The sequence below is a fragment of the Eleutherodactylus coqui genome, chromosome 5 (assembly GCF_035609145.1).
Source record: "Eleutherodactylus coqui strain aEleCoq1 chromosome 5, aEleCoq1.hap1, whole genome shotgun sequence".
NCBI classification, from domain to species: Eukaryota; Metazoa; Chordata; class Amphibia; order Anura; family Eleutherodactylidae; genus Eleutherodactylus; species Eleutherodactylus coqui.
In genome coordinates this window covers 28,261,374-28,333,462 of record NC_089841.1, presented here as the reverse complement: position 1 = coordinate 28,333,462, position 72,089 = coordinate 28,261,374, and the positions used below count along the sequence as shown (strand labels likewise).

The following is a 72,089-nucleotide window of genomic DNA, read 5'->3' as shown; positions in this document are numbered from 1 at the left end:
TTGAGGAGTCACAGGCGACGGTCCTCTCCACGCTAGATGCCCACAGTCAAACGATCAATTCACAAGCCATGCAGATTGCGGACATATTGACACATATAGATGACATAGAAAACCGCCACAGGCGTAATAACCTGCGAATAAGGGAACTATCAGAAGAGATCATGCCGACACAACTAGAGGAATGGGCCCGTAACTTCTTTGGTTTGCTGTTGCATAGAGGATCTGAAAGCCCGGTTGAAATAGACCGAATACACAGAACACTAGGCCCAAAACCAGACAACCCAAATAGACTGAGGGACGTGGTTTGTCGCATACATTATTACAAGGATAAGGAGGCTTTAATGAAAAAAGCTCGTGAAAAGGGAGACACAATAACGTACAACGGAGCTCCCATAGAGGTGTTTCCAGATCTAGCGCGACGCACACTACTACAACTGCGCAGAGCAGTAAGACCGATTTTAAACGAACTAAGAGCAAACAACATCCATTATAGATGGGGGTACCCGTTCCAACTCATTGCTACGAGAAATGGGAAAACAGCTTATTTCAGATCACCAGCTGACCTACCAGGGTTCCTAGGAGCGCTAGAACTGCCATTGGTGGCGATACCTGACTGGCCGTACGTGCCAGTGCTACCGGTGGGAGCACCAAGAGAGCCGTGGCAAGAAGTGAGACCCCATAGGCCAAGAGGGTCGGGGCCCAACTACAGAGCGCAGCGTTGACCATCCACTAGGAACAAAGGCCAAATCTTAACAAAATGTGGGTCTTGAGGTCCGGCAAAAGGAGAAACACTTATCTGACACTCCCCGGTATAGAGGATTAGAAGGGAGAGTGGATAATGCAAGACTATGCACGGGAGGGTGGGGGGTCATCTGGGAATGTGTTATTGTTACATGCTTTACATAGAGGTTGCAAAAGCGTTATAGTTAACATAGTAACATAGTATGTAAGGCCGAATGAAGACATTGTCCATCTAGTCCAGCCTGTCTATCCTACTGTGTTGATCCAGAGGAAGGCAAAAAACCCCAAGGCCAGAAGTCAATTAGCCCTTTTGGGGAAAAAATTCCTTCCCGACTCCCTAATGGCAATCAGACAGTTCCCTGGATCAACCCCTAATAGTTCCTACCTGCCTATATACCAGGATTGACACTTAACCTAAAATTTATATCCTGTAATATCCTTCTCCAGAAAGACATCAAGTCCCCTTTTAAACTCCTCTATGGATTTTGTCATCACCACTTCCTCCGGTAGAGAGTTCCACAGTCTAACTGCTCTTACAGTAAAGAACCCCTTTCTGTGTTGGTGATGAAACCTACTTTCCTCTAATCGTAGCGGATGTCCTCTTGTTACCGTCGTGGTCCTGGGTGTAAACAGATCGCGGGAGAGATCCATGTGTTGTCCCCTCATGTACTTATACATGGTTATTTGGTCGCCTCTTAACCTCCTTTTTTCTAGAGTAAATAGTCCCAATTTGGACAGCCTCTCTGGGTATTCCAGTCCCGTCATTCCATGTATTAGTTTAGTTGCCCTTCTTTGAACCCCTTCAAGCACTGTGACATCTTTCCTGAGCACCGGTGTCCAGAATTGTACACAGTATTCCATGTGAGGCCTGACAAGTGCCTTATATAATGGAAGGATAATGTTCTCGTCCTTCGCCCCTATACCTCTTTTGATGCACCCCAAGACTTTATTTGCCTTTGCAGCGGCTGACTGGCATTGGTTACTCCAGTTTAGTCTATTATCCACTAATACCCTAAGGCAAAGTAGTTTTCTGAAAATTGCCATTTAATCACTTATTGGTTTGTCGGTGGGGGTGGCGGGAGGGGGGGTTCTGTTCAACTGCCTCAATTTCCCTCCCCCACAGGATGGACGATGCGGAAGTATCGTCTGTAACCAACCCAAGGTTGGTTTCCCTCATTTTGAGGTTGGAGACCCTGAGTCCAATCGACAGAATGCTTACCTTCTGTCACCTTTTCCTATTCTTTTCCCCCTTCTATCTCTCTTCTTTTCCTTTCTTGGCCTCTGTCTCACCAACGCTCCAGATGGAGGGCACCCAAGTAGTCCCCTCATCAATCAAAAATAAACCACCATGACAAATCTAACTTTCTGTTCATTTAACGCCAGGGGACTGAACATCCCTGCCAAAAGGGGTCAGATCCTGGCGCATATGCATAAGAAACACGTCATGATAGCTCTCTTCCAGGAGACTCACTACAGAGCCGGACATGTTCAAAAGGGGAGTCCTAGAAACTACCCCAGTTGGTATCATAGTGTGCATCCGGATAAGAGGGCTTGTGGAACATCGATCGCAATACACAAGACCCTCCCGCACAAGGTACTAGACTCTAAGGTAGACAGCGAAGGGAGATTCATTTTCCTAAAGCTTGAAGTTAGAGGGCAAATACTAACTATAGCTAATATGTACTCTCCAAACTCCAAACAGGTCTTGTTTGGCTGCCGGATACTGGAAGATCTGGCGCGGTTCGCTTAGGGTTCAAGGATCGTCCTGGGTGGGGATCTCCATTTCGGCTTGGACCCAGACTTGGACTCGTCCTCGGGTAAGTCTGGACCCTCCCTGACAGCACTGCGTAGATTACGCAGACAACTGGCGGAGCTGAAACTCGTTGACCTCTGGAGAATTCTCCACCCGGGGGTCAAGGATTACAGCCATCATTCAGTGTCCCATAACACTTATGGGAGATTGGATTATATATTCATCTCACATGAGCTTTTGGACCTAGAGCCCAGGTGCTCAATGGGCAACTTTATATGGTCGGATCACGCACCTGTCTATGGGACCCTCTTGGGGCAGGGGAAAAAAGGCGGTTTGAACTCCTGGAGGTTAAACAACAACCTCCTGAGAGACGAGTGTTGCCTACAGGAAGTCAAACACACCATAGAGACATTTACAGACGCACATAGACTAGACACAACAACCCCGACAGTCCAGTGGGAAGCCCTGAAATGTGTCCTAAGGGGGGTTTTTACTTCCCATGGGACTCGTCTTAAAAGGGATAGGACAGGCAAGTTGTCGGATCTGATATCACAGCTAGACAGAGCAGAGAAGGCTAACAAATCGAAACCCACACCAGATCTAAACGTGGAAATCTCAAAATTGCGCCAGCAGGTGCTAGGGATAATGGATGAAAAATATCTTTGCATGCGTGATAGATTTAAAGGAAAATTTTACGAGTACAGAAACAAAAGCGGTTCATGGTTAGCTAGAGCCCTGAATCCCCGGGTCAGTCAGACACATATATTCACGATGAACTCAAAGGAAAAAGGGAAAATACACGCGACTAAAGATATACTGGAATGCTTCCAAAACTATTACAGTGAGCTCTATAATATAGAAAATGCGGTAGACCCGACGGAGATCGGAAAATACTTACAAGCCCATGCCCCGAAAGCTATACCCACGGACAAAGCAAAGGTAAGAGGGGGACTTCACTGCACAGGAGATCACGGGAGAAATCAAAGACCTAAAAATAGGGAAAAGCCCGGGTCCCGACGGGTTTACGCCTAGGTTTTATAAAATCCTGGGAGACCGCCTGGCCCCTATTTTGTGTAAGGCCTTCAATGCAATCTCGGACACGTGCATCTTCCCCCCACAAGCTCTGCAAGCCACCATTACTGTAATCCCAAAACCCGGTAAAGACCCCACGGCATGCGAGAACTACCACCTCATTTCCTTATTAAATATTGATACAAAAATTTTTGCTAAGATCGTGGCTACCCGACTACATCCATTGACTCCGGGGATCATCAATGGAGACCAAGTGGGATTTGTCCCTGGTAGGGAATCCAGGGACAACACCATCAGGTCACTTTTTCTGATTGAGCGGGCAAAGGAGGCAAACTTGCCACTATGCATGCTCTCAGTTGATGCAGAAAAGGCTTTTGATCGAGTCAATTGGACGTTCTTAGAGGCTAAGCTGAGACATATAGGCCTAGGGGACAGGTGCAGAAAATGGATAATGGCCCTATATAACAACCCGACAGCTCAAATACGTGTAAATGGCACGCTCTCCAACCCAGTCAGTATAAGGAATGGAACGCGTCAGGGATGCCCCCTTTCCCCGACATTATATACACTGTTAATGGAATCATTAGCGAATGCCATCAGAGAAAATAAAGAAGTTACGGGATACAGGGTAGCAAGAAGTGAGCATAAGGTTGCCCTATACGCGGACGATTTATTGGTATACATGACAAGCCCTAAAACGGCCCAACCTGCGATCCTAAAGGAATTCGAAAAATATAGCAGGGTCAGTAATTTCAAGATCAATCTGACAAAATCGGAAATACTAAATATTTCACTCTCCACTGAGGAAATTACAAAACTAAAAAACAAGTTCCCTCTGAGATGGCGGGAGGACCACATAAAATATCTAGGGGTGGTCCTTTACCCTGACACGGAGAAACTATACGAATTAAACTTTGAACCCATCCTCACCTCAATACTAAAGGACTTAGATAAATGGCGGCCACTAAATCTCTCCTGGCTCGGCAGAATAAATGCGCTCAAAATGAACACCCTCCCCAAAATCCTCTATCTTTTCCAAACGGTACCCATAAAAATCCCAAGAGATTATTTCAAGAAATTTCAAAAAGCAGCAACCCGCTTCATATGGAAGGAATCAAGGCCACGACTCAGTTACAGACTAATGACGCAAAGAAAGGATAGAGGAGGACTGGGACTCCCGGACCTACGTCTATACTACAGAGCGGCAATCTGCAAAGTGGTGTTAGACCTTGTTCGTAGAGGATCCACGGAACGGTGGGTGGAACTGGAACAGGCAACCACTTCAGTGCGAATCCAAGGATTATTTTGGTTGAAGGGAGGCCTGGGTAGACGGGGCTGTAGGGTCTCGCCCCTGATGAAGTCAGTGTTGGAGATATGGGATGGCTTCGCAGTAAAGAGCGGACTAGTGAGGGTGCCAGGCCCATGGACACCCTTGAAAGGAAACCCAGATTTCCTACAGGGTAACGGGGGATTGCCTCTACTGGAGGGCGTGAACTCACAGCTCCCTAGAGTGCGGGACATTGTAGCCACAGACGGATTGTTAAAACTGAACGAGCCTGCAGGAGAGGGGGGAACCCGGGCAGGTGCGTGGTTCCAATACCAACAGTTGGCTCACTACATAGGAACTCTGGGCCAACACCATTTTAAGTGCTATGTGGCACCCCTGGAAAAAAGAGGGGTGAAATCTCCGCAGTCTATGGGATGCTGGTGGACGGGGAGGGTCGGGACACTGGGGTCGGATACAGAAAGTCCTGGGAGGTGGAGCTGGGGCGAAGCATGCCAGACGAGGATTGGGCAAAGGCCCTAAGCTTGACGCAAAAGATGACGGTATCGGGCAGCCACCAGGAACTGAATTATAAGTTACTCACGCGATGGTACCGAACCCCAGCGCGGCTTGCTAAATTCTATGCAGGGGTTTCAGATCTATGTTGGAGATGCTTGGCGGAGGTGGGGACACTCACACATATCTGGTGGTCCTGTCTACATAATGCTCTGATTGGAGGATCCCTAACTCTCACACCAGAAATAGCCCTGTTGTTGGTTATGCCCAGCCCAATAGGGGTCAACAAAAAAAGAATTCTAAGATTCTTCATCCTAGCAATGAGGGCGGCGATTTCCCGATTGTGGAGATCTCAACAATTTTTACTTCTGAAAAACCCTCATTAGCAAGGCATACCTTAGCTAAGCCCCACACTACCTCCAACAAGGCGCAATCACTGCCTGCATGACACTCCGCTGGTTATATGCTGCCCAACCCCACCCCTCGCACGACCCTGCATCCGCAGCGCACACCAAAGTGTCCCTGCGCAGCCTTCAGCTGCCCTCATGCCACACGCTGGCCTCATAGCCACAGCACCCTCATGTCTATTTATAAGTGCGTCTGCCATGAGGAGGAACTGCAGGCACACACTGCAGAGGGTTGCGCCGGCCAGGCAGCGACCCTCTTCAAAAGGGGCAGGGCAATAGCCCATAATGCTGTACAGAAGCAATGAGAAATCCAATCCTGTGCCACCTCAATCAGGAGCTGCACACGTGGGCATAGCAATGGGAAACCCATGTACCACACACTATTCATTCTGTCAAGGTGTCTGCATGCCCCAGTGAGACCGGGGTTTTTTATAAATAGTCACAGGCAGGTACAACTCCGCAATGGGAATTCCGTGTGCACCCACAGCATGGGTGGCTCCCTGGAACCCACCGGCTGTACATAAATGTATCCCATTGCAGTGCCCTGGACAGCAGAGATAACGTCAGATTAAATGTAGGTGGGCTTCGGCCCACACTGCATGCCCCAGTAACACTGTTTTTTTTTATAAGTAGACACAGGCAGGTACAACTCCCTATTGTGAAGTCCCTGTGGACCCACAGCATAGGTCGCTCCCAGGAACCCACCGGCGATACATAAATAAATCCCATTGCAGTGCCCAGCACAGCTGAGGTAACGTCAGGTTTAATGCAGGTGGGCTTCGGCCCACACTGCATGCCCCAGTCAGACTGGGGTTCTTTAGAAGTGGACACATGCAGTTACAACTCCGTGTGGACCGACAGCATGGGTGGGGCCCAGAAAGCCACCGGCAGTACATAAATATATCCCATTGCAGTGCCCTGGCCAGCAAAGCTAACGTCAGATTACGTGCAGATGGGCTTCAGCCCACACTGCATACCCCAACCTGACCGGGGTTTTTAATTCATAGACACAGGCAGGTACAACTCCCTATTGTGAAGTCCGTGTGGACCAACAGCATGGGTGGGTCCCAGGAAGCCACCGGCGGTACATAAATAAATCCCATTGCAGTGCCCAGCACAGCTGAGGTAACGTCAGGTTTAATGCAGGTGGGCTTCGGCCCACACTGCATGCCCCAGTCAGACTGGGGTTCTTTAGAAGTAGACACATGCAGTTACAACTCCGTGTGGACCGACAGCATAGGTGGGTCCCTGGAAGCCACCGGCGGTACATAACTATATCCCATTGCATTGCTCAGCACAGCTGAGGTAACGTCCGATTAAATGCAGGTGGTCTTCGGCCCACACTGCATGCCCCAGTCTGATCGGTATTTTTAATACATAGACACTGGCAGGTACAAATCCCTAATGTGAAGTCCCTGTGGACCCACAGCATGGGTGGCTCCCTGGAACCCATCGGCGGTACATAAATGTATCCCATTGCAGTGCCCTGCTCAGCAGAGCTAACGTCACATACAATACAGGTGTGCTTCGGCCCACAGTGCATGCCACAGTCAGAGTGGTAATATGAACCTTAACAGTAACCGCGTTGGTGGGAATGTGGTGGCGACTGCGGACCTAGTAGTGCGGTATTATTTAGTTGGTTTTCGGAATGTGGCCAGGATTAAGTGGGCCGTGGGGGGGCTCTCTTGTTGTGTCGGTAAAGGTGAAATTCTTGGACTGCCATCAGACGGACCAATGCAAAGGTATTTGCCAAGAATTTTTTCATTGTTGGAGGAGTTGAAGGATGTTTTTGAGGCACTAGGTGTCCTCTCCACGTGTCCGTGGTTATATGCACCTTAACAGTAACCGCGTTGGTGGGAAATGGCCTCGCCACCATCATGTCTTTGGGAAGCCTCCGTTTCCACACCCCAGTGACATAGCATTAGCAGCGGTATAGGCAGAGCCCAGAATTAGTAACATTTCAGCGGTAGCATTATAGGGGGAGCACAGTATTAGTTCCATTTCAGTAGTAGTAGCAGTCCAGACAGGCCCCAGTAACATATCACTAGCAGCAGTATAGGGGGAGCACAGTCTTAGTTCCATTTCAGTAATAGTAGCAGTCAAGACAGGCCCCAGTAACATGCAAAGGTATCCAAGGAGGCGGCAGCATCAACGGTGTAAAGATAGTAAAAAAGATTTTTCAAGACAGATTAAGTCCAAACGTCGCCATTTTATGGAGCAATAAAACCCTTTTTTTACTATCTTTACACCGTTGATGCTGCCGCCTCCTTAGATACCTTTGCATTTATTTGGGGTTTGGTTCATGACCCCACAGGTGGCTTGGGATATACAGACTGGAACCTCTGCACTGAAGTGCATGTGTTAGGTGTGCTGCGGGATTTTCCTATTTCTACAGGCCCCAGTAACATATCACTAGCAGCAGTATAGGGGGAGCACAGTCTTAGTTCCATTTCAGTAATAGTAGCAGTCAAGACAGGCCCCAGTAACAATTCCGAAGCAGCAGTATAGGGGGAGCACAGTATTAGTTCCATTTCAGTAGTAGTAGCAGTCAAGACAGGCCACAGTAACATTCCCATTGCAGCAGTTTAGGGAGATAACAGTCTCTTGCACATTTCAGTATTTGCAGTATAGACAAGGCCCCAGTTACATTTATGTAGCAAAAGTGTAGGCCAACCCCACACACCTTGCTGTAGCATGAGTGCAGGCGAAGCCCATAAAAATTACTAGGATTACACTGTAGGCGAGGGCCCCCAAAAATTGGTGTACCAACAGTACTAATGTACCTCAGAAAAATTGCCCATGCCCAACCAAGAGGGCAGGTGAAACCCATTAATCGCTTTGGTTAATGTGGCTTAATTTGTAACTAGGCCTGTAGGCAGCCCAGTTAAAATAAAAATTGGTTCAGGTGCAAGTTTCAACGCTTTAATGAGAATTGAAACGTATAAACATTGTTTACAAAAGTAATATGACTGAGCCTTGTGGGCCCAAGAAAAATTGCCCGTTCAGCGTGATTACGTGAGGTTTCAGGAGGAGGAGTAGGAGGAGGAGGATGAATATAATACACAGATTGATGAAGCTAAAAGCTCCCCGTTTTGTATGGTGATAGAGAACGATGCTTCCATCCGAGGGTGCAGCCTACGTATTGTTTAGGTACCGCTGCTGTCCGGTGGTGGAGAAGAGAAGTCTGGGGAAATCCAGGCTTTGTTCATCTTAATGAGTGTAAGCCTGTCGGCACTGTCGGTTGACAGGCGGGTACGCTTATCCGTGATGATTCCCCCAGCTGCACTAAACACCCTCTCTGACAAGACGCTAGCCGCAGGACAAGCAAGCACCTCCAGGGCATACAGCGCGAGTTCAGGCCACGTGTCCAGCTTCGACACCCAGTAGTTGTAGGGGGCAGAGGCGTCACCGAGGACGGTCGTGTGATCGGCTACGTACTCCCTCACCATCCTTTTACAGTGCTCCCGCCGACTCAGCCTTGACTGGGGAGCGGTGACACAGTCTTGCTGGGGAGCCAGAAAGCTGTCAAAAGCCTTGGAGAGTGTTCCCCTGCCTGTGCTGTACATGCTGCCTGATCTCCGCGCCTCCCCTGCTACCTGGCCCTCGGAACTGCGCCTTCTGCCACTAGCGCTGTCGGATGGATGGGAAGTTTACCATCAGTTTGTCCGCCAGGGTCCTGTGGTATAGCATCACTCTCGAACCCCTTTCCTCTTCGGGTATGAGAGTGGAAAGGTTCTCCTTATACCGTGGGTCGAGCAGTGTGTACACCCAGTAATCCGTAGTGGCCAGAATGCATGTAACGCGAGGGTCACGAGAAAGGCATCCTAACATGAAGTCAGCCATGTGTGCCAGGGTACCTGTACGCAACACATGGCTGTCCGCACTAGGAAGATCACTTTCAGGATCCTCCTCCTCCTCCTCCTCCTCAGGCCATACACGCTGAAAGGATGACAGGCAAGCAGCATGGGTACCCTCAGCAGTGGGCCAAGCTGTCTCTTCCCCCTCCTCCTCCTCCTCCTCCTCCTCCTCAACGCGCTGAGATATAGACATGAGGGTGCTCTGACTATCCAGCGACATACTGTCTTACCCCGCCACGTTTCCGAGCGCAATGCGTCTGCCTTTATGCTTTGCAGGGAACTTCTCAAGAGGCATAGCAGAGGAATGGTGACGCTAATGATTGCAGCATCCCCGCTCACCATCTGGGTAGACTCCTCAAAGTTTCCAAGGACCTGGCAGATGTCTGCCAACCAGGCCCACTCTTCTGTAAAGAATTGAGGAGGCTGACTCCCACTACGCCGCCCATGTTGGAGTTGGAATTCCACTATAGCTCTATGCTGCTCATAGAGCCTGGCCAACATGTGGAGCGTAGAGTTCCACTGTGTGGGCACGTCGCACAGCAGTCGGTGCACTGGTAGATTAAACTGATGTTGCAGGGTGCGCAGGGTGGCAGCTTCCGTCTTGGACTTGCGGAAATGTGCGCTGAGCCGGCGCACCTTTCCGAGCAGGTCTGACAAGCGTGGGTAGCTTTTCAGAAAACGCTGAACCACCAAATTAAAGCCGTGGGCCAGGCATGGCACGTGCGTGAGGCTGCCGAGCTGCAGAGCCGCCACCAGGTTACGGCCGTTGTCACACACGACCATGCCCGTTTGGAGGCTCAGCGGCGAAAGCCAGCGGTCGGTCTGCTCTGTCAGACCCTGCAGCAGTTCGTGGGCCGTGTGCCTCTTCTCTCCTAAGCTGAGTAGTTTCAGCACGGCCTGCTGATGCTTGCCCACCGCTGTGCTGCCACGCCGCGTGACACCGACTGCTGGCGACGTGCTGCTGCTGACACATCTTGATTGCGAGACAGAGGTTGCGTAGGAGGAGGAGGGTGTTTTAGTGGAGGAAGCATACACCACCGCAGATACCACTACCGAGCTGGGGCCCGCAATTCTGGGGGTGGGTAGGACGTGAGCGGTCCCAGGCTCTGACTCGGTCCCAGCCTCCACTAAATTCACCCAATGTGCCGTCAGGGAGATATAGTGGCCCTGCCCGCCTGTGCTTGTCCACGTGTTCGTTGTTAAGTGGACCTTGGCAGTAAACCGCGTTGGTGAGGGCGCGTACAATGTTGCGGGAGACGTGGTCGTGCAGGGCTGGGACGGCACATCGGGAAAAGTAGTGGCGACTGGGAACCAAGTGGCGCGGAGCCGCCGCCGCCATCATGTTTTTGAAAGCCTCCGTTTCCACAAGCCTATACGGCAGCATCTCCAGGCTGATCAATTTGGCTATGTGCACGTTTAACGCTTGAGCGTGCGGGTGCATGGCGGCGTACTTCCGCTTGCGCTCAAACAGTTGCGCTAGCGACGGCTGGACGCTGCGCTGAGAGACATTGCTGGATGGGGCCGAGGACAGCGGAGGTGAGGGTGTGGGTGCAGGCCGGGAGACGGTAGTGCCTGTGTCCTGAGAGGGGGGTTGGATCTCAGTGGCAGGTTGGGGCACAGGGGGAGAGGCAGTGGTGCAAACCGGAGGCGCTGAACGGCCTTCCTCCCACCTTGTGGGGTGCTTGGCCATCATATGTCTGCGCATGCTGGTAGTGGGGGCTCCACGGCTGATCTTGGCGCGACAAACCTTGCACACCACAGTTCGTCGGTCATCTGCACTCTCAGTGAAAAACTGCCACACCTTTGAGCACCTCGGCCTCTGCAGGGTGGCATGGTGCGAGGGGGCACTTTGGGAAACAGTTGGTGGATTATTCGGTCTGGCCCTGCCTCTACCCCTGGCCACCGCACTGCCTCTTCCAACCTGTCCTGCTGCTGCACTTGCCTCCCCCTCTGAAGACCTGTCCTCAGTAGGCTTAGCAAACCAGGTGGGGTCAGTCACCTCATCGTCCAGCTGCTCTTCCTCCGAATCCTCTGTGCGCTCCTCCCTCGGACTTACTCCAATTACTACTACCTGAGTGATAGACAACTGTATCTCATCGTCATCGTCCTCCTCACCCACTGAAAGCTCTTAAGACGGTTGCCGAAAGTCCCCAGCCTCATCCCCCGGACCCCGGGAACTTTCCAAAGGTTGGGCATCAGTCACGACAAACTCCTCCGGTGGGAGAGGAACCATTGCTGCCCATTCTGGGCAGGTGCCCGAGAACAGTTCCTGGGAGTCTGCCTGCTCCTCAGAATGTGTCATTTTAATGGAGTGAGGAGGCTGGGAGGAAGGAGGAGCAGCAGCCAGAGGATTCAGAGTTGCAGCAGTGGACGGCGCAGAAGTCTGGGTGGTCGATAGATTGCTGGATGCACTTTCTGCCATCCACGACAGAACCTGTTCACACCGCTTATTTTCTAATAAAGGTCTACCGCGTGGACCCATTAATTGTGAGATGAATGTGGGGACGCCAGAAACATGCCTCTCTCCTAATCCCGTAGCAGTCGTCTGCGATACCCCTGGATCAGGAGCTCGGCCTGTGCCCACACCCTGACTTGGGCCTCCGCGTCCTCGCCCGAGTCCACGTCCTCTAAGCCTACCCCTACCCCTCAGCATGCTGTATTACCAGTAGTGCAGAAACAGAACGCTGTAATTAAATGTGCCGCTTATTGGCCTGTGGTTGGAGGCTGACTTCACTTACGGAACACACAGCAGAGCCAGGAAACAATTTTGCGCACGCCTGTAGTAAGACGTAGGTGCGTATGAATCAGCTACTGGAATTCTCAGCGCAGAAGCAGTCAAGTGGCCAAATGGCAGTGGTAGGCCTTAAGTATTTTGCTTCACTTTTTTAAAATGGTGAGCTGAAACACCAGACAGACCCTGTATGCAGCGTATATTATGTTTACTGTTTCCCTCTGGCGCTATCACGGCGGTGATGTAACGGGCACAGCAGAGCCAGGAAACAATTTTGCGCAAGCCTGCTGTAACGCTTAGCTGCGTATTAATTAGGACTACTACCCCCAGCAGACACGCAGTACACTGAAGACGGTCACAGGCAGCCCAAATATAGTATTTTTCCCCATTTTTTTTTAAAAAGCCCACTGCCTATATAGACAGTATATCTCTTTCACCTTTCCCACTGTCCCTGCCTCAGCAGTACTGCCCCTATACTCTGTACAATGACTGCAGACTGAGGACGCAATGGTCTGCATGCCCGATATACAAAAAAAAAAAAAGTGCAACACTCCTAAAAGCAGCCTCAACAGTACTGCACACGGTCAGATGTGGCCCTAAGAAGGACCGTTGGGGTTCTTGAAGCCTAAAATAACACCTAACGCTCTCCCTATAGCAGCTCCGGCATCAGCAGCACTTTCCCTGATCTATGTCAGAATGCATCTGTGGCGAGCTGCGGGCGGGGCAGATTTTAATACTCGGGTGTCACCTGATCTCCCCAGCCACTCACTGCAGGGGGTGGTATAGGGCTGGAACGTCACAGGAGGAAGTTGTAATGCCTTCCATGTCTTTCTATTGGCCAGAAAAGCGCGCAAATGTCTGAGATGAAAGTGAAAGTAACTCGAACATCGCGTGGTGCTCGTCTCGAGTAACGAGCATCTCGAACACCCTAATACTCGAACGAGCATCAAGCTCGGACAAGTACGCTCGCTCATCTCTAGTCCCAACTCGATTATTCAATTCTAAGCGCAAAATAATTAGCGTCCAAATTTTACGCACGAAATGTAATTTTCTCACTTTCCGGTGTCATAGAAACTTAAAATTTGGCACGAGCATTGATTATGTCATAAATAGGAAAAGCTAATGGGTCCCAACTCGATTATTCAATTCTATGCGCAAAAGAATTAGCGTCTAAATTTTACGTACAGAATGTAATTTTCTCACTTTCCAGTGTCATAGAATCGTGAAATTTGTCACGAGCATTGATTGTCATAAATAGGACACGTTAATAGAGTTAGGTCCCAACTCGATTATTTATTTCTAGCACAAAAGAATTAGCGTCGAAATTTTACGTACATAATCTAAATCTCTCACTTCCCAATGTCATAGAAGTACAGATGAGCGAGTATACTCGGTAAAGGCAAATGCTCGAGCAAGCATTGCCTTTATCGAGTACCTGCCCGTTTGAGATGAAATGTTCGGGTGCGGCGGCGGGCAGGGAGCTGCGGGGGAGAGCGGAGAGGAACAGAGGGGAGATCTCTCCCTCCCTCTCTCCCCCCCCCCCCCCCGCTGACAGCCGCTACTCACCGCTTTCCTGCGCCGACACCCGAACATTTCATCTCGAGCGGGCAGGTACTCGATAAAGGCAATGCTCGCTTGAGCATTTGCCTTTACCGAGTATACTCGCTCATCTCTAGAGATAACCATAACAGTAAATAATTAGTCCAGTAACAAGGAATGTGAATTTCTACTTCAGACCTGCAAACAAGGAAAATTGAACAACATCTCTGCAGTCCCACCTATTGGATGGAAGCATTCCTTTAAATTATGTATGAGGTTTTAAAAAGTCTGTAAAACAATAATTGGGAATAGCAAGCCTTCTGGCTGCTCTCCTTGGGGGAGATACTACATCATCCCCAACCCACTCACCCCCAGGTGTCTCCACTCCCCCCTTCCCGGTGCTCTTAAGGACACCCCTCTTGACCTCCTTGCAAACAATTACATTCAATCAGCGCAGAACTTGAAAATGTAAATCTCAGATCGGGCAGATATTGTCAGTACAAATACATAAGATTATACTTCTTTATACATTATAGCCATTGAAGGGGTTAATCCTCTCTCTCAGGTAGGTGATTGGCGCAGAAAACCTTTCCTACATGAGTCTTACTAGATTACGGAGATGTGTGTCCGGGTTTTGTTAGGCTTGAAGTCTAAGTAAGATCTTATGTATTTCTGTTGGCAGTATCTACCGGATTTGTAAATGTTTGACCCTGATATGGACTATTATGTCGCAGCAGCTTTCCCAAGTTATCAGTTATGTATAAAACTATTGGCCCTCTTGAATTCTGTTAAGAGCTCACCTGAGTGTGAAACGTGTAGGTGGCTTGCTTGCGCCCCAAGTTTTATAGTCCTGTATAAATAAAGTCTGATATGTTACACTGAAGTTGTAGCACCTTTGCCATGTGATCACAGCTGTATATTACTGTGTGCGACTCTTCCTAGCATATGACCCTATAGTGATGAGATGGAGGGGAGACGCCCTTGCTGGGCTCAGCGGTGGAATACGGTTCTTATAGTTATCATCTATGAAAGGGTCATTCTCAAAACCAAAAAATGTCCTAACAAACTCCACAAAGTCCGGGATCGTCAGTGATTCTCCCCTCACTACTTATACACATAATGGGTACCAGCTCTCCCTCATCTCCATCAGTTCATCTAAAGGAAGAAGAAAGACCGGTCCAAACACAAACATGTAAGTTATACAAGTAAACTTTTATCAACAGTTAGAAACCAGTTTAGAGACGCAGTTATATGTATCAGTGTGAAATAGTCTATGTACACGGCTGATATAAAGGTGGGTTATCTGGATGCTATTTGTTTCTGGATAACAGATGTTTATGAGTAATTACATACATTTCTTACTTATCACTTAGTGCCCTAAATTGCTTCTTTTTTCTTGTGTAGGACATGTCAATTTACTTTTTACCTGTGTGAATTTTCTGATGCCGAATTAGCTTTGCTTTCCGTGTAAAACATTTCCCTCAATCTGAACAAGAAAATGGCTTCTCTCCTGTGTGATTTCTCTGATGATCAACCAGAGCTGGTTTCTGTCTAAAACTTTCCCCACATTCTGAACAAGAAAACGGCTTCTCTCCAGTGTGAATTCTCTGATGTGTAAAAAGGTTTGCTTTATGTGCAAAGCATTTTCCACATTCTGAACAAGAAAATGGCTTCTCTCCAGTGTGAATTCTCTGATGTGTAACAAGGTTTGCTTTATGTGCAAAACATTTCCCACATTCTGAACAAGAAAATGGCTTCTCTCCTGTGTGAATTCTCTGATGTGTAACAAGGCTTGATTTCGCTGCAAAACATTTCCCACATTCTGAACAAGAAAATTGCTTCTTTCCTGTGTGAATTCTTTGATGCTGAACTAGCAGTACTTTCTGTGCAAAACATTTCCCACATTCTGAACAAGAACATGGCTTCTCTCCTGTGTGAATTTTTTGATGATCAACAAGGGCTGATTTGAATGCAAAACTTTTCCCACATTCTGAGCAAGAAAATGGCTTCTCTCCTGTGTGAATTCTCTGATGATCAACAAGGGCTGATTTCTGTGTAAAACTTTTCCCACATTCTGAACAAGAAAATGGCTTCTCTCCTGTGTGAATTCTCTGATGTGTAAAAAGGTGTGCTTTCTGTGAAAAACATTTCCCACATTCTGAACAGGAAAAAGGTTTCTCTCCTGTGTGAATTCTCTGATGATCAACAAGGTTTGATTTCACTGCAAAACATTTCCCGCAGTCTGAACAAGAAAATGGCTTCTCTCCTGTGTGAATTCTCTGATGATCAACAAGGACTGATTTGGATGCAAAACATTTCCCACATTCTGAACAAGAAAATGGCTTCTCTCCTGTGTGAATTCTCTGATGATCAACAAGGGCTGATTTCTGTGTAAAACTTTTCCCACATTCTGAACAGGAAAAAGGTTTCTCTCCTGTGTGAATTCTCTGATGATCAACAAGGTTTGATTTCACTGCAAAACATTTCCCACAGTCTGAACAAGAAAATGGCTTCTCTCCAGTGTGGATTCTCTGATGTGTAAAAAGGTTTGCTTTCTTTGTAAAACATTTCCCACAATCTGAACAAGAAAATGGCTTCTCTCCTGTATGGGTTTCTTGATGTTTTCCCCTTCTGTGCCCTTTATCAGTCTGTGATGGATCAGAAGATGGGACCTGTATAAGAGGATCAGATGATGTATTTTGGCTGTGAAGGGCTGAGGGGATATCTGGGATAATGGCAGGTTCTTCATATGTATCTTGTGTGATACCACAATCCTCTACTTTAGTATCTGCAGATATCAGATGTCCCTCTGAGCTCCCGGTACCGTCATCTGCAGAGAGTAAAGCTGATTATTCTTTAATACTACAAACCTTATAAATGATACTGATATTTTATAACATTACTATACAAATAACAAGTCATGCAGCAAAATGTAATCATCATCTAGGGGTGCTTTTACACAGGCTGACAGACGCTAGAGTAATCACTGAAAAGAGCCATTACGGATGACTGTCAGCCCATGTAAACACGGATCCTGACAGAGCGAGTGAGAATCGCTCACTCATCGAAGTTGCTTGGTTTGCAGCTCATTTAAACACTAAGTGATTGTCGGTGCAGAAAACATCACCAGAAACTGCAGATGTGAATCGGGACTTATGGCAAATTCTGGTTTTCATCAATAACATGGGGGTCCCAAGGGGTCTGAAAAAGGGTCATGAAAAGTACTGGACAGCAGAGTCCTGTACAACCTCTGGGTTCCTGCTCCCGGTAGATCTCCGAGCCCAAGCTACAGGAATAGTATATTCCATACAGATGGAGTTCGGCCATTTCTGCACCAAGATCAGTTTTTGTTTTTCCATAAAAAAAACTCGTATAAAATCTCCCATGAAGCCGGATGTCAGGAACACACAGTATACGGCAAACATAGAGCTGCTCATCTATAAGACAGCTTAGTACATACAATAATTCTATATCCTGTCATGTCAGACCAGGACTAGGCCGGGGGCAGGGGGGCAGGTGACAACCAAGCTGGGTTGCCCCACACATGTTTATGGCCACCTAGTTTGCCCCTGCTCTCAAAGCTCCTGCCACTACTAGTTCTGACAGTCTTACTCTTGGTACCGCTGTGTCCCGCTCTCTCTCACAGGCTGAAAGAGTGACCTCCCTCCCGGCTCCAGCGTTCACTGTAGTTGAGTGACCGCGTCGGGGGGAAAGAAGTGAGGTCACATTGTGAGCCGGTGAGAGAGCACACAACACAATTGGGAATGATGGGGAAAAGTGGAGGATAATGGGGTCTGTTCAGGTACATTGATGAGCATGGGGGCTGTTTGGGGTACAGTGGAATATGATGTGAGCATTTTGGAGGATGATAGGGACTGTTTGCAGGACCTTGGAGGATGAGGGAGTAGTTTGGGGGACATCAAAGTATGATGCTGCCACTTGGAGATGGACATGAATTATATGGAATTAAATCTTTTGGTGTTTAAACTTTGCTCTTGGGCCCATAGGACTCTAGCTATACCAATGTTCGGAGTCTCAGAGGAAGTCGCATTACTAACTGAGGCAACAGCAGGGGGCACTATTACATAAAGGGAGATCACAACGGTGGGGGGAGGGGTGGCACTATTACCTAGTGAAACTATAGTGGGCAGCTTGATGGGGAGAGTGCGCTGAAACAAGGTTTGGCCCCATAGATAAGAAAATATAATATTATATTTATCCCAGTGGGGGAGGAGCATTCTTAGTTTTGCTCTAGGTCGCCATGGAATCTACATAACTATCTGCAGCCGGTGACCGAGGAGAATCTGTGACTCTTCTCTGCTGTATTTAGTGGTTACTACTCACCTGGGCGGTTACCTGTAGGAATCCCCTCTTTACACCGCTGATTGCCCCTCACATTTTTCTCTGTAGCATTAATATTGGTTAAATCTTCATCCTGGAACAAAAGCTGTGAGACAAATGTTGTAAGAGTCAGCAGACGGTTGGAGGAGTCATGTGGAAGGTTTTACATGACCAGAAAAGGTCATTAATCATGATGACCAAAAATGACCTGACAGCAGTAGTTATCAGAGTCATGTCAAAGTGGGTGCAGATTTACTTAGATTACAACTGCTCGTTAAAGGGATTCTGTCACCGGGTTCATGACATTTGATTTGAAGCTCATCTAACATAGTAAAATAGTATGCAAGGCTGAAAAAAGACAAGTGCCTATCCAGTTCAGCCCGTTTCTACCCACTCCTGCATGTTGATCCAGAGGAAGGAGGCAAAAAAAAAGAAACCCTAATGGAGGCAGTAGCCAATTTGCTCATTTTTTGGAGGAAAAAATTCCTTCTCAACTCCATTGTGTCAATAAGAACAATCACTGGATCATTATTTGAAAAAGTTCCTACCTGCCTCTAAGACGGATGATTGGAAGATACCCGGATCACAACCCTTCCGGTTATTAAATGTCTATACCCTGTAATATCGTAGCACACTAAAAAGACATCTTTTCCCTCAAACTCCTCGATCGATTTTGTCACTTCCTCAGGCAGAGAGTTCCAGGGTCTCACTGCTCTTACAGTTAAGAACCCCCTTCTGAGTTGGTGATAAAACCTTCTTTCCTTTAGACGTAGAGGATCCCCTCTTGTTACCGTCGCAGTCCTGGTGTCCCTGGTTCCCAATTCTGACATGATTGGGGTCCTTAGGCCAAGTGATAACATTTTTAATTAGATACGGAGGTTATCAATGCGAAGTTGTATGTCCTTATGGAATGAAGTAGGGTTATCACCCTGGGTCATTCAGAGGTCCAAGGGAATTGTCGTATGCTCTCACCCCAGGAAAATGTAGAAGCGACAGTTCTGCCCAATGAGTCTGGTAGGGGATTCCTGCATATAAATAGTGTTCAAATTAAATGGGACACATACACAAGAGCTTGGAGGTATTTAAACCCTTTCCAATCACTGACTCCCCGGGACCAGGGGTAGAAATTATAAGCGGGTCTAGAGGACCATACATTGTGAGCGCAGTTAGACTAAACTATCACTTTGAGGAAGCCTCTAATATCATTGATTGTCATCTGCTCGCCATTCTGGAGCCACGAGCCTTCACCCAGAATTTTTGTTTTGCGTGCATGGTTTAAGTGGTCTGCCCTGAGTATAAAGGCAGGATTGTATGTGCGTGGAGTACCTACAGCTGGCTATAATGCATATGTTGGGTGTTGGCTGTGCTTTTGTGCAGGCTACTAATGTATTTGTATTATATTGGGAATGCATCACACAAGAAGGTAGACCCTCACTCTCACAACAGGCGAGGATCCCAAAATTGGCATTTATGGGCTGTAGAAGAGAGGAGACCACGGCACTCACAAAAACAACCCGCGGGATAAAAGATTTTAGATAGGAAGTCACCAGTATCTTGTACAAAGGAGAGAGCATTGTTGGCAAAAGGACGTAGTATTTTATCAAGGAATATTGCTGCGCTTGTGAAGATAGAACCATATGCTGAGACAATCGGTCTCCAAGGGGGTTCAACAAATCATTATGAATTTTAGGTAGGATGTAGAGGGTTGGAGATTTAGGATGTAGGACCTCAATGAAGCGAAGGAGTTCGGCATCAATGGTGCCGTCCATCATAGCATCATTCAGTAAAATTCTGAATTTGAAGTCGAGCAGTGGGATCAGACTTCAATGCTTCATAGATGTCACCATCGCTTAATTGTGGCATGACCTCATTAAGATATTTAGTAGTGTCCATAACCACGAGCGCCCCGCCCTTATCAGCCCTTATCAAATTCACATTTAATCATGTTTGGTTTCCCAAATTTGGATTTACCATCAAAACACCTTAACTTTGCCACATCTTTTTGGACCAACACAATGTAGGCCTCAGGGCAGGGATTGGAACAAGGAGGTAAATAGTGGCTTTTGTTGCGCAGACCAACACCCACCAGGGAAAAGCCCCCACGGCTTTTTTCTTTGTCTTTTTTTAGGATCTTCATTTGGTCCATGTTCCAGCCCTTTTTTCCCCTGACATCTTTACCACAGTCCATCATGAGCATCACCGTATATTTTTCATGCATGTGTTAATTTCTGTATGGTTTTTCACCTGACACCATTTCTGGTCTATTCCACTTATATATTGCTATATTGCCGGTTTTCATTACATCTATTACTCCTTATTAGTATGTTTTTACTATATACTTCTCTAGATGACGCATAACGTTCACGCATCACTTGTTACTATGCACTCACTGGTACTACATGACGCGTTGACGTCACACGCACGGTCACGTGAACCCCGTCTCTTTCACGTGATCGGACGCTGCCACATGATCACTGCTCATAGCTTCTGCTGTGTATAGCTCTACCATATTGATACACAGTGCCTCTACGTCATGACGCCTGCGCCTTGTTTAGCCCCGATCTTACCGGCAGCTGGTGCTTTTCCTTGTCTGCATCTATTTAACTATACTGTGGTTTATACCCTATTATGCTGCTATATGACTGCTAGGCACACAATTTACATAGGCTACCTACATAATAATAGAAATAAATCTTGGCATTTTTATAGCGCGAGCTTGTTGCGCAGTGCTCTTAGGTAGCTATTGCTTGTTACCCCCCCCCCCCCCTCCACCCCCACCAGGCTGGCTGCTCATTTTGCCGGTCTCGGAGGGATAGGTCGGCCTTGAGCTGGAGTCATGCGGGGATCGTACCTGCAGCCTTTGGGTCGTGGGCACGAGCTTTCACTCTGCACCACACGTCATAGCTGTGGCACACGTGACGCTGACGCTTAAGTCTTGGAAATAATTTTTCCTCCCCCCCGAGTGGATTTTTATCCCGCGGGTTGTTTTTGGGAGTGCCGTGGTCTCCTCTCTTCTACAGCCTATAGTTATTATGGACTTCCAACGTGCACCACGGGGAGCGGACTCTCGCTCTGTTATCCTGGCTAATGATGCACCAAGATTTGCTCCAGGTTTTGTGTCCTACACAGATGATGAAATTGAAAAATTACTGGCTGATACTCCTGACGAGAACTTTGCACTCAATCTTCCTACTTCTGATATGCTGATGAACAAATGGGAACAAGTGAACAAGAAAATAGTTACATCTAATTTACACTGATTACGCTAAAACAATATTATAAAGCAGGACGTATTCCAAGAGGCTTGAGACCTAATACTCAGCCTACTTTATTGAGACATAATACCCAGTTTTGTAAAAAATTTGAAGCTATTGTTATTAGATTCTCATTCGACATCATCCTATTAAATATAGAATTTTTACAACATGAAGTTAAGTCGCTACAAGAAAAAAATTTTTCGATTGAGTCTGAGATCACCAGTAAAGTAACTCAACAAGACTGGGATTCTCGACATATGAAATTTGACTCCTTCTTGAAGGGATTCAAGGAAGATCTGGAGGATCGAAAACGATCCAAATGGTTTCGTGACCAACATGACTATGAAGAGGGTGCTGTCTTTTCTTGGCAGGCATTAAAGACTCACCATAGGCAAGGTCCTCAAAGGAACAGAGCTAGATCTAGAGGAAGAAGAACCGACATCAAGGCCACCACTAGGACGATCGACGTCGAATCTAGTCTAGTGGTGAATATATCTTCCAGACCGTTGCCCGCCACCGAAAGTAAGGTACTCGCTAAGGGTCTATCTTTCTGCCCAAAAACTGGGTATATGGACTGGTTTCAGCTTGACCTTGATTTAAAAAGATTCTTCTGCAATTTGCGGTTGAGAAATACTTTCTCTGATAAATCCAGTGGTGCTGTTGCGCAGACCAACCCCCGTGGGGGCTTTTCCCTGGTGGGTGTGGTCTGCGCAACAAAAGCCACTATTTATCTCCTTGTTCCAATCCCTGCCTTGAGGCCTACGTTGCATTGGTCCAAAAAGATGTGGCAAAGTTAAGGTGTTTTGATGGTAAATCCAAATTTGGGAAACCAAACATGAGTAAATGTGAATTTGATGCTTTAAGATCTTTATTTAATGATACAAATATCACAATAAAAGCAGCTGATAAGCTGATTAGCACTTCCAAAAACTGCACTGCCTTGTCCGCACCTATGAGTCCCATAAACTAAATTTAAGGGCTCATAGGAGCTGAAGCGCTGAATCCAGCGATGCAAGTCCTATACTTATTCTCCTTGGTATTCCCCTGCTGTCCGCAGGTATGCCAAGGAGAGTAAGCATATGCTCACTTTCACACGGTCAAGAAAATCAGGAGACTTGTGCAGTGCGGGAAGAAAAAAAAAAATCACTGCGTGTTCTATCTTTTTGCTTTCCTCAGAGCACATTGCATGTAGTTTTCAATGACACAGGAAACCACATCTCATGGCATGCGATGCAATGCTTTTGTTGTGGAATATAAAGTGTTAAGTTTCAGAATGCAATAAGTGTATGCTTCTTACCTTGTATTGGACTATTGACCCTTAAATAGAAGACTAAAACCTATGCTTTTTTAGTGCCAGGAACTAGAATTTTAAGATAAGAAGTCAATAGACAAATTAAATAAGGCTAAGCTAGGTTAACAGAGAAGACACACAACTAGAGCAGAAATATTGTCTAATGCAACAGCAATATCCTGACTTAGGTAATTTCTATGTCTGAGACGAGCCTTAAGAGCTTTAAGACTATTTGGTAGATGTCAATAAGTCTTATGATCAATAAGTATTTTCACCCTTGTAACAGTAAGCTACGTAACACTAATCTTTGTACCAGGCAACATTTGGATACGCCCTTGTCTTTCTGTATAAGAATTGGTAATTTAGATAATAAAGTAGAATTCATTTGAGAAGTGTCTTGACATAACATGGAGTGATTTCATGCTATTGATAGATAATGCTAGCAAAATCTCCTCATCACGGACTTCCATATCTACCAATTTGGCACCTGGCATCAAGGTCATCAGATCGGGACCGGTGTGGTCTGATAACACTTCCCACTGAAAACAATGGGAAACATTTGCTGATCGCTACTTCCCAGAAGTGATGGGAGGCGTTTTTGCCATGAAAATGCCTTGCATCTGCAGGTAAAACGCATCATCTCTGTATCTTAGATTACTGATGGTTCTTCCATCTATTTTCAACCCAATACCCTGATCATTTATGTCCAGCCACCTCAGGATCACTGCCGCATAGAGACAAGACAGGAAAGACAACAAAGATTTCCTGAACGCCCGATGCAGGAGCCTTGAATTGGCCTTTAAGAAGGGTCAAACAAGGGAATTATTTGCCATTTTGAAAAAGATGAAGAAGCCTTTCTCTGCCTGCCAAGCAGCCATAAAGGACCACGATGGGAATGAAATCCGTGACCAGTAAGACATGAAGAGATGGAAAGAATATACAGAAGGACTATAAGTCAGCGCAACAGTGACCATGCAGAGGAACATGGGAGCCAAGAGGATCTGGAACCAGACCTGTTGGAAAGTGAAGTGGGCGATGAGGCAGCTACCAGACAGCAAAACATCTGGCATCAATAGAATCATTGCAGAGCTGCTCTAACCAGTCCCGTGAGCTGCATTAATAACACTATGGCGGGCAATCTGGAGCACCTGTATATGGCCAAAGGATTGGGAAAGATCAGTTTCATCTCACTGCCTAAGAAGGGTGATGTCAAGGTCTGTAGATACTATAGAACAATCTCTCTGATTCCCCATGCCAGCAAGGTGCTTCACCAAAATCATTTAGGGGCATTTAGACAATATCATTGACCAGTAAATTCTTGATATAAAAGTTGGATTCTGCAAGGGTAGAGGGAGCCGTGACCACATCACAAACCTGAGGTGGATCATGGGAAAGGCAAGAGGCCATCAGAACAAACAGCGGTATCATTCACTAAACTGCACAGCTTTGCCAGTCTGAACAAATGGCCGATTTGTGGTAAACCCATGTCAGAATGGTATTTTGTTCCCCTTGCAGCTACCCTGTGGCTGATACATGTGAGCTCATCCTTCAGAAGGTTCCTTATGGCATTCAGTTTGTGAGAAGAACTATGGAAAACTATAGATCCCAACACCGCCAAATACTGACCCTGTGCAAGACCCTAACCTAAATAGAGACCCAAGCCTAGATCCACCCTAAACACAGATACCAAGTCAGACCCTCTCGTAAAAAAAAAAAGACCCCGGGTCAATGCCTTTTTGAATGAAACCCCCCTTAAATACGGAACCCAGTCCAGATCCCACCTAAATACACAGCAATCTAGACCCTCCTGTTCAAAAGGCAGAATTTGCAATAGAAGTTCCAATAGATGGCCTGCATTATTTTATTCCTTCATTGGCACAGGGAAAATCAGTTGATGTAACATCTACTTTCCAAGAGAAAACAGATGCAAAATAGTAATTGAATAGTTCAGCCTTCTCAACGTCATTTTAAACCAATTCTTTAAACCCCTGACACTTTTACTGAACCCCACCATACTTCTGGGTGACGTTATTTTGGCTGGCTGCCCATAGAAGGTCCAGTAGGAAACCTCTTGTCTGAGTGGGTTATGTTCTAACTACCGCGTTTCCCCGAAAATAAGACACCCCCTGAAAGTAAGACATTTGGAGAAGTCCCAAATATAAGGCCAAAAAGTCAGTTTTACAGTAAGCATAATTCTTGTGTGATGGACCCTACCAGACAAGCTCTTTAGAGGGGGATACAGAGACTCCTATCACAGTTACAGCTGATGATTAGCAGTTCTTGTCAAACATTTATAGTGAAAGAGATGACAGTTCAGCCACCTGACTGTATACTTGTGGTCTATAGCTTATTTAGGTGAATGCAGAAGTTAATAATACCACCTCCCAGCAGGCAGAGATGGTACTAACTAATCATGTAATATTGATGCACCATAGGATTGATTGCTTAGAAGAGTGGAAGACAAAGCAGGGGCAGATCTTAACATCAGAACAGTGCCTGCTAAGTAAACAAAAGACTGCACTCCATGGAAGTAACTGCAATGTGTATAGGAAATATTCAGAGACATTTAGAACACAGCAGAAAAGCAGAGGAGGGGTACAGGGATGGGAAAATGTGTTTTTTTTGCCAGAGTGGTGCTTTAGCCCCATAGTGACGAAGCCTGTTTGCGCCTTAGTAACGGAGGCAAATTTTGGAAATCTGACATCCATCACTTAACATATCATAACTCCGTAAAGGTTTTGCATATCCCAGTGATTCTGATATTGTTTTTCGCCACATATTATACTTTAATTAGGTGGTAAAAATAGACCCACAGAATTTGTCTTTGTTTCACATTTTCAACTGTAATATCTCAAATATGTGCAAACATACTGTACAAATTTTTGCCAAGATATATATTTCCATCTCTTTACTTTATTCTGGACGCACGTTTGAAAAACTGTCATTTTTTTTTAACCATTTAGGAGACGTACAAATTTAACATTAATTATCAACATTTTGAGGAACACTTTATTTTTCGGCACCAAGCCAAGATTGTAAAGGCTCATAGGTGTCAGAATTAGAGATAACCCCACAAGTGACCCCATTTTAAAAATTACATCCCTTAGTGTATTCACTGATGGGGGTCAGGAGTATTTTGACCCCACAGTTTCTGGGAATATTAATGCAATTTAGAGTAGGAAAAATAAAATTTCACATTTTTGCAAATACATAATTTTTAACACAGGATTTTTTTTATAGTGCACATGAAAATAAGGATTTACACCTCAAAATGCATACCCCCGTTTGTCCTGTGTTCAGAAACATACCCATTGTGGCCCTAATCTTCTGTCTGTATGCACAACGGGGCCCTAACCGAAAGCAGCAGTGGGTGGTTTTCAGAACAGACATTTTGGTTGAAGGGGTTTCAGGCCCCATTGCTCACTGGTAGACGCCTTGAGCGGCCGAAACGATAGAGAACCCCCACAAATGACCCCATTTTAAAAACTACACCCCTTAATGCATTCCTCTAGGGGTGTACTGCGTATTTTGACTCCACCGTTTTTAAATGAATCGAAGCAAAGCAGAAGGAAAAAATTGTGATTTTTGTTTTTTTTGGCAATTATGTCATTTTAAAAATAGTTTTTTTTGTACAGCATACATAGGAATTAAGACATTCACCCCAAAATGTATACCCCCATTTGTCCTGTGTTCAGAAACATACCCATTGTGGCTCTAATTTTCTCTCTGGATGCACAACGGAGCCCAAACTGAACGGAGCGTCAAACTTTAACTGTCTTTTAACTTTTACGTGATCGCCATTATCCATTGGATAATAGCCATCACGTGACCGAAGACCGCTCACCACAGCCCCCTGTGACATCTCCATGCTCTTGGCTACCTTTAGTAGCCAGGAGCAAGGAGATTTTAAATTTCCCCTTGCCCTCCCCAGCTTCTGCGCTTGCGTCTGCCATTTTGGCGACGGGCGAATGCCCCAAAACTGGGGAAAGGTCCGCAGATAAGGGTCGCGTCAGGGGACATCGCCGGTGGCGTTATTTAAGTAATTTCACCTCCCCTCACGGATCCGATCCGTGACGGGGGGTGAAAATTGAGGTTTTTTTTCTACTTTTACGCGATCGCCATTATCCATTGGATAACGGTGATCACGTGACTGGGAAAAGCGTACCATGACACCCCATGAAATCTCCAGGCTCATGGCTACATTTAGTAGCCAGGTGCGGGGAGATTTTAACCCCTTCCCGCTCCAAGACGTACCGGTACGTCTTGGGAGCCTGGTACTTCCCGCAACAGGACGTACCGGTACGTCCTGGGGATAGCGCGAGATCACATAAGATCCCGCGCTATCCCGCAGCGGGAGCCAGCTGTCAGTCACAGCCAGCGTCCTGCTGCAACAGCGGGGGGGCATCGGAGATGCGCCCCCCGCTGTTAACCCCTTCCCTGCCGCGATCTAAATAGATCGCGGCAGGGAAAGAGTTCACAGAGGGATCGCGCTCCCTCTGTGTCTCCGGCCGGCTCTCGCGAGAGCCCGGCCTGTCACCATGTCCGGCCTGTCAGACACTGGCGTCCTGTATGGTCTGTGCCTAGGATCGCTGTATAAGCGATAAGGCATGGCAGAGCAGTAGCTCTGCCATGCCTTATGACAGCGATCATAGGCACAGTGCTGCAAGTCCCTCAGAGGGACTCAAATAGTATAAAAAAAAAGAAAGGAAAAGTGTAAAAAAAAGAAAAATGTAAAATAAAAATGTAAAAAAACCCCTTTTTTTATGCTTTTTCTAATATTAGCATAAAAAAAATGGGAAAAAAATTAAAACCCCACATATTGGGTATTGACGCGTCCGTAACAACGTGTACAAAAAGTTGAACACGCTTTTTATTTTGTACGACAAAAAGCGTAAAAAAAAAAATCGCTAAAAAACAGAGGCAAAATGCTAATTTTTAGCATTTTGCCTCCCAAAAAATGCAATAAAAGTGATCAAAAAAGCCGTACATTCCCCAAAATGGTACCAATAAAAACTACAGCTCGTCTCGCAAAAAATAAGCCCTCATAGAGCTCCGTACATAGAAAAAGAAAAAAGTTACAGGACTTTGAATGCAGCAATAGAGGAAAAAAAAAAATACCAAAAAAAAGGGGGTTTTATTGCGAAAAAGTGTAAAAACCTAAAAAAAAATAACAATTTTGGTATCGTTGTTACCGTACCGACCCGCAGAAAAACGTTAATGTGTCATTTATGCTGCATGAATAACGCTGTAAAAAAAAGAAAAAAGAAATCTATGGCAGAATTGATGCATTTTCTCTCCCTGTTATCATAAAAAAAAAAAAATTTTACGATATAGTCAATGTACCCAAAAGTGGCACCGATAAAAACTACAGCTCGCCACGCAAAAAACAAGTCCTTATAAGGCCAGGTCGACGGAAAAATAAAAAAGTTATGGCTTTTGAAAAATTGAGATGGAAAAATACCAAAAAAAAAATCGCTTGGTCCTCAACGCCAAAATAGGCCGTGTCATTAAGGGGTTAAATTACCCCGCCAATCTGTGGCTTTTGCGCCTGCGTCCGCCATTTTGGCGACGGACGCGTGCGCAGAAGCTGGGGTAGGGTCCATGGATAAATCCGGGGGCTTTAGGTACCTAATTTCATCTCCCCCCATGGATATGATCCATGAGGGGAGATGAAACAAACTTTTCTTCTTTTTTTTTTCACTTTTTAAACTTTATTTACTTTTACATGATCGCTGCTATCATGGATAGCAGCGATCATGTGACCGGGAACCGCATACAGCGGCTTCCAGTGACAGCTCCCTGCTCTCGGCTACTCACACTAGCCGGGAGCAGGCAGTTTTTAAATTCCCGGGGCCTCACGGCTCTCTGCGCATGCGCGTGACGTAACCCATCTGGTGCGCAGATGCCGGCGGCAGGGCCAGGAAGAAAGAAGATGATGCCGGACGGTGCAAAGGACAGGGGGGGGGGGGGGGAGCTGAAATCTCAACTGCTTTTAACTTTTTGGTAACTTTACCGGTGATCGCGTGACCGGGGGTGGGGTCCTGCGGTCCTGGATGACAGCTCCATGCTGTCGGCTACCTCCGGTAACCGGCAGCATGGAGCCATCATGTCTTGAGCATGCCAAGCTTTCATTCCTAGAGGAGGCATGCTTTTACGTCCTCTAGGAACTAAGCCCAGCAGGCAAGGCATAAAAAGGCAATGGGGCCGTCACTAAGGGGTTAAGGGAAATACAGAAATATATTTTTAATTATTTAACTCTCAGCCATGTTTTCAGCTTTAGAAATATACCCTGCATGTATTACAGGGTTCAAAATCCAGTTGCATTGTTTACTTGTGGCTTGTTGAGTGGTGAAACTTCCAAAAAATGATCACGTTTTAGGAAAAGCCGACCTTGATCATTCTTTCCCCACGGACTTCATTTAATGCATATATGTCAAATTAAGGTCCCTGGATGGAATCCAGCCTGCTACCTCATTTACAGTCTTACAATTACAATTAGCCCTTTGAAGGCAACCATAACGCTGATGTGGTCCTTGGTAAACCTGAGTTTGACACAACTGATCTAATGTCTCTGGTAGGGATGAGCGAGCGTACTCGTCCGAGCTTGATACTCGTTCGAGTATTAGGGTGTTCAAGATGCTCGCTACTCGGGCCGAGCACCACGCGGTATTAGAGTCAATTCCATTTCCTTCCCTGAAAGATTTGCGCCATTTTCTGGCCAGTAGAAATGCAGGGAAGACATTACAACTTCCTCCTGTGACGTTCCAGCCCTATCCCACCCCCCTGCAGTGAGTGGCTGGCGAGATCAAGTGACCCCCCGAGTATTTAAATCAGCCCTGCCCGCGGCTCGCCTCAGACACACGCTGGCAGAGATCAGGGAGAGTGCTGCTGCTGCTGGGAGAGTGTTAGTGTCTACAAGAACCCCAAAGGTCCTTCTTAGGGCCACAGCTCACCTAGTGCACTACTGTTGTGGGTGCTGGGAGCAGTTTTGTTTTTTTTGTATATCGGGCGTGCAGCCCCATTACAGCTATAGCGTTCTCAGGCTGCAGTCTGTACTAAGTAGTATAGGGGAAGTATTGGTGAGGCAGGGACAGTGGTAGTGTGGAATCCTGTCTACCTGTGCATTTAACTCCGTGGTTGCTGGGAGTTGTAGTACCTCAGCGTTGCACTGCAAGGCCTCAGTTCAGCCTTCAGTGTAATTTTTTGCTGGAGGCAGTTAGCATTACGTAAGCGCTCTCTGCCTCCAAGTGCACGTTTAAAAAGCACTATTATTTTTCTGCGCTCTGGGTTACCGGACAGCTGCCGCCGCAGTGTACGGTGCCAGACAGCCATAGAAGGAGAGTCCAATACACGCTCCATTGTCTGCATTTTATTGGCAAAAGCCTAATTTTTAAAAAGGACTCCTTTTTTCCGTCTGCTTGTAACCCAGTGCACATTACTGCGTGGCCTGTGGGACTGGAGGTGAATCTCAACTGCATAGTGCTCAGCTCGTCCTGCTTGCATCCTTCCTTATAATTTAGCTCAGGCTTCTTTTTGCGTTGTATAACCGTTGACAGGCACCAACTGCACGGCAATAATTCCAAAAAATATTTACACCGCTCAGTGTCTGCTCGATTCTTAATCCACCATGCTGAAGGGTAGGGGTAGAGGATGTGGACGCGGGCGAGGATGCGGAATTGCAAGTGAGGGTGTGGGTATAGGCCGAGTTCCTGGTCCAGGCGAATCACAGCCGGCTGCTGCGGGAGTAGGAGAGAGGACAGTTTCTGGGGTCCCTAGATTCATATCACAATTTTTGGGTCCACGTCGTAGACCTTTATTAAAAACCGAGCAGTGTGAGCATGTCCTGTCGTGGATGGCAGAAAGTGCATCCAGCAATCTATCGACCACCCAGTCTTCTACGCCGTCCACTGCTGCAACTCTGAATCCTCTGGCTGCTGCTCCTCCTTCCTCCCAGCCTTCTCACTCCATGAAACTGACACATTCTGATAAGCAGGCAGACTCCCAGGAACTGTTCTCGGGCCCCTGCCCAGATTGGGCAACAATGGTTCCTCTTCCACCAGAGGAGTTTGTCGTGACCGATGCCCAACCTTTGGAAAGTTCCCGGGGTCCGGGGGATGAGGCTGGGGACTTCCGGCAACTGTCTCAAGAGCTTTCAGTGGGTGAGGAGGACGATGACGATGAGACACAGTTGTCTGTCAGTGAGGTAGTAGTAAGGGCAGTAAGTCCGAGGGAGGAGCGCACAGAGGATTCGGAGGAAGAGCCGCTGGACGATGAGGTGACTGACCCCACCTGGTGTGATAAGCCAACTAAGGACAGGTCTTCAGAGGGGGAGGCAATTGCAGCCGCAGGACAGGTTGGAAGAGGCAGTGGGGTGGCCAGGGGTAGGGGCAGGGCCAGAGCGAATAATCTACCAGCTGTTTCCCAAATCACCCCCTTGCGCCAAGCCACTGTGCAGAGGCCAAGGTGCTCTAAGGTGTGGCAGTTTTTCACTGAGACCGCGGACGACTGGCGAACAGTGGTGTGCAACCTTTGTCGTGCCAAGATCAGCCAGGGAGCCACCACCACCAGCATGCGCAGACATATGATGGCCAAGCATCCCACAAGGTGGGACGAAGGCCGTTCACCGCCTCCGGCTTGCGCCACTGCCTCTCCCTCTGGGCCCCAACCTGCCACTGAGATCCAACCCACCTCTGACGACACAGGCACGACTGTCTTCTGGCCTGAACCCACACCCTCACCTCCGCTGTCCTCGGCTCCATCCAGCAATGTCTCTCAGCGCAGCGTCCAGCTGTCGCTAAGAGAATCATTGGAGCGAAAGCGCAAATACGCCGCCACGCACCTGCACGCTCAAGCTTTAAATGTCTACATAGCCAAATTGATCATCCTGTAGATGCTCCCCTACAGGCTGGTGGAAACTGAGGCTTTCAAAAACAAGATGGCGGCGGCGGTCCAGCGCTATTCTGTCCCCAGTCTCCACTATTTTTCATGGTGTGCCGTTCCAGCCCTGCACGACCATGTCTCACGCAACATTGTACGTGCCCTCACCAACACTGTTACTGGCAAGGTCCACTTAACAACGGACACGTGGACAAGCACAGGCGGGCAGGGCCACTATATCTCCCTGACGGCACATTGGGTGAATTTAGTGGAGGCTGGGACCGAGTCAGAGCCTGGGGCCGCTCATGTCCTACCCACCCCCAGAATTGCGGGCCCCAGATCAGTGCTGGTATCTGCGGCGGTGTATGCCACCTCCACTCAACCTTCCTCCTCCTTCTCCAATGCAACCTCTACCTCACAATCAAGACGTGTCAGCAGCAGCACATCGCCAGCAGTCGGTGTCGCGCGGCAGCATAGCGGTGGGCAAGCATCAGCAGGCCGTGCTGAAACTACTCAGCTTAGGAGAGAAGAAGCACACGGCCCACGAACTGTTGCACGGTCTGACAGAGCAGACCGACCGCTGGCTTTCGCCACTGAGCCTCCAACCGGGCATGGTCGTGTGTGACAACGGCCGTAACCTGGTGGCGGCTCTGCAGCTCGGCAGCCTCACGCACGTGCCATGCCTGGCCCACGTCTTTAATTTGGTGGTTCAGCGGTTTCTGAAAGGCTACCCACTTGTCAGACCCCCTCGGCAAGGTGCGCCAGGTCAGCGCACATTTCCGCAAGTCCAACACGGACGCTGCCACCCTGCGGACCCTGCAACATCGGTTTAATCTGCCAGTGCACCGGCTGTTTTGCGACGTGCCCACACGATGGAACTCTACGCGTCACATTTTGTCCCGGCTCTATGAGCAGCGTAGAGCTACAGTGGAATACCAACCCCAACATGGGCGGCGTAGTGGGAGTCAGCCTCCTCAATTCTTTACAGAAGAGTGGGCCTGGATGGCAGATATCTGCCAGGTCCTTGGAAACTTTGAGGACTCCACCCTGATGGTGAGCGGCGATGCTGCAATCATTAGCATCACCATTCCTCTGCTATGCCTGCTGAGAAGTTCTCTGCAAAGCATAAAGGCTGATGCTTTGCGGGCAAAAACGGAGGCAGGGGAAGACAGTATGTCGCTGGATAGTCAAAGCACCCTCATGTCTATATCTCAGCGCATGGAGGAAGAGGGGGAGGAGCCTGAGGAGGAAGAGACAGCTGGGCCCACTGCAGAGGGTATCCATGCTGCTTGCCTCTCATCCATTCAGCGTGTATGGCCTGAGGAGGATCTTCAAAGTGATCTTTCTAGTGAGGGCAGCCATATGTTGCGTACAGGTACCCTGGCACACTTGGCTGACTTTATGTTAGCATGCCTTTCTCGTGACCCTCGCTTTAGACGCATTCTGGCGACTACGGATTACTGGGTGTACACACTGCTCGACCCACGGTATAAGGAGAACCTTTCCACTCTCATTCCCGAAGAGGAAAGGGGTTTGAGAGTGATGCAATACCACAGGGCCCTGGTGGACAAACTAATGGTAAACTTCCCATCCGACAGCGCTAGTGGCAGAAGGCGCAGTTCCGAGGGCCAAGTAGAAGGGGAGGCGTGGAGATCAGGCAGCATATTCAGCGCAGGCAGGGGAACACTCTCCAAGGCCTTTGCCAGCTTTATGGCTCCCCAGCTAGACTGTGTCACACCTCCCCAGTCCAGGCTGAGTCGGAGGGAGCACTGTAAGAAGATGGTGAGGGAGTACGTGGCCGATCGTACCACCGTCCTCCGTGACGCCTCTGCTCCGTACAACTACGGGGTGTCAAAGCTGGACACGTGGCCCGAACTCGCGCTGTATGCCCTGGAGGTGCTGGCTTGCCCTGCGGCTAGCGTCTTGTCAGAGAGGGTGTTTAGTGCAGCTGGGGGAATCATCACGGACAAGCATACCCGTCTGTCAACTGACAGCGCCGACAGGCTTACACTCATAAAGATGAACAAAGCCTGGATTTCCCCAGACTTCTCTTCTCCACTAGCGGACAGCAGCGCTACCTAAAGAGCTTTGTCAATCTGTGTATGATATTCGTCCTCCTCCTCCGGCTCCTCCTCCTGAAACCTCACGTAATCACCCCGAACGGGCAATTTTTCTGTGGGCCAAAAGGTTCATTACTTTTCAAAATGATATTTATCTGTTTCAATTCTCATTAAAGCATTGAAACTTCCATCTGAACCAATTTTTATTTTGACTGGGCTGCCTCCAGGCCTAGTTACAAATTAAGCCACAGTAAGCTAAGCGATTAATGGGTTTTACCTGCCCTCTGGGTTGGGCATGGGCAATTTTTCTGGGGTATATTTGTACTGTCGGTACACCAATTTTTCGGGCCCTCGCCTACAATGTAATCCAATTATTTTTTTTGGGCTTCGCCTGCACTCATGGTACACCACTGTGTCTGGGGTTGGCCTACACTTGTGCTACAGAAATGTAACTCTGTTCTGCCTACCTATACTTCTGCCACTGTAACGCTAGAGGGGTCTGACTAGACTTCTGCAACAGAAATGTTACTTCGGTCTGCCGATACTTCTGCTTCTGAAATGTTACCTTTGTTGGTCTATACTGTTACTACTGTAATTCAACTAATACTGGGCTCTGCCCATAATGCTTCAACGGAAATGTTACTGGGGCATGTCTATACTGCTATAACAGAAATGTAACTAATAGTGGGCTCTGCCCATACTGCTTCTACGTAAATGTTACTGGGGCCTGTCTATACTGCTACTACTGAAATCTTACCAATAGTATGCTCTCCCTACACTGCTGCCAGGGAAATGTTTATCTGCTGCTTTGCCCATACTGCTTTGACGTAAATGTTACTGGGGCCTGTCTATACTGCTACTACTGAAATGTTACATATGCTGTGCTCTCCCTACACTGCTGCCAGGGAAATGTTTATCTGCTGCTTTGCCCATACTGCTTCTACGTTAATGTTACTGGGGTCTGTCTGCATTGCTGAAACTGAAATGTGACTGGGGCATGTCGCAACTGATACTACTGAAATGTTACTGGGGTCTGTCAATACTGCTGTAAATGAAATGTTACTGGGGTCTGTCTATACTGTTGCTACTGAAATGTTACTGGGGCCTGTCCCTAATGATACCACTGAAATGTTACAGGGGTCTGTCTGCACTGCTGGAACTGAAATGTTACTGGGGTCTGTCTAGACTTATACTATTGAACTGTTACTGGGGTCTGTCTATACTGTGAGCGGAATGAAAAGTTCCATGATGTTATTGTCTGATGTATATATATATATATATGCATGTTTTAATATTTGACGTATTAAACGAATATAAAATATGGAACATTTGAAGGAAACATTTGGAAGCTGCTAATTGTTCATTAATAGAACTTGAAGATCAAACCATGATATGTCAAAATGCATATTCCAGCCCTAAATTGTATGTTTATTTTATGTTTCTTGATCACATTATGAAATAGTTGTATGATGGCTACAAATAGCCAAAGGGTGGATTGTGGTGCAAATATAATTGGCTATTTGTAGCCCTCCATTTTGTCCTTCATCCTCCATTTTGTATTTTCCTTTATTCTCCATTCTGTATTTTACATACGAATAGCTATGAACATTCATGTGGACTTCAAACCTGTTTGGTGTAGGAAGCTTTGATGTAACTGTGAAATGTGTATGTGACTTGTTAGTTCTTTGTATAAGATAGAGGTCTAACATATGTATATTGGTCTTACTTATACAGAACAATGCTACCTGCTTTTACTACAATTCCATTTGTATAGGTTTGTTTGAGCTCTGTCCATATACATTGTATGGCCATGAATCTGTTGTCTTGTTAATCCTGTGATACCATCAGCATTGTCTAGGGAATTGAGTTGTTGATTCTGAACCTTTGATCAAAGAAACTGGCTACTTCAGATGGTGGGGGGTCCAATTGAAAGCACATGGCCTAGGAATGTCTGTCCTTGGCAAACAGAGAGGAAAAACAGGATGTTTCTCTCATGAAGCTAAATTCAAGAATGAACTGAGCGTGCTCACTGAAGTTCCTCCCAGATGGATGACATCACAAGCTACCTCACAAACACCTCCCTCTGAGAACGACCAATCGGCTCGCTATATACTGTAACTGTAAATTACTTCATTTCCTGTGTTAAACTTATTTAAATTTTACGCGCGCTGAATAAAGACAGAGCTTTTTCTTCGGGGGCACATGATGTAGACGTGTGGTCTTTGAAAGGCTCTCCAGGCCTGCACATATTATCTTAATTTGGAAACGCACAGTATATCGAGATAGCGAATTTTGCGCTAACAATACTTATACTACTGAAATTTTACTGGGGTCTGTGTATACTGCTGCAAATGAAATGTTAGTGGGGTCTGTCCTCACTGCTGCCAATGAAATGTTACAGGGGTCTGTCCATACTCTTACCACTGAAATGTTACTAATTCTCAGCTTTGCCTATACTGCTGCTACTGCTATGTTACAGGGTTGTGGAAACAGAGGCTTCCCAAAGACATGATGGTGGCGAGGCCGCGCTACTAGGTCCCCAGGCGCCACAACTTTTCAGCGACGCGGTCACTGGGAAGGTGCGTATAACCAAGGACACGGGGACAGGACACGTACTGCCTCAAAACATCCCCTTTCTCCTCCTCCAGCAATGAAAACATTCTTGACAAATGCTTTCGCAGTGGTCCGTCTGGCGGCAGTCCAAGAATCTCACCTTAAACGACACAATAAGAAAGCCCCCCACCATGGCCCACTTAATCCTGGCCACATTCTAAAAACCAATGAAATAAAACCGCGCTAATAGGTCCATAGTTGCCAAAGCCCACCTGTATTTTATCTGACGTTACCTCAGCTATGCAGGGCACTGCTATGGGATTTATTAATGTAACGCCGGTGGCTTCCTGTGACCCACCCATGCTGTCGGTCCACATGGACCTCACATTAGGGAGATTTACCTGCCTGTGTATACTTTTAAAAAACTCGAGTCTGACTGGGGCATGCAATTTGGGCCGAAGCCCACCTGTATTTATTCAGACGTTAGCTCTGCTGTCCAGGGCACTGCAATGGGATATATTTATGTACCGCCGGTGGGTTCCAGGGAGCCACCCATGCTGTCGGTCCACACGGACTTCACATTAGGGAGTTGTACCTGCCTGTGTCTATGTATTAAAAACCCCGGTCTGACTGGGGCATGCAGTGTGGGCCAAAGCCCACCTGTATTTCATCTGACGTAAGCTCTACTATCCGGGGCACTGCATTGGGACAAACTATAGGACCAATACAGCGCTAATGAGACGTGCACAGCTACGCTAGCATTGGAGTCCGCTGTAGGCCCACGATTGCTGAGGGTTTGTGCAGAGGCCTATGTCCTGGGTGCAGTGAAAGTCTGCTTCCTGCCTAGGATTGCTGAAGCTGTGGGCCGAGGCCTATGTCGTGGGCGCGGAGCAAGTCTGCCATGTTTGGCCGCTCAGATTTATTTTTTGTTCATGTCTTGGGTTTCCTAGGACCCACCTATGCTGTTGGTGCCCACTTAGTTCCCATCGCAGTGTTTGACCTGTCTGGCACAAAGACACTGACTGACTTGGGTAGGGGGCAGAGCGCAGACGGCTTTCCCCTTGCAGTGTCGACTGAGCTATGCGACACCTAGACAGAATGAATACTGTGTGGGCACATGGATTCCCCATTGCTATGCCCACGTTTGCAGCTCCTGACGGAGGTGGCACAGGATTGGAGTTCTCATTGCTTCTGTACAGCATTGTGGGCTATCGCCCCTTTTAAAGAGGGTCGCTGCCTGGCCCTGCCAACCCTCTGCAGTGTGTGCCCCCGGTTCCTCCTCATTGCAGATGTACTGAGAAATAGACATGAGGGTGGTGTGGCTATGCATGCAGTGTGTGGCATGAGGGCAGCTGAAGGCTGTGCAGGGACACTTTTGTGAGCAGTCTCGATACTGGGTCGTGCAGGGGGGAGTTGGGCAGCATGTAACCCAGGAGAAGAGGCAGCGGTGTTTCCCGCAGGCAGTGATTGTGCTTGGTTGGAGGTAGTGTGGTGCTTAGCTAAGGCGTGGCTTGCTAATGAGGGTTTGTCGGAAGTAAAAATTGTTAGGGGGGGAGCCCCACTCTTGCCGCTATTGTGGCTTAATAGTGGTACCTGGGAACCTGAAATGCAGCCCAGCATGTTGCCCCTCGCCTGCCCTATCTGTTTCTGTGTCGTTTCCATCACTTTCTGGGGTTTTGCAGATTTCCACCAATGAAAACCTTAGCAGAGCATGGGTGATATACAAAAATGCTCGAGTCGCCCATTGACTTCAATGGGGTTCGCTACTCGAAACAAACTCTCGAGCATCGACTCGAGCAACGAGCACCGAACAATTTTGGTGCTCACTCATCTCTAGTCTCTGGTCAGCGGTAATCCTGCCATCTCCACCGGCCTCATCACACAAGTACAAGACATCTAATAAGACTAAAGACAAAAGATTCACAGCCTTCTACAGATCAGAGTGATATATCCATCTACCTGGTGGTCCTGTGGAAGAAGAGGACGGGGACATCTCTCTGGTGGGCTTCTCTTACTGGATGGAACTGCAGGAAACACAGACGGACACTGAAGTCATTCTTTACATACAGATAATAAAGTCTCCGTGTATTTAGCCCTGTCTATTACCTGGTGATGGGAGCGGCTGGCGGGTCTCCATCATGGCGTCCTTGTACAGATCCTTGTGTCCTTCTAAATACTCCCACTCCTCCATGGAGAAATACACAGCGACATCCTGACACCTTATAGAGACCTGACAACACAATATACAGTCATCACCCAGAAGCCTCCAGTGCTGTTACTGTATAATGTCCCAGCATTCCCTGCAGCGTCACCTCTCCAGTTAGCAGCTCCATAATCTTGTTGGTGAGTTCTAGAATCTTCTGTACATTGATGTCCTCATGTATCAGGGGGTGAGATGGGGGCCCCATTATTGGGCTCCGGGGTCTTCCCCACCCATCACACACAGGGGCCTGACAGCCATCACTAAAGGTCGTCTTCACTACTGTGTAATCCTGTATGTGGGGAGACATTAATAAATATCACTACAGACATTTCCAGAGTCCATCACCTCTTCAGTGACATCATCTGTTATTACCATAGATAAGAATGATATAATGTGACATCATCAGAATCTCTCACCTCCCCAATCAGCTGGAAGAGTATCTCTAGGGTGAGATTTAATACACTTTCTGCCATGTTGTTTCTGTCCTTCTCCATCTTTGATGAATCAATCTGGTAGGAACTTGAATGAAAAGAATATGAACCAATGTAAAAAACACAAACAACATAAGAAACCAAATTTACTGGAGATAATAAGGGAAAACATTTAGAAGTATTTTCCCATTACATAAAAAGTGATTGGCTGCAGCAGTCACATGTCCTGGTCAGCAGCAGCCAGGAAAGATGGAGTGGTTATGAAGCAAGTCATAGGAAAACCCCGATAAGGAGATATTAAAAGGAACCTGCCAGAGTTTTATGAAGCCCGAACTACAGGCAAATCAAATTCCAGACAGGGTTCTCCCCAACCCAGATTAGGTTGACTGATAGCCATGAGGCAGGGAGAAGTCGGCAGCGACCGCCCCACTGACTCTTCTCCAAGTTCAGAGCTGCTTTTTCCAGGGTTTTCTCTGAAGCGCTGCAGTGTTTTAGAGCACAATATAGATGTCTGAAATGTACATGCGTGTGGGGATGTATGTGTGACAATATACATGTCTGCAATGTACATGCGTGTTGGGATGTATGTATGACAATATACATGTCTGCAATGTACATGCGTGTTGGGATGTATGTATGACAATATACATGTCTGCAATGTACATGCGTGTTGGGATGTATGTGTGACATCGGCAGCAGAATCCTCCGGACAGCTTCCCTTTAACCCCTTCCTGCAGCCATTTTTTCCCTACCGCCCAGGGCCAATTGCTTTATTTCTCTAACATAACTGTATGCGAGCTTCTCTGGAGGAACAAGGAGTCTTTTTTTAAAGCATCATTTAACATACGGAGAACTTTGTAAAATATTCTATTAGAAGATCATTTATTAATGTTTTTAAAAATTGTGGTGGAATTATTTAAAAAACGTGATTGAGCCATAGTTCTTTTTGTACATCGCTGTGCAGTAAATGGACACGTTCTTCCTATTTCAGTGTGCCGGTGAGAATACGGCGATGACACATTTCTATAGTTTCCGTTATCTTTTACTTCTTTTTTAAAAATTACCCTTTTTTGATTAAAGCTGCTTTCTGTGAAGGAAACTGTATTGGAGAAGCAAGCAGGATGTTCTACAGCCCCCCCCCCCCCTCCCCCAAGGGTACGGCCCCTCTAGTGATAACAGGAGTACCCAGTGATGTCAGGAGGATGTGGCCCCTGTAATACACGGCTGTTACACCCGCCGCATACAGCCATTTGTATTCTGCTATAAAACCCACCTAGTAAAGCGGAGACTCAGCCCACGTAACACATGACGTGTCCATAGAATGATTCCGAGCTCGAACCAACCTCACCCAATTAGTCACCCGCATTATATCTAACACTCCAGATTCTGAACCCCAGAACTTCTCATATTCCCCTTTGGTGGATCTGGGGGAGATGTTGTTTATTGCCGGCTGAGCTGCAGTTTGTATTAGTGCTGTTTAGGGATATAGGACTTATAGATCATTCTTCACTCGATTTTTGGGGAGACGAGGCGACTACAAATCAGCCATTCTAGCATTACATTTTCTCTCTTACATAACATTCTCTATGTGGCATAAATACCATGCTGCTTTAACCCTTTTCTTGCTGACCATGAATCTCTCAGTGAGGCGCTCCAGTACGTAATAATGTAGGTGGAACATCCTTGCTACTAATGGCTGTATCTCAGGCTGTATTGTGGCTGGAGGACCGATTTTATGCTGGTTTTAAAGCCAATAATGTGGAATGTTGGTCCTGGCCACAATACGGCCTGAGATACAGGAGGGTGAAGACGGGGTGAAGTGACAGCTGCACAGACCTGCAGATCTCAGTCTGGTCATTCCTGGGTTTCTATAGGCTTTATCTCAGGCTGTGTTGCACATAGAGCATCCATCATGGCCTTGTTTTACATCCAAAAGTTTTAGGAAAAAGGGACCGTTTTTTGAAGCTATCTGCTACACAACCTGTGGTAGAGAAAGTGGAAATGGTGCCAACCTCTTTAGTCAGCTTTCAGTTTAAGGGCCCTCTTAGAAGGAAGGATTATCATTTTAAAAAATTGTTCAAATGAGCGAAAGGGTGTACTAGGTATTGTGGATGTAGCAGAGCTGTATGTGTGTGTTGTGCATTTAGAGATCTGCGTGCAACATGCATATAAATGTGCTGTATGGGTGTAATGTACACGCTCCTGTACTGTATGTGTATTGTGGATGTAGCAGAGCTGTATGTGTGTAATGTACACGCTCCTGTACTGTATGTGTATTGTGGATGTAGCAGGGCTGTATGTGTGTAATGTACATGCTCCTGTACTGTATGTGTATTGTGGATGTAGCAGAGCTGTATGTGTGTAATGTACACGCTCCTGTACTGTATGAGTGCGGTGGATGTAGCAGAGCTGTATGTGTAATGTACACGCTCCTGTACTGTATGTGTATTGTGGATGTAGCAGAGCTGTATGTGTGTAATGTACACGCTCCTGTACTGTATATGTACTGTGGATGTAGCAGAGATGTATGTGTGTAATTTACACGCTCCTGTACTGTATGTGTATTGTGGATGTAGCAGAGCTGTATGTGTAATGTACACGCTCCTGTACTATATGTGTATTGTGGATGTAGCAGAGCTGTATGTGTGTAATGTACACGCTCCTGTACTGTATGTGTATTGTGGATGTAGCAGAGCTGTATGTGTAATGTACGCGCTCCTGTACTGTGTGTGTATTGTGGATGTAGCAGAGCTGTATGTGTGTAATGTACGCGCTCCTGTACTGTATGTGTATTGTGGATGTAGCAGAGCTGTATGTGTAATGTACGCGCTCCTGTACTGTGTGTGTATTGTGGATGTAGCAGAGCTGTATGTGTAATGTACACGCTCCTGTACTGTATGTGTACTGTGGATGTAGCAGAGCTGTATGTGTGTAATGTACACGCTCCTGTACTGTATGTATATTGTGGATGTAGCAGAGCTGTATGTGTGTAATGTACACGCTCCTGTACTGTATGTGTATTGTGGGTGTAGCAGAGCTGTATGTGTGTAATGTACACGCTCCTGTACTGTATGTGTATTGTGGATGTAGCAGAGCTGTATGTGTGTAATGTACACGCTCCTGTACTGTATGTGTATTGTGGATGTAGCAGAGCTGTATGTGTAATGTACGCGCTCCTGTACTGTATGTGTATTGTGGATGTAGCAGAGCTGTATGTGTAATGTACACGCTCCTGTACTGTATGTGTATTGTGGATGTAGCAGAGCTGTATGTGTGTAATGTACACGCTCCTGTACTGTATGTGTATTGTGGATGTAGCAGAGCTGTGTGTGTAATGTACACGCTCCTGTACTGTATGTGTATTGTGGATGTAGCAGAGCTGTATGTGTAATGTACGCGCTCCTGTACTGTATGTGTATTGTGGATGTAGCAGAGCTGTATGTGTAATGTACGTGCTCCTGTACCCCTCAGTTCGGTTTTTCTGCACCGAGGACATAGCGTTGTATCGCTCTCCATGAACACGCACTAGCACACCACGCACACAACGACACGTACCGTATGCACTCCATACACATGAGCACATGCTAGCAGACTCCATAATCCTCACCATACAGGCCCTCATGCAGGAGAAAACCTGCAAATATCCAAAAATGAGCCTAAAGTTCCTGTAGATTCCTCCGGCCGCAGGCAGCAGCTTACCTAGATGCACAGCTGTAACTGTATCTGCCTGCACACTGTGTACCACGTGGGGCCCAACAACCAATGAGGCGGCTGGATTAGTCAATGCTACTGAAGTGTGCTGGAAAAGAAATATATGTCTCTCATAGCTCCACCGGGGTAGATGCTGGAATGGAGGGGCTCCTAGGAGGTCTGAGGACAGGAAGTCACATGGTCTGAGGTCACATGACTGTAAGGGGAGGGGCTTACTAATACTGTAGGCATATTTCTCTTTTCAGCCGCAGTTCTCCGGCGCGGCGCATTCACCCAATCAGCTGGCTGGAATCGGCACCACGTGACCACACAGCGTGCACGCAGATTGCCTTCAGCAGCCGTGTGCACTACACACTACACTTAAAGGGGTTGTCCCGCGGCAGCAAGTGGGGTTATACACTTCTGTATGGCCATATTAATGCACTTTGTAATGTACATCGTGCATTAATTATGAGCAAAACAGAAGTTATACACTTACCCCCTTTGGTGCTGGCATCCCCGTCTCCATGGCGCCGTCTAACGCTGTCTTCTCCTTCCATGAGACGCGTTTGCGCTGTGCGGTCTTCTGCTCTGTTCAATGGGCCTATACCTAACCCTAGGTCTTCTGCGCATGCGCAGACCAACTCTCCGGTGCGAGCACGCCGGAGCAGCCCCATTGAACAGAGCAGAAGACCGCACAGCGCAAGCGCGTCTAATGGAAGGAGAAAACAGCGTTAGACGGCACCATGGAGACGGGGATGCCAGCACGGATATAAAAATATGCTTCCTGCGAGGATTAAAGCCACGTGGGCTAGCATATTAGTAGTTTACACTGCGGTTATTCCTGCTGCCGATTCCAGCCAATGAGGTGGCTGGAATCGGCACCATGTGACCTCCCATTGTGCACGAGCAGTACAGTTCAGCTGCCGTGCACGATGAGAGCTGTGCCCGCGCCCACGTGACCGGTGACGTCACCGATACTTGAATTTGCCCGCGAATTCCGAGCCTACAGAGGAAGCTGATGGTTGGAGCCTTTTATACTAACAACGTGGGAGAGGAAGATTTCTGCGCTGTGTGGTGAGTACCTACCTGAGATTAATGCGCTGTGCGCTACGTGTGGTGAGTACCTACCTGAGATTAATGCGCTGTGTGTGCTGAGTACCTACCTGAGATTAATGCGCTGTGTGGTGAGTACCTACCTGAGATTAATGTGCTGTGTGTGCTGAGTACCTACCTGAGATTAATGCGCTGTGTGGTGAGTACCTACCTGAGATTAATGTGCTGTGTGTGCTGAGTACCTACCTGAGATTAATGCGCTGTGTGGTGAGTACCTACCTGAGATTAATGCGCTGTGTGGTGAGTACCTACCTGAGATTAATGCGCTGTGTGGTGAGTACCTACCTGAGATTAATGCGCTGTGTGGTGAGTACCTACCTGAGATTAATGCGCTGTGTGGTGAGTACCTACCTGAGATTAATGCGCTGTGTGGTGAGTACCTACCTGAGATTAATGCGCTGTGTGGTGAGTACCTACCTGAGATTAATGCGCTGTGTGTGGTGAGTACCTACCTGAGATTAATGCGCCGTGTGGTGAGTACCTACCTGAGATTAATGCGCTGTGTGGTGAGTACCTACCTGAGATTAATGCGCTGTGTGTGCTGAGTACCTACCTGAGATTAATGTGCTGTGTGGTGAGTACCTACCTGAGATTAATGTGCTGAGTACCTACCTGAGATTAATGTGCTGAGTACCTACCTGAGATTAATGTGCTGAGTACCTACCTGAGATTAATGTGCTGAGTGGTAAGTACCTACCTGAGATTAATGCGCTGTGTGGTGAGTACCTACCTGAGATTAATGCGCTGTGTGGTGAGTACCTACCTGAGATTAATGCGCTGTGTGGTGAGTACCTACCTGAGATTAATGCGCTGTGTGGTGAGTACCTACCTGAGATTAATGCGCTGTGTGGTGAGTACCTACCTGAGATTAATGCGCTGTGTGGTGAGTACCTACCTGAGATTAATGTGCTGAGTACCTACCTGAGATTAATGTGCTGAGTACCTACCTGAGATTAATGTGCTGTGTGCTGCTGTGTGGTGAGTACCTACCTGAGATTAATGCGCTGTGTGGTGAGTACCTACCTGAGATTAATGCGCTGTGTGGTGAGTACCTACCTGAGATTAATGCGCTGTGTGGTGAGTACCTACCTGAGATTAATGCGCTGTGTGGTGAGTACCTACCTGAGATTAATGTGCTGAGTACCTACCTGAGATTAATGTGCTGAGTACCTACCTGAGATTAATGTGCTGTGTGCTGCTGTGTGGTGAGTACCTACCTGAGATTAATGTGCTGTGTGGTGAGTACCTACCTGAGATTAATGCGCTGTGTGGTGAGTACCTACCTGAGATTAATGCGCTGTGTGGTGAGTACCTACCTGAGATTAATGTGCTGAGTACCTACCTGAGATTAATGTGCTGAGTACCTACCTGAGATTAATGTGCTGTGTGCTGCTGTGTGGTGAGTACCTACCTGAGATTAATGCGCTGTGTGGTGAGTACCTACCTGAGATTAATGCGCTGTGTGGTGAGTACCTACCTGAGATTAATGCGCTGTGTGGTGAGTACCTACCTGAGATTAATGCGCTGTGTGGTGAGTACCTACCTGAGATTAATGCGCTGTGTGGTGAGTACCTACCTGAGATTAATGCGCTGTGTGGTGAGTACCTACCTGAGATTAATGCGCTGTGTGGTGAGTACCTACCTGAGATTAATGCGCTGTGTGGTGAGTACCTACCTGAGATTAATGCGCTGTGTGGTGAGTACCTACCTGAGATTAATGCGCTGTGTGGTGAGTACCTACCTGAGATTAATGTGCTGAGTACCTACCTGAGATTAATGTGCTGAGTACCTACCTGAGATTAATGTGCTGTGTGCTGCTGTGTGGTGAGTACCTACCTGAGATTAATGCGCTGTGTGGTGAGTACCTACCTGAGATTAATGCGCTGTGTGGTGAGTACCTACCTGAGATTAATGCGCTGTGTGGTGAGTACCTACCTGAGATTAATGCGCTGTGTGGTGAGTACCTACCTGAGATTAATGCGCTGTGTGGTGAGTACCTACCTGAGATTAATGTGCTGAGTACCTACCTGAGATTAATGTGCTGAGTACCTACCTGAGATTAATGTGCTGTGTGCTGCTGTGTGGTGAGTACCTACCTGAGATTAATGTGCTGTGTGGTGAGTACCTACCTGAGATTAATGCGCTGTGTGGTGAGTACCTACCTGAGATTAATGCGCTGTGTGGTGAGTACCTACCTGAGATTAATGCGCTGTGCGCTACGTGTGGTGAGTACCTACCTGAGATTAATGCGCTGTGTGTGCTGAGTACCTACCTGAGATTAATGCGCTGTGTGGTGAGTACCTACCTGAGATTAATGTGCTGTGTGTGCTGAGTACCTACCTGAGATTAATGCGCTGTGTGGTGAGTACCTACCTGAGATTAATGTGCTGTGTGTGCTGAGTACCTACCTGAGATTAATGCGCTGTGTGGTGAGTACCTACCTGAGATTAATGCGCTGTGTGGTGAGTACCTACCTGAGATTAATGCGCTGTGTGGTGAGTACCTACCTGAGATTAATGCGCTGTGTGGTGAGTACCTACCTGAGATTAATGCGCTGTGTGGTGAGTACCTACCTGAGATTAATGCGCTGTGTGGTGAGTACCTACCTGAGATTAATGCGCTGTGTGTGGTGAGTACCTACCTGAGATTAATGCGCCGTGTGGTGAGTACCTACCTGAGATTAATGCGCTGTGTGGTGAGTACCTACCTGAGATTAATGCGCTGTGTGTGCTGAGTACCTACCTGAGATTAATGTGCTGTGTGGTGAGTACCTACCTGAGATTAATGTGCTGAGTACCTACCTGAGATTAATGTGCTGAGTACCTACCTGAGATTAATGTGCTGAGTACCTACCTGAGATTAATGTGCTGAGTGGTAAGTACCTACCTGAGATTAATGCGCTGTGTGGTGAGTACCTACCTGAGATTAATGCGCTGTGTGGTGAGTACCTACCTGAGATTAATGCGCTGTGTGGTGAGTACCTACCTGAGATTAATGCGCTGTGTGGTGAGTACCTACCTGAGATTAATGCGCTGTGTGGTGAGTACCTACCTGAGATTAATGCGCTGTGTGGTGAGTACCTACCTGAGATTAATGTGCTGAGTACCTACCTGAGATTAATGTGCTGAGTACCTACCTGAGATTAATGTGCTGTGTGCTGCTGTGTGGTGAGTACCTACCTGAGATTAATGCGCTGTGTGGTGAGTACCTACCTGAGATTAATGCGCTGTGTGGTGAGTACCTACCTGAGATTAATGCGCTGTGTGGTGAGTACCTACCTGAGATTAATGCGCTGTGTGGTGAGTACCTACCTGAGATTAATGTGCTGAGTACCTACCTGAGATTAATGTGCTGAGTACCTACCTGAGATTAATGTGCTGTGTGCTGCTGTGTGGTGAGTACCTACCTGAGATTAATGTGCTGTGTGGTGAGTACCTACCTGAGATTAATGCGCTGTGTGGTGAGTACCTACCTGAGATTAATGCGCTGTGTGGTGAGTACCTACCTGAGATTAATGTGCTGAGTACCTACCTGAGATTAATGTGCTGAGTACCTACCTGAGATTAATGTGCTGTGTGCTGCTGTGTGGTGAGTACCTACCTGAGATTAATGCGCTGTGTGGTGAGTACCTACCTGAGATTAATGCGCTGTGTGGTGAGTACCTACCTGAGATTAATGCGCTGTGTGGTGAGTACCTACCTGAGATTAATGCGCTGTGTGGTGAGTACCTACCTGAGATTAATGCGCTGTGTGGTGAGTACCTACCTGAGATTAATGCGCTGTGTGGTGAGTACCTACCTGAGATTAATGCGCTGTGTGGTGAGTACCTACCTGAGATTAATGCGCTGTGTGGTGAGTACCTACCTGAGATTAATGCGCTGTGTGGTGAGTACCTACCTGAGATTAATGCGCTGTGTGGTGAGTACCTACCTGAGATTAATGCGCTGTGTGGTGAGTACCTACCTGAGATTAATGTGCTGAGTACCTACCTGAGATTAATGTGCTGAGTACCTACCTGAGATTAATGTGCTGTGTGCTGCTGTGTGGTGAGTACCTACCTGAGATTAATGCGCTGTGTGGTGAGTACCTACCTGAGATTAATGCGCTGTGTGGTGAGTACCTACCTGAGATTAATGCGCTGTGTGGTGAGTACCTACCTGAGATTAATGCGCTGTGTGGTGAGTACCTACCTGAGATTAATGCGCTGTGTGGTGAGTACCTACCTGAGATTAATGCGCTGTGTGGTGAGTACCTACCTGAGATTAATGTGCTGAGTACCTACCTGAGATTAATGTGCTGAGTACCTACCTGAGATTAATGTGCTGTGTGCTGCTGTGTGGTGAGTACCTACCTGAGATTAATGTGCTGTGTGGTGAGTACCTACCTGAGATTAATGCGCTGTGTGGTGAGTACCTACCTGAGATTAATGCGCTGTGTGGTGAGTACCTACCTGAGATTAATGTGCTGAGTACCTACCTGAGATTAATGTGCTGAGTACCTACCTGAGATTAATGTGCTGTGTGCTGCTGTGTGGTGAGTACCTACCTGAGATTAATGCGCTGTGTGGTGAGTACCTACCTGAGATTAATGCGCTGTGTGGTGAGTACCTACCTGAGATTAATGCGCTGTGTGGTGAGTACCTACCTGAGATTAATGCGCTGTGTGGTGAGTACCTACCTGAGATTAATGCGCTGTGTGGTGAGTACCTACCTGAGATTAATGCGCTGTGTGGTGAGTACCTACCTGAGATTAATGCGCTGTGTGGTGAGTACCTACCTGAGATTAATGCGCTGTGTGGTGAGTACCTACCTGAGATTAATGCGCTGTGTGGTGAGTACCTACCTGAGATTAATGCGCTGTGTGGTGAGTACCTACCTGAGATTAATGCGCTGTGTGGTGAGTACCTACCTGAGATTAATGCGCTGTGTGTGGCGAGTACCTACCTGAGATTAATGCGCTGTGTGGTGAGTACCTACCTGAGATTAATGCGCTGTGTGGTGAGTACCTACCTGAGATTAATGCGCTGTGCGCTACGTGTGGTGAGTACCTACCTGAGATTAATGCGCTGTGTGGTGAGTACCTACCTGAGATTAATGCGCTGTGTGGTGAGTACCTACCTGAGATTAATGCGCTGTGTGTGGTGAGTACCTACCTGAGATTAATGCGCTGTGTGTGGTGAGTACCTACCTGAGATTAATGCGCTGTGTGTGGTGAGTACCTACCTGAGATTAATGCGCTGTGTGTGGTGAGTACCTACCTGAGATTAATGCGCTGTGTGTGGTGAGTACCTACCTGAGATTAATGCGCTGTGTGTGGTGAGTACCTACCTGAGATTAATGCGCTGTGTGTGGTGAGTACCTACCTGAGATTAATGCGCTGTGTGTGGTGAGTACCTACCTGAGATTAATGCGCTGTGTGTGGTGAGTACCTACCTGAGATTAATGCGCTGTGTGGTGAGTACCTACCTGAGATTAATGCGCTGTGTGTGGTGAGTACCTACCTGAGATTAATGCGCTGTGTGTGGTGAGTACCTACCTGAGATTAATGCGCTGTGTGTGGTGAGTACCTACCTGAGATTAATGCGCTGTGCGCTACGTGTGGTGAGTACCTACCTGAGATTTGCGCGACGCCACCTGACGCAACCTGTCTTTTTTTGCAGATTTGTGCGCTACGTGTGTAGACGCGGCCACCCGAGATTTGTGCTCTTTTTTTGCAAACTTACGTGTGGAGATGATCCTGACGTTTGGACGCGTTTTGAGAAGAATTTCGCTTCGCTTGCACACAAGCTGACATAACTCGTCGAGGTAAGCTGCTGCATCTGCTAAAATTTTCATTGCGTGCATCTGCTCATATGTGCTTATTTTGCGCATATTTGCAGGTTTTCGTGTGTACGTGTATATATAATATATGATTCTTCTGACCAGGTTGGGGGAGTAGTGGTCAATGTAAGTGGGTGGAGCGGATCTAGGGATCAGTAATACTGGTGTGATGTGACTGTTAACCTGCTGATTTTTCGTTATTTCCTGCAGATCTGACGTCCTTGAGAATGGGAAGGCTGGCGGACAGTGAAGAGACCCTCAACGTTCAGCAATCTTGAAACCCTTTGTTTTATGGACTGCTTTTTGCCGGTGACTCACCTTTTTTTTTTTTGTATTTTTGGATAGACTAAGCTTTTATTTATTTTCTTGCAAACTTTTTTCCTTCTTCTTTACAGGTGAGCTGATAAGTTATTTCAGGATTACCACACTGCGTTTGCTCACAATCGTTGTTGAAGCAGCAGAGAGACTGACGGTCCTAGATGTTGGCTCAGTAGGACGCTTTCAAGATGGGCATGTTTGCAAATCGAAGTGATTCTTACATTGTTTTTTCTGTGCCTTGTTGTACTTCGTTTAAGTGGTAAAAATGGGCAGTTAGAAGTTGTGTATATTAATTAAAATTAAGAATATTGACAGTTTTGAAGACATTGTAATTTTTTAACATTTGCAAATGTTATATCTCATATGTGCAAGCATACTCTACAAATCTTTGCCAACATATATTTCCATCTGTTCACTTTATTCTGGACGCACATTTGCAAAAACATCTTTTGTTTGGAACCATTTTGGAGACATTCAAGTTGAACCTCATTTTTCCTCATTTTGCTAAATCCTTTTTCCTCCACCGAGCCAAGATTGCAAAGGCTCGTGGGTGTCAGAATACATACCCCCTAAAATGGCCCTATTTTACAAAGTACACCCCTTTGTGTTCACTGAGTGGTGTGAGGAGTATTTAGATCACACATTTTCAGGAATTAATGGAATTATGATAAAAAAAATTATAATAAGGCTTTATTTCGGCTAATGTGCTATTCTAAATTTTTTTCCGCCAAAAATCATCATTTTCATGTGCACTGATACCCCTGTTTGTATTGTTTTCAGAAATGTACCCATTGTGGCCCTAATGTTATGTTAGTATGCACAAATGGGACCCAAAATGTAATCAGTACTATGTGGCTTTCTGAACAGACTGTTATGATCGTGTGGGCAGATTTAGCAGACTGCCAACACCATCGTGACCAAAGGAGTAGTAGTCTAGTAGTATACATGCACACAGGAAACACAGGAGATTCACATGGAATCCATGCAACTAACCCTGTGCTAAAGAGGGGGGTGTCGACAGTGGCCCAACCTAAGCATATACATCCCCAAATAAGAGGGCGGCCCAGCGGTCTTCGGAACTGGGCCATAGCTGATCCTAGGAGCCACAGAACAGGACACACGCATGGCATATAACAGACGGAACAGAATACACAGAGATAGAAAACACTGCATACAGAAGCCAAAAATGCAACCACTACTAACAGATAGGCTGATTATAAAGAACAGGTATTACTTGACATTGTAGACAAAACGTGAAGCTAGCGGGCGAACTTCTAAGCTCCTGGTTATACCGCTAGTCCCTACACTAACCATGAGTCCAGGAGACCCGGACAATACTGCCCACTTGGCCTGTAGCAGCAGCCACAATGCATACTCGAGTATAGCCGATCCCAGTGTTAGCCGAGGTACCTAATATTACCCCTTGCCTTATACTCAAGTCAATAATTGACCCCAGGTTTTTGGGGTAAAAGTTGGTACCTTGGCTTACACTCAGGTCGGCTTAGACTGAAGTATATCTGATTACATACAAAAACCTAATGAAATAAGAGCAATCGTTGCATGCAAAGCATTAACCCTTTCCAATCCACTTATTTTTTCTCACCCATTCTCCCCAGCTCCAAATAAATTGGTTCTGGGGAGAATGGGTGAGAAAAAATACACTTTCCCTGCACCCTCCTGAGCTGACAGAGTTCAGGAGGGTGCAGGGAGGGACCTGCTTACCTGTCCGGCGTCTTCAGTACTCTCCTTCTGCCTCCCGGTTCGGCGATCATGTGACTGCTGGGGTCAGGTAACACCAGCGGTCACATGATCGCCGGCCAGAATCTATGCATTACATAGCGCTAAGTAATGTGTAAAGGAGAAGGCAGAAAGGATTAAAATCCCTTTCTGCCTTCTCCTCGGGGGTCTTCGATGAGGACCAGTGCAGGAGTGCATCTACACCCGATGTGCCTGACGATCGGTTGCAGATCCACTCCTGCACTGCAGTGTCGGGCCTGCCCCGACATTGGAGGGAAATTATGATGTCGGGGCAGGCCCGACATTGGACTGGAAAGGGTTAACAGCGGGAATCTGTTGTCTCACCCATCCCCTCTGTGGCTGCGGGAGGCCAACTGTCATTAGCAACAGTCTTCAGCAGTAGATGGTGTGGGCTCAGATCTGTAGGATGCAAGTCCATTCCAGAAAGCTGCTTCCTAACATATACATACATTCACGTGCTGCGGTGGCAAGGGGTTAAAAGGGTTCCCTGGGACTCCAGTACTGATGATCTATGCGCAGTGAAGTGGTGATCTGCCTCCCAGAATCCCTGCCAATCAGCTGATGACGAGTGCGCACCGCTGCCACTTCAGTCTATGCCAGACGCAGCACCGTACATTTCCGGCTGTACACGCCTGCATAGGATTGCATTTCAATACGCAATCCTATGCAGAAGGCCGTGGTTTGTCTACGCGAAATCACGCGCAGAAAACAAACCGCGCCATGCTCTAATTCTGTGCGGGGTTCGCAGAGCCCCGTACAGAAACGCCACTCGCTGGCTGCCGGCTCTGCGCATGTGGCGTCTGCTGGCACATGAGTCAGAGCTGCGGGAGCGGGCGAGTTCCGCACTGCTCTCTGCAGGCGCTCAGGTCGGGTCCCGTTGCGAGCAGCTGGATGCGACACGGCCGTCTGCAGGCAGCCTTAGGCCTCATGTCCACTGGAAAAATACAATCCGCGTAGAATCAGCTTTCTATTGTATAATTTTTGCATGCAGATATCTGCACACATTGCTATCAATGTGATAGCAATGTGGCCGATCCACGGTAAAATGGAGCATGCCGGGGTTTTTTCTCCCACGCATGAAAAACGCAATTCTATTAAAATTCCATCCGCGCGTGCAAAAATCAGTTTAATGGACGGGATGGCCAATGATTCCCTAGGGGCAAATCTGCTGCGGAAACCGCAATTCCATTTTGCTAGTGGACATGAGGCCTTAAGGCTCCTTCCCACAGACGGATCTACCGTGTTCCCCCGAAAGTAAGACAGTGTCTTACTTTTTTATCCCCAAAAGCCCCACTATGTCTTACTTTCGGGGTATGTCTTATATTGGAAAATGGAGCATGAAAAAATCTGAACCATGCTCCATTTTCATGCGGGTCTCCCGGGACACAAAAATCAAATTGTACTCACACGCTCTGGTTCTTCTCTTCGCTGCGGCGCCATCTTCTCTCAGTCGCGGCCGGATCATTTTGCTTCGGCCCGGCGCATGTGCGGGGCACGTCACCGACGTCATCATGCACATCCGCCGAGCCGAAGAAAGAAGATCCGGCCGCGACGAGAAAAGATGACGCCGCAGCGAAGGAAGTATCCGGAGCGTGTGAGAGGTAAGTTAATTCTGATTTATTCCTATTTTCAGCGCTCATGTCCGCGGGGCAGGAGGGACCCGCTGCAGATTCTACATGGAGAATCCGGAGCAGGCCTGATTTTCCTCGTGGACATGAGGCCAAAGGCGGCAGACGCGGTGACGTATGGAGGGGGGGCGGCGCGGAAGTGGGCAGGAGGCGGCGCGCAGCTACCGTAGATGAGAGGGAGGCGGCAATACCCCCTTGTTTCCCCGAAAGTAAGACATATGTCTTACTTTCGGGGTACGGCTTACATTGGCCGACCCCCCTGAAACCCCCGATACGTCTTACAATCGGGGGGTGTCTTACTATCGGGGAAACACGGTATTCAACCTAATAGCTCAATGCTTACGGTGCGTAATTTCACAGCGGAATTCCGCACCGTAAAATGCCGCGGGTATACGCGCGGACGGCTTCCATTGCAGTCTGTGGAAGCCGTCCATTCACGCTATTTTCCGCTGTAGCACAGCGGAAAATAGCGTGAAACCGCCTCTACGCCTACCGCCAGCCACGTCACATGCCGCTGCGGTGCGTCTCACGCTCTATTACCCATGCGCACTGAGGCGTCATGCGGGACTCCGGAACCAGAGGTAAGTATTGGGGTCTCTTGGGGCTGCCGTAATGGGCTCCGCCCCGGAATTCCATGGCGGAGCTCGTCGCAGCCGGCTTTACAGCGTGGGTAATCAGGAGCCTGAAAACATAAATAAGGTAAAACAAAAAAACAAATTCAAATCACGTTTTATTATTTATTAAAAATTTGGATTTTACACCAAGTGTCATTCCCTGATAAAACAAAGGCCGCTGTGTTTGAGTATCTTTTCTGTTTACTCAATCGGTGTAAAATATTGCGCAGTTTTTCAGGATACTCCAAAAAGCTTATAAAAAAAAAAAAAAAAAGGTGAGTCACCGGCAAAAAGTAGTCCATAAAACGAAGGGTTTCAAGATTGCTGAACGTTGAGGGTCTCTTCACTGTCCGCCAGCCTTCCCATTCTCAAGGACGTCAGATCTGCAGGAAATAACGAAAAATCAGCAGGTTAACAGTCACATCACACCAGTATTACTGATCCCTAGATCCGCTCCACCCACTTACATTGACCACTACTCCCCCAACCTGGTCAGAAGAATCATATATTATATATACGTACACACACACGAAAACCTGCAAATATGCGCAAAATAAGCACATATGAGCAGATGCACGCAATGAAAATTTTAGCAGATGCAGCAGCTTACCTCGACGAGTTATGTCAGCTTGTGTGCAAGCGAAGCGAGATTCTTCTCAAAACGCGTCCAAACGTCAGGATCATCTCCACACGTAAGTTTGCAAAAAAAAGCGCACAAATCTCGGGTGGCCGCGTCTACACACGTAGCGCACAAATCTGCAAAAAAAGACAGGTTGCGTCAGGTGGCGTCGAGCAAATTTCAGGTGACGTACTCACCAGACGTAGCGCACAGCGAATTAATCTCAGGTAGGTACTCACCAGACGTAGCGCACAGCGCATTAATCTCAGGTAGGTACTCACCAGACGTAGCGCACAGCGCATTAATCTCAGGTAGGTACTCGCCACACACAGCGCATTAATCTCAGGTAGGTACTCGCCACACACAGCGCATTAATCTCAGGTAGGTACTCGCCACACACAGCGCATTAATCTCAGGTAGGTACTCGCCACACACAGCGCATTAATCTCAGGTAGGTACTCGCCACACACAGCGCATTAATCTCAGGTAGGTACTCGCCACACACAGCGCATTAATCTCAGGTAGGTACTCACCACACAGCGCATTAATCTCAGGTAGGTACTCACCACACGTAGCGCAGAAATCTCAGGTAGGTACTCACCACACACAGCGCATTAATCTCAGGTAGGTACTCACCACACAGCGCATTAATCTCAGGTAGGTACTCACCACACAACACATTAATCTCAGGTAGGTACTCACCACACAGCGCAGAAATCTCAGGTAGGTACTCACCACACACAGCGCATTAATCTCAGGTAGGTACTCACCACACAGCAGCACACAGCGCATTAATCTCAGGTAGGTACTCACCACACAGCAGCACACAGCACATTAATCTCAGGTAGGTACTCACCACACACAGCGCATTAATCTCAGGTAGGTACTCACCACACAGCGCATTAATCTCAGGTAGGTACTCACCACACAGCGCATTAATCTCAGGTAGGTACTCACCACACAGCACATTAATCTCAGGTAGGTACTCACCACACAGCACATTAATCTCAGGTAGGTACTCACCACACAGCACATTAATCTCAGGTAGGTACTCACCACACAGCACATTAATCTCAGGTAGGTACTCACCACACGTAGCGCAGAAATCTTCCTCTCCCACGTTGAAAGTAGTATAAAAGGCTCCAACCATCAGCTTCCTCTGTAGGCTCGGAATTCGCGGGCAAATTCAAGTACCGGTGACGTCACCGGTCACGTGGGCGCGGGCACAGCTCTCATCGTGCACGGCAGCTGAACTGTACTGCTCGTGCACAATGGGAGGTCACATGGTGCCGATTCCAGCCACCTCATTGGCTGGAATCGGCAGCAGGAATAACCGCAGTGTAAACTACTAATATGCCGTGGGCTATGGAGGGAGCTGACAACATGGAGCTGTCATTGGGGGGTCGCAGGGAGCACCTTTTCCCCGGCAATGCAATCAGCGCTATCCATTAACCGCATACAAGTGTAAAAACGTTTTCAAAAAGTTAAAAATTCAGCTGCCCTTATGGATCGGATCCATGGGGGAAGCTGAGAGTACTGACCCATGTCTCCTGCAATGTCCCGCGGTGATCTAGTCCTCCAGGACCTGACGCTGGTCTTGTGCGCATGCGCCACAGGTGTCATGATGTCAGCCGCATGTGCAGAAGGCCGGGAGTCCAGGCAAATTTGAAATCTCTTGGCTACTGAAGTATGCAGGAAATGTCCCTGGATAACGGTGATTACAGAAAAGGGAAAATAAAGTTAGTTATACCTCCCCACAGGGATCGGATCCATGAGGGGAGGTGAAAATGCTCGCTCCTGTCCTCTGTAATGTACAGCAGCATCTGCCCCTGCCGCGGGCTTCTACGCATGCCCCGTTGTGGTGCCCATGCACAGAAGGTGGGAGAGCCAAATTTAAAATCTCCCTGCCCCTGGCTGTCAAAGATATACAGCGGTCCCAGCCCCATGATCACTGTTATCCATCGGATACCAAAAATCATGGAAAGTTAAAAAGTGTAAAAAAAAAAAGTTTAAAAAGTTAGTTTCATCTCCCTGTGATAGACATGATGATTGGTTGGTGTAAAATGTCTATCGATTTGCACTAGACGTATTATGTGTGTTTTGTGACTTCAGCCTAAGGTGGAACTCTGCTGCATAAGGAAAGAGTTAAATCACAGTGTTATGTTATTGCTTGAGTGTTTTCCCAGTCCTCCCCATCCCCCACACACAGAATCTTCTTGAACAAAGGGATATCTACTTTCACTTTCAGATTTGGACACATGTTAAAGACAAAGGCTTCTACTTGAGAGAGGTGGGGAGAAGGGGAGGCGGAGGATTCTGTATGATCCGACAAATGAGAATCCTATATGTTACTGATGTAACCTGTTGCACGCCCATTGTGTGTCTGTACAATAAAAGGCCCTGTCTGGCTGTTTCTGGGCAGAGAGCCATTTTGGATATGAGGCTGATAGCTTGTGTCTAATTTGCTCCACGAAGTGTGCACACGATACAATTAGGAAAGCGACAAAATACCCCAAAAGCCTGCTGGAGAAAACTATAATCCAGATCAGTGGAGTCCCTGTGTGAGCGAGTGGATCTGTGAGGTCACAGCCTGGAACGTACAGAGATCGGCAGATGGCACGCAGAACTCAGGGGCCCGAAAATCTACAGAACACGGTAAGCTTGCTTTATCTACCTGTGTCAAAGCTGGGTTCTGACTGCTTTTCTGCCTGTTCCTGATCCAGACTGGACCTTCACTGAAAGACAGGTAATAACTCTAGTTCTGTCCACTCGGAAAAACCACCACGTTACCTGTCTAGGGGTATTTTGTATGCTGTGTATATTATGTCTGAGACGGTTAAAAATTGTGTATACAAGACCAAGAGATAAATTCTGTGAGGGTTAATGTGTCGGGAGGGCGGACTCGGCTGTTTAAGTCTGAGGGAACACGCCAGTGACACGTGCTCCTAGGTAAAACTAGTGTGAGGTTAGGAAGATTTATGATACGTATACTTAACTTTATGATTGAGCGTGTTATGTTCTCATATGTGGAAAGGTATATACTGTGAAGTATAGCCGTGGTGTGACGGCTGATTTCTCCAGAATATTATTGAGGTTTTGGTCATTGAAAATAATCGTCAGTCTCTGTGTATAGCTAAATGTCCTGTCTAGATCGTGTACAAGAAGTGCTCTTGGGGATTACTAGACGGTGGGTTGTTAAAAAAGGTAGATGAGATATATATATACCTTGAGCCGTTGTGGGTATTCTCCAGTAATCCCGTCTGTCTGGTATTATAGAAAGAATGTGCAGTGTTTATTGTTGGGGGGAGGGCTGCTGATAAGAGTGAACTGAAAGCTTTTTCAATTAACCCTTTCTGTTTCCTTTGTCTTTTCTGAGTGGGAAAGAGGGGTTATATGGGAAGGATTTGAAGCAAGCAGATTTTACAAGAGGAACACTATTGTGTCCAGAAACTTTGAATAGAATAGAATAAGCAGGTAGCATAGAGTTGAGCAAAGTGAGCAAGGACAAAGGTCATAGAGCTTGTGATTTGGTTACTGAACAATGGGAAAGGACCAGGAAAAGTTGCAGAAAGAAATGTTAGGTCATGGACAGATAAGATAGGCTGTAGAAAGTTTTCAGAAGATGAGCAGGAAGCCTAGCAGAAAGAAAGGTGTTTTTAGATTGCTAGGAGGAGGTATAATGTAGTTAAGAGATTGAAGAGGGGAAAGCATGTAGGGGGGGGTATGTGTATTGCTAATGAACAATGTAATGCCTTTGTGTTGACTACAGCCCCTCCCTGTAATGGCGGCCGCGCTTGCAATGTTTACAGTCCAACATAGTGTGACTCTGCAGAAAATGTAGTGAGGCCTGCCCCCACCCTGAAGTTACTTCCCCCCCCATGTGCTCACTTTCAGGGTGTGTGATGTTACTTCCGTTCCCTCCCCATCCGGGACAGGACCTGGCCCCGCCCCTTACTCCTCCAGCGGCCATCTTGCCTCACCTGGGAGTGCTGCTGCCCCTGGCCCCGCCCGGTCCTCCGGCAGCCATTTTGCCTCACCTGGGAGATCTGTAGCCCCGCCCCTTTCTGCCTCTGGCAGCCATTTTGCTGCATTTGGGAGGCCTATATTCCCCAATGCCACTGTATCCAGTGCTAACATCATGATTGTCTGAAGTAAGGTTTTGTTTGACCAGACTTTGTTACACTCCAAGATGTGGCCACTTTGGATGTGTGATAAGTTCAGGGAAACAAACCTTTGTGGAGATGCAGCTTGGGACATAGTAGATGACTAAGCTGGTTTATAGTGCATGGAAGATTGGAGTTGATGCATGGGGGGCAGAGACCAGGAATACATGACAGGGGACGCTCTCTCATGTTCCCAGGGGCTCTGTTTTCCACTGCCCGCTTCTCCAATGGATACTCAGACAGATGATGTTATGGAAGGCTCCGACAGATGGAATAATTTCCCTAAAGTCACCCAGCAAACTTTTTTATGCAATTTGGTGAAGTAATTTTACTTTTTATGTGAAGAAAGAGGGACTGAATTGCCCAGAGTAGGATGTTAATTCATCCGTATTCTTTAGTTTTTCTTTAAGTCTTTTGTATATTCTAGTGTCAGTCTACACTGAAGCTATAATTATATTCCGACAGGAGAGTAAAAGCTAAACGCTGGCCATACCCTGAAATACTATAACACTGGGTGACGTAAAATTTGAATTGTGTGGCGCCCCCTTATGTTAAAAATGCTAACTGCAACCTGAAAAAAAAAAAAAAAAAATCTAAAGGAGATTTTCGCTCAGACTTCGCTGCATACAATGTCACCTTGACCTACAAAGTGCTTGTTTTTGTGCCTCTTGGTTTACTAGTTTGAACGCAATGACTCTTTTTCCATTGAGTATTCCGCTTTAAAAGGGGGGAGGCAGAGGTGATCTGGGCCATAGATGATCTAGGTGTTGTAGATCAGCTATTGGGTTTGAAAAAAAAAATAAAATAAATGGAATAAGATAATAAGATTCTGAGCCATGTGAAATAGAACATCAGCACGATTATTTAGTACTAATTCAGTAAGAAACTGCAGATATGCAAACAGTTACCAGAACCCCTGTTGATAATGCATATGTTGAGCTTTTTGCAGATGGTACCAGGGTGAGGATTGATGACTCCACATCGGATATGCAGTGGTCACACAACAAGATGTCCTAGAAGCAGAAGCTCTGCCTCCGCATGTCACAGTACAAGAAGCGGAATTAAAGGCCATCACTGAGGCGAGTAGAGTGGCGAGAGGTAAGACCGGCAATCCTTTACACTGACTCCTGGTATGCATTTGGCACAGCTCATGATTACGGCCCAATATGGAAGGCCAGACAGTTTTTTTTACCTTAGCAGGACAACCAATTGAGAATGGTGCAGCGGTACAGAGTCGCATGGAGGCCCTACTTCTACCTGACAAAGTTGAGAGTTCGCACCGATTCCTACACTGGAGAGGCGAGAGACGACACCCTCGCTGACAGCGCAGCAAAGGCAGCGGCCCTCAAGCCGTGGAAGAAAGAAGAAAGATACTGACAGCATGAGTCAGTGGTAAAAACTTTGGACATTGACAAAAATTTGGACTTTGATATGCTAAAAGACTTTTACAGTTACAAGCCAGCAAGGAAGAAAAGAATAAATGGACTAATATGGGAGCAGCAGAAACAGGACAGCGTGTGGTGAACGGTCAACAGCACTTGCCCACCACAGTTCCCGTATCCCATGATGGCCCAGCTGATGGACGGAAAGACCCACCTAGTAAAGCAGCATTGACGACGACGCTTGAAAGAGGTTGGGCGACTTCTGGGTTCTCTGTAGCTGCTGCATCATTTGTCCGGTTTAGCATGATCTATGCCATAGGTGAGTCAGGGCAGAAGTAAATTTGCCACATCACACTTTCCGGGACCACTCTACCCATTTCAGGGATTGCAAATTGACTACGTTCAGCTCCCCACTTGTTGGGAAGTATGACTACGTGCTTGTTGTTGTTGATGTCTTTGCAGGTTGGAGGCCGACCCTGTCACCAAGGTAAACAAGTAGGTAACCGCAAAGAAGCTCATGAACGAGGTAAACTGTGAATATGGGGTACCAGAGGTGATTCAGAGTCAGACAGAGATATAAACTTCGCAGGTAAATGTAACATGTCATGTCTGCTCTGGTGTATCCCAGGCCTTTTACATACTGTACCACCTTTAGAGTAGTGGAAAGGTGGAGAGACGTAGTGGCACGCTAAAAAGTAAGATACTTAAAAATGATGCCACTTTGGAAAGACTGTCATCCAATAGCCTTATACAGTGTTAGATATGAACCCAGGGGGGATCATGCATTATCTCCCTACGAGATTGTTTGGGCTAGCCCCAAGGCTAGGTCGTTACTATCCTCAGTAGTTACAATTACAATCTGATGTGTTGACTGAGTATGTGATTTCCGTTGTTAAAGAACTAACCAAAGCCTATGCACAGGTGTTCTCTTCCAGACTCAGAGGTAGACACTGGGACACATATCTTGCAGCCTGGGGATTGGGTGTGCGTCAAGAAGTTCCCCAGGAAGCACCCTCTTGAGCCCCGATTTGATGGCCCCTACCAGGTGCTTCTGACTACTGCCACAGCTGTGAAACTAGCCGAAAGACTTACATGGATCCACGCTTCATACTGTAAGAAAGCTTTGGATCCGGGAGACCAGTCTTAGTTGTGCCAAAGACATTACTCTGGTTAGGGCTAGTGAGAGAGGAGGGTGGCAACTGGAATCCTTAGTCGGAAGAATATGAGGGTATGGTTACCTTCTAGTATAACTCGTCCAATGCTCAAGTAGCCGCATATTCCTTCGACTATTGTACTGTGGTCCCGTGTCTAGGCACAAGATCCCACTGTAGGCCAGATTTAGCTCAGTCCAGCTGGTTATATGACTTATATACCCGGGGAATACAATATGTTTGCGCCACTGATAACGTCTGGGGAGAAGACTGCCGTTATTGGGGATTAGTGGGATGTAACACAGGAATAGACTAGTCCTATAAACCACAAAGTGCCTTAAATAAGAAAGATAAGAGCGGGAAATCCCTAATTAGTCGTATAACCCTCCTTGAGAATAATAAGGACAGCAGGTATTGGAAGGCTAAACTTAGTATGTTGCTTGGTTTTAATGCGGTTTTTACATTAACCATGGGAGATCCAAGCCCGGGGGACGGGGAGACTTATAGTCTGGGGACATACCGGTACGGGAGGACAGATCCCTTAGGGAAGTTTAAAATAAGGGATATGGTAGATGCAGCCGAATGGAAGCCTTCACTTAGTCCCGTGCCCATAATTAACCCCCTCCGCCGTAAGATAAAGACCTTGACGAACATGATGATCATAGCCGACCCTACCTTTTGAGGACACCTTGACAGTAGCGACTGGCTACTCTGACCAGAATCTCTGGTTGGAGTTGATGAGGTACAATGCTAACAGGAGCAACAAGTCTAACTGTTGCATGTGCGGTAGTGCCCGACCACACTCGGGGATGGTCCCCCTAAATCTCCCTGTAGATGCTGAAGAGTGGTTTATTAGTTTCTTCACGAACATTTCCGCTAATTACACTGTCCGTGAGAAGTGGAAGAAGGAATACTCTATAACTACTTAAGTGTTTTGCACCGGAGAGAGTATTACTGACTACCCTGGAAACTACACCTGCCAGGCAATTAGGCAGGGTAGAGGGAGATTTTTGGGGAACTCACCAATATTTCCCTTGTTTGAAAAAGATGAAGAGCCAGTTCCGATAATGCCAACCTCATACGCTACCAAAGAAAAGGAGAAATGTACTAGTACTGTGCCTGCCCCGATCTCCTAAGATGGATTGTCAGTGGAATTCCCATTTGCCTAGGGATAGTGCAGAAGACCTTAGGTTCCGGCGAGGGCACACCCTGTGGGGTGTTAACTTGTACAGATAGAGGGTATGGATGCCCGGAAATGAGCCCAGGGAATCCATGGCCTCCCTCTGAGGTAAGGTAGGGATCCCCCCCCTCCTAGGAGTAGGGACTTACGGGCAGTGGGAAAACCCTGACGCAAGGGTGAGGCGACTTGGACGTGTTCACCATTAGGACTATCTCCAGGAGGGACATTGGTGTGGGTGAAGATTAGGGAGTCCCACGCCGTGCGTACCTGTACACGCTACTAGTATTGTAACATTATGCTAGAGCGAGAAGAGAGACCCCTGGTGGTAGTTTTGATCTACACGTGTACATTGACGTCATAGGATAGCCAAGGGGGGTACCTGACAAGTTTTAAAAATTAGAGACCAAGTTAAAACTAGATTCGAGTCCATTTTCCTGATCATTACAGTAAATAAACGTTGATTGGATTAATTATGTTTATTATAATTAGCAGTGGTTTATAAATTACACTAGAGATGCCTTACAGGGACTAGTCGACCAATAGGACCTACTTCGACTATGACTTTTTTTAAAATAGAATGACATTAGATATGACTTTAGCTAAAAAGGGGAGTGTCTGTAAAGATGATAGGGGAGACTTGTTGTACCTACATCCTAGACGACACGTGACCCGCGGGTAAAGACGCAGTTGCCATTAAGAAGCTGACCGCACTAACTAAAAAGAGCTAACTTTTGGGACCAGCACTCGCCATGGATGAGCGGGTGGTAAAGGATCCTGGCACAGACGGGCGTTGCTGTTGTATGTGAACTGATGGTTATCTTTTCTGTTCTAGTCTGCTGTGTTATCCCCTGTGTCAGAGAGACCTGTGAAACTGATGCTGGAAAAGCCGCTCCCACCATGAGTTTGCTGGATGCATCCCCAGAAGGAGTGGACAAGTCCTACACCCCCTTGAAGACTCTAAAACGAACCTTCAACGCGCTCCAGTTATAGGCTCACGCGCAGAGAACTGTGAAAATTAGATAGAGAGTTAGAGGATAGACATTTTAAGGGGGGATTGTGATAGACATGATGATTGGTTGGTGTAAAATGTCTATCGATTTGCACTAGACGTATTATGTGTGTTTTGTGACTTCAGCCTAAGGTGGAACTCTGCTGCATAAGGAAAGAGTTAAATCACAGTGTTATGTTATTGCTTGAGTGTTTTCCCAGTCCTCCCCATCCCCCGCACACAGAATCTTCTTGAACAAAGGGATATCTACTTTCACTTTCAGATTTGGACACATGTTAAAGACAAAGGCTTCTACTTGAGAGAGGTGGGGAGAAGGGGAGGCGGAGGATTCTATATGATCCGACAAATGAGAATCCTATATGTTACTGATGTAACCTGTTGCACGCCCATTGTGTGTCTGTACAATAAAAGGCCCTGTCTGGCTGTTTCTGGGCAGAGAGCCATTTTGGATATGAGGCTGATAGCTTGTGTCTAATTTGCTCCACGAAGTGTGCACACGATACAATTAGGAAAGCGACAAAATACCCCAAAAGCCTGCTGGAGAAAACTATAATCCAGATCATCCCCCCTTACAGATCGTATCCTTAGACCTTACATACCAAAGGTCCCCGAATTTGTCCCCTGATGGAATCTTTCTCTGCGGACTTTACCCCGGCCCATTAGCATAGTGGCGGATGCATGTGCAAAAGTCAAGGATTGCCAAGGAAATGTAATCTGTCTTCGGACATATCACGGGGAGCTGCGGTATGCGGTTACTGGTCACATGATCGCCGTTATCCAATGCATAATGGTGATCACGTAAAAGTTCTTTAAAAAGTGGAAGTTTCATCTTCCCTCACCGATGCGATCGGTGGGGGGAGATGAAACATCTTCTCGGAGGCTTCTGCATTTGAATGCAGATGCGATTATCCTCCATGGACCCTTCCGGCTGCTGCGCATGCGCCCACCGGCAAAATGCCGGACACATTCGCAGGAGCCGGGGAGCCCAGGAAATTTTAAATCTCCTTGCTCCCAGCGACCAACGGTTGCTGAGTGCTTGGAGCAGTGACCAGTGGCCTCGTTGAGCGGTCCCCGGTCACGTGATAAAGTCGTGATCTAACATTAGGCCGGTCACGCATGACTGGAGAGGAATTACGGGTTCTGCATGCGTTTGATCAGCGGTAATCCACGGATCAATCGCATGCATTGGATTACACAATTCCCCCCAATTAGCGGGTCGGAATTACATAATCCACTCTCAGAAACAGAACACAGCATGCTAAATTTTACCACGAATATCTGCGACCTAGAGCCCATGCATTGTGTACGGGCTGCGGGTACCCGGGTCATCTCTAAGCGACGGCGTGGGAAATGCAAACAAAAAAAAAAGTACTGCGCATGACCGCCTGTGTGAGTAGGCTGTTATGCGCAGTACATTACGCGGCCGTACGCAGGGTCACAGCCGGGCTCACAGCTGGAATCCGCTGCGGGCCTACGCAAGCGGATTCTGCATACGGCCATGTGAGCCCGGTGTTATTCAGACCGCTACCTGTAATATGTAATTTACAAGAAGCCCCGGGAACGTTCGCCTTCCTGCAGTTCCAGGAGCAGCTTGTTGAACGCCTTCTGTGTGAGACCGCCGCACTGCAGCAAGATTACAAAGCCTCACAGAGCGCCACTTTTTACACCCCATCCCTGCTGCTGAGGTCACGAAATACCCCCCAAAATACATGAGAGGAGGGGGGATACCCGATTTTCTTGCCCCATGTGCCCATCCCAAGCAGCCTCTGTAATTACCCCTGTCTTCGGACATAAAACGCAGTTTATATTATTACCTTTATCTAATATTTAGGGAAAGCCAAAAAATGGGTGCGGAGGGGGGTGGGAGATTATTTTTAGGAAGTCAATTTTTTTTCTGTATAAGTGGGCAATGGGGCCTGGAATTCAGTTCTGCCCTGAAATCCAGCGGGCATTCCCTCCATTATGGACCTAGCCATGTGTCCTGTAAGTAGATTAGGGCCACAAGGGGTATGTTTCTGAACACGGGACAAACTGGGGTATCCATTTGGGGGTGAACGTCTTCATTCCTATGTACACTGTACAAAAAAAAGTTTTTAAATTGACAAAATTGCCCAAAAAATGAAAATCGTAATTTTTTTCCTTTTGCTTTGCTTAGATTCGTTCAAATACTGTGGGGTCAAAATACGCAGTACACCCCTAGATGAATTCGTTAAGGGGTCTACTTTTTTAAAATGGGGTCATTTGTGGGGGTTCTCTATCGTTTGGGCCGCTCAATGGCTCTACAAGTGGGCAATGGGGACTGGAATTTATTCCGTTGTACCCTGAAATCCAATGGGTGCTCCTTCCATTATAGCCTAGCTATGTTTCCTTTAAGTAGATTAGGGCCACAATGGGTATGTTTCGGAACACGGGACAAACGGGGGTATCCATTTTGGGGTGACCATCTTCATTCCTATGTACACTGTAGAAAAAAACTGTTTTTAAATTGACACAATTGCCAAAAAAATGAAAATCATAATTTTTTCCTTCTGCTTGGCTTAGATTCATTCAAAAACTGTGAAGTCAAAAAAGTCATCGTACACCTAGATAAATTCGTTAAGCGGTCTACTTTTCAAAATGGGGTCACTTGTGGGGGTTCTCCATCGTTTTGGTCACTCAATGGCTCTACAAGTGGGCAATGTGGACTAAATCTCCTTCAAGCAAAATTTCTGTTCCGAAAGCCACCGGTTGCTCCTTTCATTTTGGGCCACATTGTGCATACAGACGTAATACTAGGGCCACAATGGGTATGTTTCTGAGCACGGGACAAACAGGGGTATCCATTCTGGGTTGCAAATCCTAATTTTCATGTGTGCTATAGAAAAAAGTCCTGTCTTTAAAATGACATATTTGCAAAAATATGAAATTTTAGTTTTTCTCTTCTAAATTGTATTGACTCCTAAAAAAAAAACTGTGGAGTTAAAATACTCACGACACCCCTCAGTGAATACGTTAAAGGGTGTAGTTTTTAAAATGGGGTCACTTGTGGGGGTATCTATCATTTTGACTCCTATGAGCCTTTCCAATCTTGGCTTGGTGTAGGAAAACAAAGTGTTCCTCAAAATGCTGAAAAGTAATGTTAAATTTGTATGTCTCCTAAATGGTTAAAAAAACGAAAGTTTTTCCAATGTGCGCCCAAAATAAAGTAAACGGATGGAAATATATATCTTAGCAAAAATTTCTATATTATGTTTGCACATATTTGAGATATTGCAGTTGGAAATGTGAAAAAAATGACGATTTTTTTTTCAAAATTTTCCCAATTTTGGCGCTTTTAATAAATAAACACAAATTCTATCGGTCTTTTTTTTCCACCTAGATGAAGTACAACATGTGGCGAAAAAACAATGGCAGAATCGCTTGGATATGCAAAACCTTTCTGGTGTTTTTCCATGCTAAAGTGACACGTGTCAGATTTGCAAAATTTGGCCTGGTCATTAAGGCGCAAACAGGCTTGGTCACTAAGGGGTTAAACAACAATATATACATTAAAAGTGGAAAACAACTCAAAGCCGAAGCCAACCAAAACTGTGTATGCCCTGTAAACCAAAACCATACATACTATATATCAAAACGGCCGAAACAAATAGAGGAACCCGTTCCCATACTTTATTTTTAGCATAAATATACTAAATTAAAAAAAAAAAAACTATTAATGTTAAAAAATCATTTTTTTAGCATTTTACCCCCAATAAAACTAAAAAACAGAAAAACTTCAGTGAAAAACGTATTAAAAAAATTGCCCTATATGTCACGGGGAAAAAAAACACATTAAAAATAATTTTGGTAGTTAAAGGAAACAAAATAGGGCAGTAAAACCACCACATGGGTAAAATCCCTAAAGTGTCTGGTCCTTAAGCTACAAAACAGCTTGGTCCTTAAGGGGTTAAACGCGACAAACAGGGGTATCCATTTTGGGGTGCAAGTCTTCATTTATATGTGTCCTGTCTAAAAACAAAAATGGAAATTTTCTTACTGATAATTCCCTTTCTTGAAGACCTCATGACAGCATACGCTGGAGGCTGCTGACCTGCTGGGACAGGAAGGGGCAGAGCATAAAAGAAACCTCCCCTCCAACACCACCAGTGTTTTTCCTGTCCCTTCAGGACAGCAGCGGCAGAGCTCAAGCATATGCTTTCACATGCCGCCAGATCAGGACTCACGAAGGCAGCGGGCAGCATCGTTCCTGACAGACCCGGTTATGCCAGTGGGAAACACCTCACCTGGGTGGTAACCGAGACTGTGGGCCTGGGTCCAAGGACGGGCTCTCCGGCACCACCGTGGCCGTCATCCAGGTGGCAGCCACTGCATTGGCTCCTTGACGCTAGCGGCTGTTGTCAGATGCTCTGCAAGGGGGGCGGGGCATCAGACAGAGTGCACGGAGTGGGCAGGGCCTACCGCTGCTTGGCGACAAATTAAAAAATAGCAGAACCCTGTAGGAGGCTACTACAAGTGGGGATCGGTTCCTAAGGACAGAAGTCAAAGCCCACAGTACAGGATATCGGCCAGGGAGAACCCAGACAATCTCCAAACTGTAAGTGTTCCTATCGGCCAAACTACAAACACCCGCACTACATTCCCTTTACTAATGGAGTTCTAGCTTGTCATGTCAGGACAGGGATACTCAAAAACCTAGGGAGGTTAGGAGGAGAAGTAAAATGTGTCCAGTATGCTTAGTGAAACTGGATGACTCTCAGCTGGAAGTGATGTCAGATGCCAGGAATCGGGCGCCAGAAGCTTGCCAAGAGCAAGAGATGCCTGCAGAAATCTCAATCAAAACAGGCTCCCTCTGAAAGCTCCAAGTCCTGGATAGATGAGATCCATATCGGCAATAACTGGAGTATGTCAGAACAGATTCAAGGAGTGCAAGCAGTAGCCAGAGAAAAAGAAGCTGCATTTAGCAAGCATGACACCGATTTTGGACAAGTTCAGTACATCTATCATTCAATTCCTACTAATGGTCATCCACTCATCACAGAGAGATACCGTCCTATACCTCCCGCTTCATATCAGTAAGGTAGGACTATGCTACAAGATATGAAAATAAAGATATTAGAGAGAGCTACAGTCGTGGGCCGCACCCATCCTGCTTGTAAAAAAGAAAGATGGCAGAGAACGTTTGTGTGGATTACAGAAAACTAAATTATATCACACATACAGATGCCTACCCATTGCCCCGTATAGAGGACTCGCTCACCACTCTCGGGTCTGCCGTATACTTTTCCACTCTTGATCTCACTAGCGGCTATTGGCAAGTGCCCATGTACGGCCCTGACCATGAAAGGCTGTCTTTACCACTCCAATGGGGCTTTTCAAGTTTAATTGCATGCCTTTTGGTCTTTCTAATGCACTGGGTACATTCCAGAGACTTATGGAGCGATGTGTAGGTCACAAAAAGTTTGAGACTGTCCTTCTATACCTAGACGATGTGATGATTTACTCGAAAACTTACGAAGAACATCTTCAGCACCTTAAAGAAGTTTTTCAAACCCTCATCCAGCATGGCACAAAGGTAAAACCAAGCAAATGTCACCTACTTCAGACAGAGGTCAAATACCTAGGTCATATCGTCAGTGCTGACGGCGTTAGTCCAGACCCAGATAAAACTGAAGCAGTTAAAAGTTGGCCTACCCCCAAAATGCTAAAGCACATTCGTAGTTTCCTGGGGTTTGTTGGCTATCCGGCCGTTTTATCCCCAATTTCGCTCGTCTGGCAGAACCGTTGCAGGAATTATTAAGAGGAAATGCTAAAGAAACTCACAGCAAGTCTATTTTTATTGTATGGGAAGAAGAACAAGAAATAGTCTTCCAAGAGTTGAAAGAAAGATTAATTACGCCCCCACTTCTGGCCTACCCTCATCACTCTAAACCCTTCAATCTATATACTGATGCTAGTTTCCATGGTTTAGGTGCTCTCCTTAGACAGGTTCAAGATGACAGGGAAAGAGTTATTGTCTATGCTAGCCATTCTTTAAAAGGGTCTGAGAGAAATGACTAAAATGATAGTTCATTCAAGTTAGAACTGTTAGCACTAGTCTGGGCCATAACTGAAAGATTCAGGGATTATTTAGCTGCCACCAAGTTTGTTGTATACACAGATAATAACCCAGTTGCGCATTTGAATTCAGCTAAGGCAGGGTCATTAGAACAAAGCTGGATTTCTAGATTATCAAATTTGGATTTCACTGTCAAATATAGAGCTGGTAAGGTCAAGAAAAATGCTGATGCTTTGTCATGTCTGCCTAACAAAACTGATTATTCCCTTGAAGAAGACTACAGGGAAGAAATCGAGATTCCAGACTTCAACGCACGCCAGACTCAGCAGACGACAGTTCCAAGTCCCTTTACTCAAACTTCCTGTTATGTACAGAAAGAAAACCAGAGATGGATTCTCCTTCAACAAGACAGCTGAACCTTTGGAGAACTTCAAGAATACCTTTCTTCAGGAACTACCCCAAAGGGAATCCTCTGGAAAACCGCTGATGCAGAGCTTCTCCACTTGTGGAGACAAAGGAAAAGACTCTTTTTTCGCAAAGACTTTCTGTTACAGAATTCTATTGATCCAGTATTTGGAAATCATATCCATCAGATTCCAATTCCCCATAGAGATACAAGCCAAGTGTTAGAAGCATATCACAATAAATCCGGACACTTTGGAGTACATAAAACTGAGACGACTCTGCGGAACAGATTCTATTGGATGGGATGCGAAACAATATTGAAAAATGGTGCCATGATTGTTCTACCTGTGTAACCCAAAGAAGAGCCAACACTGATCAGAAGACCGAATTACATCCCATCATTACTAGTAAACCTCTAGAACTTCTCGCCATCGATCATTTCAACGTTGAGACTAGTTTGTCAGGCTTTAGTTACGTCTTGACCATGATCGACCATTATACCAAGTTTACCGTGGCTATTCCAGTCAAAGATCTCACTTCTCAGACTACCGAAAACATTGTTTGCAATGTACTGCATTGAACTGTGCAATGTATACGATTGCAGGAAGTTACGCACTACAGCCTATCATCCTCAGGGCAACGGACTCTGTGAAAAAGCAAATCAGACTATCTTAGAATTACTCCGAACCATTCTCCAAGAGAAAAGAGCAAGATGGCCTCAGGTACTCCTTGAACTGATTTGTGTATATAATACTGTCCATTGCTCCACGGGATACTCTCCCTACTATTTAATGTTCGAACGACAAGGACGCCTCTCTTAAGACCTAGCTTTGGGAAATCGGACACCCGAAGATTCTGACTTATTACCTTCTACTAAATGGGTCCAGGATCATCAACGTTGCTTAAAAGACTATTGTAGACACTCGATTAGAGGGAGTGCAATTGAAGCAGCAGACAGACTTTGATAAACACGCTCAAGCAGTTCCTTTACAAATTGGAGATTGAGTATGGTTGAAGAAAGAGCATCGTCAAGGAAAATTGGACTCTCGTTGGGAGCTAAAGGCTTATCAAATTACAAGCGTAACTTCTGTGGAAAAAGGACTGTATTGTATCACACAGCCTAACAGAAGATCTCAAGTAGTGCATCGAAACCGGTTAAAGCTGTGTCATATATCTGAATCCCCAACAGATTTCAGCGAATCAGAAGGTGAAGACATGCTAGCCAGCCCTTGTCCATCCCCTCTTGATCCAATCAACCTTTGGAGTTGGTTCCTTCACCGTTGATAATTTTTCCCCCTTCTAAACCTCAGCCAGAGTTTCCAAGCCCTGTCTCAGAGATGACATCGTCTGTGATAGGACTCTCATCCAGATCTACAGAGCCTATCTTTAGAGTCAGAAGATTACCTGCTTCTTCAGCAATTTCTCTCTATGGATCGACAAGGAGCAGAAGAGGACAACCACCCATCCGTTATAGGGATAAGTAAACTATTAATGTTCTTTTGTTTCCTGAAAATTATTTGGGTAAATTTTTAAAACTTTTGTATTTTACTGATATTTTTGTACTGTTTGGGTTTTCATAATTTCTTTTCTTTTAAATGGAGCAACGTTCAAGATATGCACCTCAAGAGACTACTTGTTTTTCTTAAAGTTTAACAACTTTTTCTAACAAGTGGATGTTATTCTATTCTTTATTATGTTTTACCTGCTGCCTCTACCCTATGCCTTAACCTCTCTCTAATTTGCATTGTCTTTTAGACATTCCTGGTAGAGATGAGCGAGCACCAAAATGCTCGGGTGCTCGTTACTCGGGACAAAATTATCGCGATGTTCGAGGGTTCGTTTCGAGTAACGAACCCCATTGAAGTCAATGGGCGACCCGAGCATTTTTGTATATCGCCGATGCTCGCTAAGGTTTTCATTTGTGAAAATCGGGGCAATTCAAGAAAGTGATGGGAATGACACCGCAACGGATAGGGCAGGCGAGGGGCTACATGTTGGGCTGCATCTGAAGTTCCCAGGTCCCACTATTAAGCCACAATAGCGGCAAGAGTGCCCCCCCCTTACCCGCACTGTCAGCATAAAGATCGTTCTCCTCTACCACAGCAGTAACAACTGTGGCGGAGAAGAACGATGTTAGCCCATTGAATTCAATGGAGCCGGCAATACAGCAGGTTCCACTGAAAGCAATGGGCTGCTGACGACGTGTGTTAGCTAATCACAGTAGCTTTCTGGAGGCGGGGATTTCAAGCCCTGCGTCCAGAAAGCAATGCTCTGCCAGGGACCAGGAGGGAGCGACAGCCTGCAGCAGCGCCGCAGAACGCCGGGGGAGGTGAGTAATGATTTTTTTTTT

At 46.7% G+C, this 72,089-nt stretch overlaps 2 protein-coding genes and 2 long non-coding RNA genes across 4 annotated transcripts; 1 reads left to right on the top strand and 3 right to left on the bottom strand.

The window, feature by feature from the left end:
* Positions 1-15,033: 15,033 nt before the first annotated feature.
* Positions 15,034-17,167, bottom strand: LOC136628726 (zinc finger protein 84-like). Its single transcript, XM_066604826.1, has 2 exons — positions 17,089-17,167; positions 15,034-16,670 (listed from the first exon to the last, which is right to left on the bottom strand). Exons 1-2 carry the CDS (start codon positions 17,165-17,167, stop codon positions 15,322-15,324), a joined length of 1,428 nt encoding a protein of 475 aa, XP_066460923.1. The 3' UTR covers positions 15,034-15,321.
* Positions 17,168-38,471: 21,304 nt separating this feature from the next.
* On the bottom strand, positions 38,472-42,702 carry LOC136627165 (oocyte zinc finger protein XlCOF29-like). The gene is made up of 3 exons (XM_066602100.1): positions 42,553-42,702; positions 38,839-38,941; positions 38,472-38,711 (listed from the first exon to the last, which is right to left on the bottom strand). The coding sequence occupies exons 2-3, from the start codon at positions 38,914-38,916 to the stop codon at positions 38,472-38,474; spliced, it is 318 nt and encodes a 105-aa protein (XP_066458197.1). The 5' UTR covers positions 38,917-38,941; positions 42,553-42,702.
* A 664-nt stretch (positions 42,703-43,366) lies between these two features.
* On the top strand, positions 43,367-50,118 carry LOC136629235 (uncharacterized). The gene is made up of 4 exons (XR_010792926.1): positions 43,367-43,620; positions 49,319-49,463; positions 49,689-49,787; positions 49,874-50,118. It is a non-coding gene; the product is annotated as an uncharacterized lncRNA (long non-coding RNA).
* A 3,777-nt stretch (positions 50,119-53,895) lies between these two features.
* On the bottom strand, positions 53,896-55,767 carry LOC136629236 (uncharacterized). Its single transcript, XR_010792927.1, has 3 exons — positions 55,505-55,767; positions 54,407-54,552; positions 53,896-54,179 (listed from the first exon to the last, which is right to left on the bottom strand). It is a non-coding gene; the product is annotated as an uncharacterized lncRNA (long non-coding RNA).
* Between the last annotated feature and the right edge of the window lie 16,322 nt (positions 55,768-72,089).

Coding starts and splice junctions, on each gene's coding strand:
- LOC136628726 (XM_066604826.1), bottom strand. CDS start 17,167: ATGGCCGAACTCCATCTGTATGGAATATACTATTCCTGTAGCTTGGGC. Junction 16,671..17,088: donor CCGGGAGCAGGAACCCAGAG/GTTGTACAGGAC, acceptor TACTCTCTGCAG/ATGACGGTACCGGGAGCTCA.
- LOC136627165 (XM_066602100.1), bottom strand. CDS start 38,916: ATGGAGAAGGACAGAAACAACATGGCAGAAAGTGTATTAAATCTCACC. Junction 38,712..38,838: donor TCTTCCAGCTGATTGGGGAG/GTGAGAGATTCT, acceptor CCCCACATACAG/GATTACACAGTAGTGAAGAC.